Genomic DNA, 72,089 nt, shown 5'->3' with positions numbered 1-72,089 from the left:
GCTACACTAGCTATGCACACCACTGTTATTGGTGCTGGATAAACTTCCATAAATATGTTTCTTTCCTTTATGGAAAAAGAGATGGGTACGTACAAACATATCCGACTATTGCACAGACTTCTGTCAACATCAACAAGTCCAAGGCAACCAGCCATGCAAAGTTGCCCGCTGGTAGATTTCCAAATTCCCTCAGTTGCAAATGTCATGTTTTTAAGCCCATATCTCATTCTAAACATAGTTGAAACGCTTGCTGAACTGGCATTTCCCGAGACATTTTTTTGTTCACACTTGATATCCTGCATAAAAAGTTTTAACACCTTTAAAGCTTCCATCTTATGCCCTAATCTCTTTATCTGCCACAAATGGACCCAGGTTGCTGCAAAAATTATCCATGGAATTACATCTCCAGTTTGGAAAAATAGTGAAAGTTTGTTCCTATGTAATTTCTTGAAGGATTTCACAAAACAAGGGACCTTTTGTAGATGCTAACACCACCATGTATCAAGTGTAACATCCCACATTGTCTAGGGGAGTGGATCCTCTAAGCCTTATATGTATATTCCCATCTTTACTTAGCACGAGGCCTTTTGAGAGCTCACTGGCTTCGGGTTTCGTAGAAACTTTGAAGTTAAGCGAGTTCGTGCGAGAGCAATGCCAGGATGTGTGACCCACTGGGAAGTTCTCGTGTGAGTTCCCAGAAACAAAACCATGAGGGTGTGGTCGGGGCCAAAAGCGGACAATATCTTGCTACGGTGGAGTCGAGTACGGAATGTGGTGGGGGGCCGAGCCGGGATGTGGTAATTTGAGTTTAAATTTATTCATATTTTCCACATCACTACACTTTATGGCTTCGTCACCTTCCAGGTGTTGGCCAACACAGCTCGATTCGGAGTCCTAATGGACATTCTGGGTTGGGGTATGTCAATTTGGTATCAAAGCCAATCCCTAGCCGGAAGTGTGCCAACGAGGATGTCGGGCCCCTAAGGGGGGTGGATTGTAACATCCCACATCGCCTAGAGAAGTGGGTCCTCTAAGCCTTATATATATATTTAGCACAAGGCTTTTTGGGAGCTCATTGGCTTCGGGTTCCATAGGACCTTCGAAATTAAGCGAGTTTGTGCGAGAGCAATCTCAGGATGGGTAACCCACTGGGAAGTTCTTGTGTGAATTCCCAGAAACAAAACCGTGAGGGCATGGTCGAGGCCCAAAGCGGACAATATCATGCTACGGTGAAGTTGAGCTCGGAATGTGGTGGGGGCCTGATAGGAGCATATTTATACGACTTAGTTAGCTTGTTTTCTTGCTTTTAATTAGCTAAACTATGATAATTATAGTGTTTAAAGTTATTTTCGTGCAATTTCAGGTTTTAGTGTCAAAGTATGCAAAAAGAAGCAATTTGGAACATTCTAGAGCATTTTTGGGCCAAGATTGGATTGTGCAAGCATGGAGGCATGAGGATGGACGAATTTGAAGACAAAAGAGGCTATGAACAAGCTAAAAATCTGGTGAAACAAATACAAGTTGCAAGAAGGGATAAATTTCTAGAAGGATTGACCAAAACTTCACTCAAAACCAAGAAATTCTTCAATGCCGTGGGCATTGATTCACTTTCACCAGAAATTTGAGTGATGATTCAATGCTTAACTCACCATGACATGTGAATGGATGACTCAATACCTAACCCACCAACAATTCCCACTCTTTGCCGTACTCACCTACTCAATTCCACCAGAATTTTGTGTTAAACAAGTCCATCCTTTTCCTATAAATACCATGGCAGCAACCTCATTCAAATCATCCAGAAATTAACCATTCTCCAAGCCTTCCCTTGCCTCTCCCTACATATCTAAACCTTCCCCATCCATTCCTCCATATAACCAACCATTCAACCACCATAACCACCTTGTGCCGCCACCATTGAAGGAGAGGAGGAGTAGTGCCGTGCTTATGCAATCTGCAACTATTAGAGTGTTTGGAATTCTTTCTTCTTTTAATTCTATGTTCATGTTTAATTTAACTTGCTGTTCAATTATGTTAAACATGTGGAACTAATTTCTTTTTAGTTAGAGGCAAATTTGAAGCCATGGACATATGTTGGTTATGATTTGTTTTACTCCAGTTATGAATTCATGAACTTTAGATGTGGTTTACTTTTCTGTTTTGATTAAGAACTTGTTTATGTATGTGGGTTGAGGGTTGACACTTAATTTGCATGCCTAAACTTGATGCTAGGATATAAGGGAATTTCACCTAATCGTTATGAACTTATATTCATGAGTAGTAAAGATCGCTAGTCACGATTGTGTTTAAGTAAACCCTAGGCTGGATTAACATGCGTATTCCATAGTTATGAATGCCTAGTCAATGTTTATGATTTCCGTTGAACTTAATGATCTTTGTTGAATGTCTCCATCATGCGTATTCCATAGTTAGGGACTTTGATGAGGAATAATTTGGTTGTAATGCGTATTCCATTCAATCCAATGAATCTAGGGAAATCTAAGAGTTAATTTAAGCGGACCTAATTAACTTGGAACATTGTCATTCACCGTTTGTTGAAGTCATAACCGGGAATCAAATTATATGCATATGTTCATGTGTGGATAAGGAACCCTCTAACTAGTTTCTCATCATTCTATTTCATCACAATCTGTTTTGTTTTAAGTTTATTTTCAAAGTTTAAAGTTTTAAAGTTCAATTTTCGTCAAAACAAAACCCCTTGCTTTTAAGTCTTGCTTTTAGAGTCAAAACTTGTTTCCTTTAAATCTTTTGAGTCTTTTAAAGTTATATTTTCGTCCAAATCACTTGTTAGGTCTAGAATTGAATCTTTTTTATTGTTATTTGCTGTTTTGAGTGTTTTAAGTTAGTTTTGAGTTTATAGAGTCTAGTTTAGTGTTTTTGAGTCTTATATTTGTTGATTAGCATCCCTAGTTAATCCCCGGTCTAGAACGATCCCTACTTACATCATTACTACAATTGTCATCAATAGGGTTTAATTTGTGTGTCAAGTAATTTTCACACCAAATTTTGGCACCGTTGCCGGGGATTAGCAACTTTGCTAATCCCTTTATTTTTGTTTTTGTTTATGTTTGTATTGGTGTTTGTGTATTTTACTTTTGATATTTGATTTATTTTTCTTTCTTTGATTTTAGGTACAAATGGAGCAAGACATGGCACTTGCGACCATTCAAGCTCAATTGGCACAGCTCACTGCTTAATTGACTCATAATGCCGAACGAACCACAATGCCAAGTGTCCCTACATTTGATGTGCCCTATGGGCAAGGATATCAAAGTCCTCAATTTTCTGCAAATGAAGATGTTTGGGGATATCAAGGCCATAACCAATCAAGGGGCAACATGTTTTCCAAAGTTTGCAATTCAGATTGGAGAGGTAATTCAGATTATATGTGGCATGAACCTCAACAATTTCAACAAGGTGGATATTGGCAGCAAGACGAGTTCTAAGGTGGATATTGGCAGCAAGACGAGTTCTATTCAAGACCTATGCAGCCACCACAGCATCCCCCACAACAATTCCAATCAAATCAAAGTATGCCCGTGAATTATAATGAAATTCTTGAATGACTAATTTCTTTGACGCAGGGTTCACAAAAAGAAGAACAATTGCCACCATCGGAAGAGTTCTATCAGTGGCCATATGAACCGTCACAGCCACCACAACAATCAGCCCAATTCAATTCAGGTACGTCCTTGGATAATGATACACTTAATAAGTTACTCAACTCTTTGAATCAGGGAGTAGAAAATCAAAACCAGGAGATGCAAGACCGAGTCAAAAGAGTGGACGAATTGGATATGCAAGTTGGGCAGATTGTGGAATTCATGGCACAGATTCGAGATCAAAGTGAACTTTCCAACTCAAACATTGCAAATTCAAAGGCAGAAAGTGAAATCGATGAAGCCATCACTTTGGAAGGTGACATGAAGGATGAAGCTGTCCCAGAACCATCCAAACACAGCCCGAACATGGATGAATTGCTGCTGCAAGCAGAAGAGGAGGAGGACGACCTGGGCAGTTTAGAAGAATTCTTGCTGCAAGCTCCTCAAATCCCTATGTCATCCAACTCAGGTGAGGAAGTTCTAAATTCACTTCATTCTAACATTATTCCACCGAATGTCCTTTGTCCTTCCAGGTTTTTTATTCCAAATATCAAAGAGAGTGAAAAAGACATTGTGGAAGCTCTTCCAAAGGTGCAAAGTGATATCCCAATTCTTGGTGCACCAAAACAAGTTCCCGATGGTATTGAAACGTTCAAAGAACCTTGCACACCAAGAAAAGGGATTCAAGAAAATGAAGTGGTTGAAGCATATCAAGAATACATCCAAGAGGCTGTGCATGAGACAATCAAGCCCAAAGCAGTTGAGTTTGATAACACGAGACAAGCCACAACCATCATAGTAAACCTGGCCAAGTTCAAAGTCCCGGAAATGTTCAAAGATGTGGTGTTTGTCATTGAGTTTGTGTCAGAAAAAGAAAGTAAGCCATCTTCTCCAATTTTAATTTATACTAACATGTTTCTGATTTTGATGATTCAGGCACCCACTCTTGAATTTAAACCATTGCCGAATCATTTCAAGTATCACCTCCCATTAAAAGATAAATTCCATGCTTTGGAGCCGAGGGGAGTTTAAAGGAAAGATTCGTCCGGCTAAAGACGTTAAATCAAGCGCTTCTTGGGAGGCAACCCAAGAATTCAACGAAGGGAGACTTTGGAATCGCTAACCAAATCAGATTTGCATTCTTACACCCTTATCTTTACTGCTTTCATTTTGTTTTGTTTAGTTAGTTGTGTTATTTGGTTGATTTCTGTGAGTTTGTGTTATTTAGTTTAAGTGTGGGGGAAGGTTAAACAAAGTCTTTTTACATTAATTTACATTTAAAAAAAAAAAAAAAGAAATAAAAAAAAAAAAAAAAACACTTAAAAAAAAAATATTTTACAATGATGTGTAAACTAATAGCATTCATTGGTCAGGTGGTGCTTCAGTAGTCGGCGGAGCTTCAGCAGTCGGCGGGGCCACGGAAGGAGGAGGTATCGGAGGTTGATCAGTTGGAGCTTCACTACGCGGTGCCGCCCCAGAAGACGAAGGCAGATGCGGTTGGAACAAACCCACAAACCTCCGGTGATCAAGTAAAATCTGACCATCAGTTTCCTGCAGCTGGTGCAATTGTTTGTGGCATAATTGTGTGCAAGCTTGTGCAATTGTTTATTTTCATGCTTGAGTCCTCTAATCTCCTCTTTGAGACTCTGTATTTCAGCCACCAAGGATTCAACGTGACGGGTTCGAGCAAATAGGCGTTGGGCCATGTTGGACACAGAACCCGCACACTGCACGCTAAGAGCCAGAGACTCCTTAACCGCCAATTCATCAGACCGTTTAGCGAGCAGTCTGTTATCTCTGGGGGTGACAAGGTTCCGGGCCACCACCGCAGCGGTCATGTCATTTTTCATCACCGAATCCCTAACGGTAAGAGGACCAGTAGGGGATATGAAAGATGGGCGCCATATGTTGTCTGGTGAAGGCGGAGTTGCCTCTTTACCAATGTTCAAGTCAAAACGACGATCGGAAGGGCCAGACATTTTTCAGAATGGTAAAGAAAAAAAAGAGATCAGACAGATTAAGATTTTGGAAGTGCAAGAAGGGAGTGTTTACAAGATGGAGCTCAAGTGTGTTGTGCAACAAAATTAGCGCCTCTATAAAAAGAAGAAATCGAAGAGGCGCTCCTCAGAAATCGAAGAAGCGTCCTCTCGCAAATCGAAGAGTCGGGGCTCCTTTCTCAAAAGCTGGATTCTTTTCTCAAAAGAGGCTTTTCATTTCTTAAAAGTTGGGCTTACTCAGAAACCACGAACCGAACCCCGGATTTCAAAAGATCAATTTGTCCAGACGTGTCGTCACTCGTCACATGCAACTGGCAGCTTTGCGAAAATTACAGGCAGCTTTGTCAGAAAGCGCGTAATTTGTACTATTCATCCATCCACCGGCTGCCGACAATGAGTGAGGGAATAGTTCCGGTTGTGAAGAAAAGTCCTATAAGTATCTACCTTCGCCTTCCCACAGCAAAGGCACACCCTCTCAACACTTCTTCATCTCCGAGAACGATTCCCAAAGAAACCTTTCTAGTCACTCTGTATTTTTCATCCCCTGGGATACCCCTGCAAACAACCCATCCAGAGCACAAGTATTTCATATCATCAAGGTTGAGAGCACGAGTATCTCATATCATGCTTTCTCCCTATCCTTTCTCCAGCCAGCACCTGCTCTCGAGTACTCATCATCTTATGCTTCCGCTTCGTCTCTCACGTATAAGGGAAGTGAAGATGATACCTCGAAGCATGTGGAGACAACGTGCTGATTCATCCTCAACTAGGGACAAGGAGAAAGAAAGCAAGAGGTGGGCACTTGGAAAGATTGAAGAAAGAAACAGACCAACACCTCTCCCTCGTGCCTGCCCGTCGTGCAGAAGAAACAAGCAGAGAAGAATGCAGCTTGCACAATCATCCCAGCAGAAGGAGTCTGAGATGAAGAACTAGAGAAGCTGCCACATCTGCTTGGAGAACAAATAAGGAACTGCAACATCACCAAAGAGCAAAGCTTCGCCGTACAATATCATCAAATCATCACTTGCAAGTAAAAAGCTAAGTGTCACCCCGTTCAAGAGGAAAGCTGTGGAAAGTCAACAAGCACGACCAATGATCACTTATTAGTTCTATTCATTGTCTTTTATCGTGATTTTCAATTTTTCGTTTGCAATTTTTTTTTTTTACATTTTCTTGCGTTACTTAACTGAATTATTTCTTTTCTTTGCAGGAATTTTTGGTTATTTCCACCCTTGAAGTTGATTGCAGAATTTTAGCTTGGGGGGGTCATCGCTTGGTTTTACTGCAAACTAGGGAAGTTTTCAGTCCAATTGCTTTATTTTATTTCTTATTATTTATTTATTTTATTTTTATTTGCATTATAGTGTTTTCTGACATTGAGGACAATGTTTGGTTTAAGTGTGGGGGGGTAAACAAGCTATTTTTGCATGAAATTCGTGGGATTTTATCACCTATCACTTCACATGTTGTTTCTCACTGTTTTAAAGTGTTTTTAGTGTTTTGATGTGTTTTAGTGTTATATAACAGAAAACCCTAGAAAAATTCGAAAAAGTTAGAAAAATACCAAAAAGAGTCGTTTTTGAGTCATTTTTGTGTTTTAGGGTACCTTCCAACACAATGATGAGGATTTGGTTTTTAATTGCATAACTGTTGAAGTAAGTTACAATCATGGATGAAAGTTTGATATGCTCTTTGGTTTATGCTTAGTTGTAATTCATGAATTCACATGTAATCAAAAGAAAAATTAGTTTTTGTAACATGCTTGAAGGAAGAAACTCAAACTAACGCTACAACCCTGAGAGACTTGAGCTTTTAACGTTCTTTGGAGAGTTAATAATCTGTGCATTTGTTGTCTTCTAAAGTCGTTGCATGATCTCATTATTCTTTGCTTGGTTACTACTTAGAAGGCGTTTCATCATTTAGTTCCAAATACTAGAACTCATGCCCGTTTCATTCAAAGCATAAAATTGATTCGCATAACACATAACAAGATGAAGTTGTTAGTAAACCAAGAACCAAATAGCCGCACCCCATGTTCATTTGTTTTGTAGGTTTAAGCCCTGTTGAGCCTTGTTTAGCCTATGTTCTTTGTTAACCCACGTTATCCTTACCTAGCCTAGAATAGGACCATCCATGCCTTTGTTCTTAAAGCATAGTGAACATGACTTAGAATGAATTCCTTTTGATTATTCTTGTGCAGAAAAACAAGTGTGGGGGAAGGAATTTATGTGTGGGAATTTGTGCCAAAAGCAAGAATTGGGTACGGAAAAAAAAAAAATAAAAAATTATGGCAAAGAGGTCAAAATAAGAAAGAACTCACAAGTGTTGGTTGTTGAAGAAAAGGTCCAAAAAGTTAAATTAGACCCTAAATATTGTGTATTTCACCCCTTTGTGTGTCTAAGTGATTTTCTGCACGCAAAAGTGAATTCTAAGTGTCAAATTCATTACTTGTTTGCTATCGCTTTAAGAACTTTTGTTTATCCTTAACCTTTCTTTGTTAGCCAATACCCCTTAGCCCCGTTACAATCCTTAACTTCTATCTTGAGTGTTATGTATTTCAATATGTGGAGTTTGGGATTGGTTTGAGCATATGGTGTCCCTGGTTCTCGCATCTAAGTAGTAGCGTTCCATTCATGAGATCATATCTATAAATGCTTAATCATTCTAGAAAAGTGCTTCTTTTATAACATGTGTGAGTGTTCGTTTCCATGTTTACATCAATCTTCTCACATATACTTAGTATAGGGAGTGTAGTTAGAAAATCTGTGTGAAAATAAGAGTGTATCCAGTAAGGAATTGAGTGGATTCTCTAAGGCATGTTACTACGTCCATAATGTTGTTTTAAACGATTAAATGTGAGCTAGTGAATGGTAACTATGATTAAGTATATGCTCAAGAGTAGGGATGACTAAAATCTGTGGGAATAATGATCTTTGGCATGTTATGTATCGTTGGAAATCCCTGTAGCAAATGTTGGAAGGTTAGGTTATGTTTTGTTTGTTTTATTTTGCTCGAGGACTAGCAAAAGCTAAGTGTGGGGGAAATTGATAGGAGCATATTTATACGACTTAGTTAGCTTGTTTTCTTGCTTTTAATTAGCTAAACTATGATAATTATAGTGTTTAAAGTTATTTTCGTGCAATTTCAGGTTTTAGTGTCAAAGTATGCAAAAAGAAGCAATTTGGAACATTCTAGAGCATTTTTGGGCCAAGATTGGATTGTGCAAGCATGGAGGCATGAGGATGGACGAATTTGAAGACAAAAGAGGCTATGAACAAGCTAAAAATCTGGTGAAACAAATACAAGTTGCAAGAAGGGATAAATTTCTAGAAGGATTGACCAAAACTTCACTCAAAACCAAGAAATTCTTCAATGCCGTGGGCATTGATTCACTTTCACCAGAAATTTGAGTGATGATTCAATGCTTAACTCACCATGACATGTGAATGGATGACTCAATACCTAACCCACCAACAATTCCCACTCTTTGCCGTGCTAACCTACTCAATTCCACCAGAATTTTGTGTTAAACAAGTCCATCATTTTCCTATAAATACCATGGCAGCAACCTCATTCAAATCATCCAGAAATTAACCATTCTCCAAGCCTTCCCTTGCCTCTCCCTACATATCTAAACCTTCCCCATCCATTCCTCCATATAACCAACCATTCAACCACCATAACCACCTTGTGCCGCCACCATTGAAGGAGAGGAGGAGTAGTGCCGTGCTTATGCAATCTGCAACTATTAGAGTGTTTGGAATTCTTTCTTCTTTTAATTCTATGTTCATGTTTAATTTAACTTTCTGTTCAATTATGTTAAACATGTGGAACTAATTTCTTTTTAGTTAGAGGCAAATTTGAAGCCATGGACATATGTTGGTTATGATTTGTTTTACTCCAGTTATGAATTCATGAACTTTAGATGTGGTTTACTTTTCTGTTTTGATTAAGAACTTGTTTATGTATGTGGGTTGAGGGTCGACACTTAATTTGCATGCCTAAACTTGATGCTAGGATATAAGGGAATTTCACCTAATCGTTATGAACTTATATTCATGAGTAGTAAAGATCGCTAGTCACGATTGTGTTTAAGTAAACCCTAGGCTGGATTAACATGCGTATTCCATAGTTATGAATGCCTAGTCAATGTTTATGATTTCCGTTGAACTTAATGATCTTTGTTGAATGTCTCTATCATGCGTATTCCATAGTTAGGGACTTTGATGAGGAATAATTTGGTTGTAATGCGTATTCCATTCAATCCAATGAATCTAGGGAAATCTAAGAGTTAATTTAAGCGGACCTAATTAACTTGGAACATTGTCATTCACCGTTTGTTGAAGTCATAACCGGGAATCAAATTATATGCATATGTTCATGTGTGGATAAGGAACCCTCTAACTAGTTTCTCATCATTCTATTTCATCACAATCTGTTTTGTTTTAAGTTTATTTTCAAAGTTTAAAGTTTTAAAGTTCAATTTTCGTCAAAACAAAACCCCTTGCTTTTAAGTCTTGATTTTAGAGTCAAAACTTGTTTCCTTTAAATCTTTTGAGTCTTTTAAAGTTATATTTTCGTCCAAATCACTTGTTAGGTCTAGAATTGAATCTTTTTGATTGTTATTTGCTGTTTTGAGTGTTTTAAGTTAGTTTTGAGTTTATAGAGTCTAGTTTAGTGTTTTTGAGTCTTATATTTGTTGATTAGCATCCCTAGTTAATCCCCGGTCTAGAACGATCCCTACTTACATCATTACTACAATTGTCATCAATAGGGTTTAATTTGTGTGTCAAGTAATTTTCACACCAGGGCCCGGACTGGGATGTGACATTAAGCTGTCACTAGAAGGATACGGATTGCATGATCTTGACACAATCTTTTTAGCTCCAAACTCATATGTTGCATACTTTCCCAACTGCTATGAAATGTGAATTGTATCAAAATACTTTGAGTTTAACTTAAAATTTAAGCTTCTTAATTCTCCTTGGATAACCATATTTTTTCAACGAGAAAGATATTGGATAGTGAAGAACAAGTAGAATATGATCATCTTAAGAAAGAGGAGGTTGGTCATAATTTGCATTAGAAGCCTTCACCTTTAACCACTCCCAAGGATTAGTGGAACCAGAATCAACCTCCCAAGATGGCAAATACTCTACAAGTGCGTGTAAGAGAAATTTGATGATTTGTTTTCCTTCTTTTTGTAGAAATAATGGTCAAGTACTCTAACCTTAGTATAGCTCACTAATATTTTTCTTATTCGTCTTCTTCTACTTTGTTCCGTTTCTTTCCTTTTCTGCTTTTTATCACATTTGTGAGCTATTATTGACCATTATATAGGAATTGTAAGATGTGTTGATTAGTAGGATTGCATAAAAATCCTTGAATTGTGTGCCTTTTCACCGAGCCACTTTGTTTGACTTTGTCCAGTAAAGGTGTTTGCGTTTATATTTGAATATTGGGCTTGAATGAAGAAAGGCCTAAGGATGCCAAATTAAATGAGGACTTGCCCGAAGCCTAGCATCGAGCCCAGAGACAAACTAAAGCCTTCTCAGCAAAGGCATAGGCCATGTGCCTACTAAAGTGACAACTGATGGAAACCAGCTTACTACCAGCCAAAAAGGACTTTCTAATGGCATAAAGGTGTAAATACATGTTGACTCATTGCCTCTGAGAGCCTTCGGCCAAGAACAAAGCCCTAAAAGTCGAGCCAAATCGCCTATAAAAGAAAGAAGAGACAACAGAGACAAAAATACTTAACCAATTAAACAAACAACATACAAACTCTGCTCTCAAGCCAGATTTGCATCCAGAAAAGCTGAAACCAACCTAGATTCAGTCTGTTTTAGTCATAGTCCCCTTAGAAAAGCTATATTTTGTCTAGTTTGAAAGCTCTACTACCTTTCCTAGTGTTGTAGTATCGATTCCCTCGTATAAAACCTGTTTACCGTTCATCCCTTTTTAGCTCACAACCTCAGTAAACACAAAGAAAAGTGGTTGCAAGAAGTTCAACCTTACCCAACAAGGTGAAATCTTGCTTGAGTCTCTTTGTTTGTCCTCTAAATTAGTCGATCTATCATTTAAATGTACTTTTCAGCATGTATTCAAGTTATTTCCATCAATTGTCTATTTAAGAAGTCCATTTACATCCATATCTGGTTAACTTAATAGATTTGGCAAGAAAAGATCGGGCAAGAGAAGAAGTATGGAATGAACTAACAGGTTAGGGAATATGGGGAGAAAAGTGTGCTCGCTGCTGCGGGCAAGCCTCTCCTTATAGGCCACCACCATTGGCTTATAAGCCTCATCCTTTCTCGGGCAATGATCGTAGACCGAAGTGGAGACCTCCTTATACTCCACACAACAATGAGGCTAATCAGTAACTTAGAAATGAGTTCGCTGAGCAGAGAAGGATGGTGATCCAAAATACCCAACCACAGGCTCGTTCGTTGTTCAGGATCACATACCAAAAACCCTACCTCGAGTACATTGATGAGCAGAACCCTTTTCCCCTCAACTTTAAGATGCCCGCGTTCCCAACCTTCAGTGGGGAGGATTGTAACCACATCTTCAAGTTTTCTAACTACTGTGTGGCATTTGAAGACAATCTTAACTGAAGGAAAATTTTTGTCCTAGCTAAGAACAAGTAAGAACATTTGAATACATATGCAAACTATTAACATATTAAAGTAGGCATGCATTAAAAAATAATTCATAAAACCCATGACTTTATAAGGCTAGTAAATGGTGAACCATAAGACTCTTTAACAACATTAAAGAGAAGGTAAGATTTAGAGATTTATTACCCTTGAAGCTCATCCTTGTTTACACAAGGGATTCACCCAAGTGGAGGGCCTTCAAGTCACCTCCTAGTTCCTTGGATCTTCCTTGTGATTTTCCTCCTTTTAGTGCTCCTTTGCTTCTTTGAGGATTTGAGGATTTGTTCTCCAAAACATCAAAAGCTTGATGTCTCTAAGTCTCTTCACCAAGGATGAGGTGTGAAGATGAAATGGATGACTTAGAGAAGAAAAGATTGCTAGCTAAATCCTCTCTAAGTGGCCGGCCTCCTTGTAGAGAAAAAGAGAGAAAGTGTTTCACCTCTTTGCCTCAAGAAAACCCTAATGAGAAATAAAGCTATAAAGTTGATTTTATACTTCATTTCAAGTGAGTGGCAAACTTGTAATTAATCCAAGTTTGCAACCATCACCCTTATGGTCGGCCTTACCTTTGTTATTGGGCAAATTGCCCATTTTGTTTTAGTTGTCATACAACTTAAGCATAATGGGCCTTGTGGACCAAAACACTTTTGGGCCCCGAAGCCCAAAACCAACTTAAAAGCCCAATACGAACATTTCGTATAATTAATTAACTAATTAATTAACCTTGACCATTTTTCAATTAAACCATTTAATTGCTTATCCATTTCATTTAATTTCTTCACTTTCATCCTTACTCGGTGTACAATCCATTAGGTTCCATTTAGCGAGGTAGTGGGCGATTGTTACTCTTAACGATCGATTGTGAATTGAAACTATTTCAATTCTCCCTTTGATTAGTGTTTGCTAATCTTCAAGGCTTCCACAAACCATGAGTGACACCTAGCAGTATGTCATGGTTACCCAAGCTAAGTAGAAGTGGTTGGAGAACCTATCCAGTTACAACTACAATGCAATACGGTCATTCTCTAATACAATACTCTTAATCACATTATTTGAGTGGTAGTTTGTTTCATGTCTACTATCCAATGTGATACTTCTCTATATGATTCAATTGAATATGATTTGGAACAAACTTCCTAAGTCATATTCATATGCTTTGGCCAAAGACTCTCAAATCATATCTTAGAGTATTCTCCTTCCACCATGGAAGGTTAGAGATCCCTTGTTGCGCATTCATATGCCTACATGACTAGATAGCTTGAACCCAACAATGTCGTGGACACTCCAATGGAATGCCTTTGACATGATCAAAGATCAGGGACCTAACCATTAGACATCTATGATGCCTCAGGTCAAATGACTACTTTGCATGTTGCAACTATTGAGTTCCTACATGACATGTATGTTCGAACTCTCTTTTGATCGTTGTTCAGTGTACTCGATTACTCTTTCGAGCACCTATGTGTTTGTCGTAGTGTCCAACACTAATTGACTTAAGACTAGTCATACTCACGCTTGAGTCGACATAACACATACTAACCTTAGCGGATTGTCAATGCCCAATTGGCAATCCTATGGCTAGCAACGTTTTAGGAATGAACATAAGAGAAATGTCTCGTTAATCTAACTTACTTAAATCACTTGTCTCTTAGATCAAATACATTCCTTGGATTCTCTTGTTGCTTAAACACATGATACAATAAATAGTGATTAACAATAAGCTTTGCCCTTCATTAAACATATAAAAGTTTAATACAATAAGTATTCCAAAAGCTATTACATCAAATGAGTGGCTTTGTGGGCATACTTCCAACAATCTCCCACTTGCACTCAAAGCCACCTTCCCATGTATCTAATACCTATATTTTCCATATGACGGTCAAGTTGGATTTGAGACATTGGCTTTGTTAGTGGATCTGCTACGTTATCTGCTGAGGCAACTTTGAGCATGTTGACTTTCCCCTCGGCAGCATATCTTTTAATGATATTAAAGCGCCTGTCAAAATGCTTATTCTTTTGATGAGCCCTGGGTTCCTTGGCTTGAGTTATCGCCCCACTATTATCACAGTACAAAGTTACTGGTGATGTAATGGTTGGAACCAGTCCAAGTTCAATAATGAACTTCTTCATCTAGAACGCTTCTTTGCCGGCTTCAGCTGCAGCGACATATTCTGCCTCCGTCGTGGAATCAGCAATTACACTTTGTTTCTTGCTTTTCCAGCTAACAGCTCCACCATTCAGAGTGAATACATATCCGGAGTTGGAACTTCTATCATCGACGTCAGATTGGAAATCTGCGTCTGTATAGGCTTCCACTCGCAACTCTGTTGCTCCGCCATAAACGAGGAACATGTCCTTAGTTCTTCTTAAGTACTTAAGGACCGTCTTGACAGCTGTCCAATGTTCTAATCCTAGGTTAGATTGATATCGACTAGTAATGCTCACAGCATATGTGATATTAGGCCTTGTGCATATCATGGCATACATGAGACTTCCTATGGCGGAAGTATAAGGAATAACACTCATCTGCCGTATCTCTTCAGGAGTTTTAGGTCCCATGGACTTAGAAAGGTGAATTCCATATCTTACAGGAAGAAGACCTTTCTTAGATTGTTCCATCTGGAACCTACTTAGCATTTTGTCTATGTACATAGATTGGGATAATCCAATTAATTTTCTGGATCTATCACGATAGAGCTTTATCCCAAGTACATAAGATGCATCTCCTAAATCTTTCATGTGGAAGGTTTTGGACAACCACACTTTTACAGAAGAAAGTACTGCAGTGTCATTCCCGAATAGTAATATGTCATCTACATATAACATTTGGAATACCACTGCATCCCCAACAACTTTTTGATAAACACAATTGTCGTCTTCGTTTTGAGTAAAACCAAATGTTTTGATTTCAGTATCGAAACGAATGTTCCAGCTCCTGGAGGCTTGCTTAAGTCCATAAATGGACCTTTGAAGCTTGCATACCTTAGTCTTTTCAGACTTGGACACAAAACCTTCGGGTTGAGTCATATAGAACTCTTCCTCTAGGTAGCCGTTCAGAAAGGCCGTCTTCACGTCCATTTGCCATATCTCATAATCATGGTACGCAGCTATAACAAGCAAAATCCGAATGGACTTTATCATGGGTACAGGAGAAAAGGTTTCTTCATAGTCAATCCCTTCTATTTGCCTGTAACCCTTGGCTACTAGTCTAGCCTTATAAGTCTCCACGTTCCCATCAACGCCTATCTTCCTCTTGAAGACCCATTTGTTTCCAACAGGTACTATACCTTCTGAAGGGTCTACAAGAGTCCAGACCTGATTTTGATACATGGAATCCATCTCGGATTTCATGGCCTTTTGCCATCTCTTTGAATCAATGTCGGACATTGCTTCAGTGTAGTCTCTAGGGTCCTTCTTTGTGTCATTGTCACCTAGAATGTGCAATTCCCCAAAGTCATTATCTAAGCCATACCTCTTAGGTGGCTTACTAACCCGTTCAGATCTACGTGGAGCTAGGGGTTTAGGAATAGGGTTGTCAACTTGTCGAGTGCTTGTTTGTGGTTCTTCATTAATCTCATTAATTTCCTTCAATTCTATCGTTTTCTTGCTATTTCTTTTGAGAATGAATTCATCCTCAAGGAACATAGTAGTTCTGGCGAAAAAGACTTTCTGGTCGTCAGGGTTATAGAATTCGTATCCCAAAGTCTGTTTGGAATACCCCACAAAATAGCACTTAACTGATCTTGCTTCAAGCTTGTCAGCTTCAAGCCTTTTTACGTAAGCCGGACAACCCCAAATCCTAATATGATTAAGATTTGTGCTTTTGCCATGCCATATCTCATATGGCGTTTGTGGAACTGACTTGGAAGACACTCTATTTAGCAAATAAGCTATTGTTTGTAGTGCATATCCCCAGAATGAAACTGGTAAGTCAGCGGAACTCATCATAGAACGAACCATGTTCATCAAGGTTCGATTTCTCCGTTCAGAAACTCCGTTATGTTAAGGAGTTCCTGGTGGAGTCCACTGTGATACTATTCCACACTCCTTGAGGTAGTCTAGGAATTCATTACTTAGATATTCACCCCCTCGATCCGATCTTAGGGTCTTTATCTGTTTCCCAGTTTGCTTCTCAACTTCATTCTTGAATTCTTTGAACCTTTCAAAGGATTCTGACTTGTACTTCATAAGATACACATAGCCAAACCGAGAGTGATCGTCGGTGAATGTGATATAGTAGGAGAAGCCTCATCTCGACGTAGTAGACATAGGCCCACATACGTCAGTGTGGATTAACCCTAGAATTTCAATGGCACGCTCTCATTTTCCAGTAAATGGAGATTTGGTCATCTTCCCTTTCAAGCAGCATTCACAAGTACCCATCTGGTCATTACCTAATGGGCGAAGATATCCGTCTTTCGACATCTTGCGAATCTTATCAAGGTTCACATGTCCAAGTTTAAGATGCCACATCCTTTCTTGGTTAACTTCTTCTTTAGCCCTTTTGGGTTTTGAGGTATTCCTGCTTTCAATACAGTGCATCCCACTATTCGTCTCTTGGTGAAAAAGTCCCTCTATCATATTACCATGAGAGATAATACGACCGTTCAAGTATAAAGTGCAACTCATTTTGTTAAACAATACTGAATGCCCATATCGTAAAAGCTTAGAGATAGAAATCAAATTCTTTATACATGAAGGAAAATATAAACAATTTTTAAGTTCCAGGACTTCCTCAGAGGGTAGTTTAAGCATGTAGGTGCCTATTGCTTTTGCAGAGATTTTAGTGCTGTTCCCAACTCGCACAACCATCTCCCCATTGCGCAGTGTCCTGCTCCCTGCTAGTCCCTGCATCGTATTACAGATATGTTGACTAGCATTTGAATCAAATATCCAGGAATTGGAGCTCACTGTAAAAGCACTCTGTATGACAGAAATAGTCTCTTCATAAGTTCGTGTCATAAGGATCGTAATGCGCACCCTGTATTTCTTCTTCCAACGTTCATCCTTTCCACAATGAAAGCATGTTCATTTGGATTTCTTTGCCTTCTTCTTATGCAACATTTTCCTTGTGATTGCATCCTCACTCCCACTGTCCCTTTTGAAACCTTTTTCAAATTTACAGCACATGTCAATCATCTCGTTTAAAGTATGATCGAATCTATTCACTTTATAGTTTACAATAAACTTAGTGAAATCATCCGAGAGAGATGCAAGGAAAAAGTCTTGGGCCATTTTCCCATCGATGGAAGTTCCTAAACTTTGAAGATCTTGAAAGATCCTTTCTATCTTTTGTCCATGTTTATGGACCGATGTCCCCTTTGCCATTTTGGCATTCATTAGACTACAAACATTTGAGAATCGTACATTACTAGTCTCATTGTCATGCATCTTATGCAAACTTTCAACCATGGCACAAGAAGTGTCCATGTGCTTATGTAGCTTCATAAGCTCCTCACTAAGTGAAGTGAGGATTAAGTATTTGGCTTGTAAGTCATCCTCATAGTGTCTAACATAATTTTGACACTCCTCCTTTGAAGCTAGTTTCGTAGGAGGTACATGAGGAGGGGATTGCTTAAGCACATACAATATGTCTTTCACCTTTGAGACATTCTCAATGTGGCGATACCAAGCAAGGAAACGTTGGCCCCTAAGGCCCCTTTTGTCAAGTATAATGGTGGGTATTATTTTAGGCATGTCGTTAACTACATAACATAACAGAAATCGTATTAGATTATTTGTTTTAAAACTACTTGATTGGGTCTTAAATCAAATAGTACCACCCACTATTTTTGGCAAATTCTACATCCCTCAATGGAATTCGAGAGTTATTTTGAACTCTAAGCGGGGTATGGGAGACTCACCATTACCAAGCCCACCTCAGAAGAATATCATATTGGCTAGCAACAATAATGATGAGAGGATAGCGCTTTAGCCATTTACAACTTTTGTAATTACCCATCTAGTTTGGCCTCTAGAGAATGATGCCTCAGAAGAATATCATATTGGCACCATTGCACTTAGTTAAGTCATTCCCACCATGCTAGTTCAAGTAGGGGTTCAAGAATGGCCTCAGAAGAATATCATATTGACCATACTCGTTGCCTACCTTCACTTCATCATATGTTTATAGGCTTCTCCTGAATGTAAGCACATACTTTGCATACCCCAGAACTGGACGAATACGGTGTATGAGTCACAAACGATTGAAGCCCACCATGGTGGAAGGCCTACGAAGAGATGTTCAAAACATCTCTCGCTTATCAACTTAATATTCGTTTTGTTGAGGGAGTAATTTTGGGCTACATCAAAATCATTTTAATCTTATTAAAAGAACTTGGCCTATCACAACCATTGGTCCAAGTTAATATGAATTAGTAGTTTATAATACTCCCACTATTTCGATGAAATAAGCGGGACTATATGGAACTACTAACGAATGCTTTGCATCCTCATATGGACTATATAGTCATATTAGGTTTTAGGAAGATTATGGACCGTTTGATTTGATCCAACACGAGCCTTGTGTTAGACCTTGGGTTTAAGGTAGATAGTTGTTGATTTTAGTTACGCGTTTAATCTAATTAAACCGTTATTTCCTATTGGGCGTTGGACCCAACTATTCCAATTTGCATACATTTAAACAAAAAGGAATACTTGAAATAAAGAGAAGGGCTTATGCCATTTTACAACACATAAGATGGACTTATGTCCATTTACAACAAATTGAATTAATCAAATTACATTCAAATCTAAACTACTTAACCCAAACATTCATAATGTAAAGCGGCCAATCACATAGCTCAATTATCGAGGCCTTTGGTTCATAATCACTCTTTTCTTAATCAATCACATTAACTAAGAAAGCAACTTAAACAATTGATTTTCGGATTCATAGAATTAATTTAAATGGAACTATTTGAAATGAAAATCCAATTCTCATTAAAGAGACAAAACCATTTTGTTCTCATCTTATTTGGGCCAAAAACAATGACCTCAACAATTGGGCCATTATTTAATAAACAAAAACTTTTGGGGTCACTTTGTAAAAACACAAGAGTCCACAACTTCATGTAATTACAACTAGATCCCAAAATTTTAACAATGTAAAAACATCATTAAAGGAGCAAAACAATTTGTCCTTTGGAGTTTTTGGGCCTTAACATAAAAACGTAAACTTTTGGGCCAAAATACAAAAACACAAAAGTATCAAAACTTTATGTAATTGCACAAAAGACCCAAAATCACCCCCACTTGGGGTTGGCCGGTTTTTAGAGTGAAAAAAGGAGTGTGAAAGGGTTTTTGGCAAGTGGTGCATGCATGTGCAATATGCAAGTGGAATAGGTGGGTGAGAATAAAGGTAAATGGGATGGGTTGTAAGAAAATTTTTTTGTGAAACATTAATAGCATTTATCATCCTCACCAATAATCCATCACCCATAAAAAATAAACCAAAACTTTATGAAAAACACCAAACACTTTGAATCAAAATTCCAAACCTTTTTGTTCTTGGTAAGAAACTCAAGAACATTGAAGAACACACATGAAAACTCATAAGAGCTCCATGAATGTTTTCACTCATTAAAACTCAAATTTTCACAACACAAAAGAGGGTTAATATCCTAGGGTACTTAGGGGTTCCAAAAGTCACTTTAAAACCATTTTAACAAGACAAACATGAACCCGAAAAACCACCTTTTGGATTTGGCCGAATTTCCCAACAAACATGGCACCAAATTTTAGTTCCAATATTCATGCTTAAATGAAATACATCTACAACATTTGAGATGCCAAATTTTCAAGCAAAATTTATATTCAAAGCAAGAACAAAGCTTGTAACATTTACAACATTTAAATCACAAATCATGAAAAATCACAAAACCCAAAAGGATTCACCATAAACTAGGCCTAGGCTCTAATACCACATGAAGGAAAAATTTTGTCCTAGCTAAGAACAAGTAAGAACATTTGAATACATATGCAAACTATTAACACATTAAAGTAGGCATGCATTAAAAAACAATTCATAAAACCCATGACTTTCAAAGCCTAGTAAATGGTGAACCATAAGACTCTTTAACAACATTAAAGAGAAGGTAAGATTTAGAGATTTATTACCCTTGAAGCTCATCCTTGTTTACACAAGGGATTCACCCAAGTGGAGGGCCTTCAAGTCACCTCCTAGTTCCTTGGATCTTCCTTGTGATTTTCCTCCTTTTAGTGCTCCTTTGCTTCTTTGAGGATTTGAGGATTTGTTCTCCAAAACATCAAAAGCTTGATGTCTCTAAGTCTCTTCACCAAGGATGAGGTGTGAAGATGAAATGGATGACTTAGAAAAGAAAAGATTGCTAGCTAAATCCTCTCTAAGTGGCCGGCCTCCTTGTAGAGAAAAAGAGAGAAAGTGTTTCACCTCTTTGCCTCAAGAAAACCCTAATGAGAAATAAAGCTATAAAGTTGATTTTATACTTCAATTCAAGTGAGTGGCAAACTTGTAATTAATCCAAGTTTGCAACCATCCCCCTTATGGCTGGCCTTACCTTTGTTATTGGGCTAATTGCCCATTTTATTTTAGTTGTCATACAACTTAAACATAATGGGCCTTGTGGACAAAAACACTTTTAGGCCCCGAAGCCCAAAACCAACTTAAAAGCCCAATACGAACATTTCGTATAATTAATTAACTAATAAATTAACCTTGACCATTTATCAATTAAACCATTTAATTGCTTATCCATTTCATTTAATTTCTTCACTTGCATCCTTACTCAGTGTACGATCCATTAGGTTCCATTTAGCGAGGTAGTGGGCGATTGTTACTCTTAACGATCGATTGTGAATTGAAACTATTTCAATTCTCCCTTTGATTAGTGTTTGCTAATCTTCAAAGGCTTCCACAAACCATGAGTGACACCTAGCAGTATGTCATGGTTACCCAAGCTAAGTAGAAGTGGTTGGAGAACCTATCCAGTTACAACTACAATGCAATACGGTCATTTTCTAATATAATACTCTTAATCACATTGTTTGAGTGATAGTTTGTTTCAGGTCTACTATCCAATGTGATACTTCTCTATATGATTCAACTGAATATGATTTGGAACAAACTTCCTAAGTCATACTCATATGCTTTGGCCAAAGACTCTCGAATCATATCTTAGAGTATTCTCCTTCCACCATGGAAGGTTAGAGATCCCTTGTTGCGCATTCATATGCCTACATGACTAGATAGCTTGAACCCAACAATGCCGTGGACACTCCAATGGAATGCCTTTGACATGATCAAAGATCAAGCACTTAACCATTAGACATCTATGATGCCTCAGGTCAAAGGACTACTTTGCATGTTGCAACTATCGAGTTCTTACATGACATGTATGTTCGAACTCTCTTTTGATCGTTGTTCAGTGTACTCGATTACACTTTCGAGCACCTATGTGTTTGTCTTAGTGTCCAACACTAATTGACTTGAGACTAGTCGTACTCACGCTTGAGTCGACATAACACATACTAACCTTAGCGGATTGTCAATGCCCAATTGGCAATCCTATGGCTAGGAACGTTTTAGGAATGAACATAAGAGAAAGGTCTCATTAATCTAACTTACTTAAATCACTTGTCTCTTAGATCAAATACATTCCTTGGATTCTCTTATTGCTTAAACACATGATACAATAAATAGTGATTAACAATAAGCTTTGCCCTTCATTAAACATATAAAAGTTTATTACAATAAGTAATCCAAAAGCTATTACATCAAATGAGTAGCTTTGTGGGCATACTTCCAACATTAACTACAAGTTGAGGTTGTTTAGGAATTCATTAGTGGGCCTAACATCTCAGTGGTATTCTCTGTTGCCCCCCAATTCCATTGCTAACTGGGGAAAATGGAGATGGCTTTCCACAAACAGTTTTATAGGGTAAAGCCCGAGATGACTATCAATGATCTAGTTGAGGTGAAGCAATATAAGCATGAGTCCACATAAGACTTCATGATGAGGTTTAGGAAGACAAGGATGAAGTGCCAATTCTCTATCAACCATGCCCAACTTATATCCATTACTCAGAAGGCATTGAGACTGCCATTGAGAAATAAGTTTTATAATGTGCAATTCAATGAGTTACAAGAATTGGTAATCACGGCCACAGAATATGAGAAGCTATTGATTGAAGAACAACAAGTGAAACACTCATCCAAGGTGCCTCATTTTTACAAGAATAAAGCTATAATTTACCAACTGGAGTTTGAATGAACAGAGATTGAGGAAGGTGATGGTCATGGAAGAGAGGGAGTAGATATGTGTGTAGCAGAGATGACCACTCCCTTCAAACCATTAATAGTGAAGGGGGTGGTGAAGGATTATTTTGTGAAAACATGTTCATTTAAGCAACATCTATAAGCATGCAATTAACAATTAAAGGCGGAACCATGCTTGCATGCACTTAAAAACAAAACATTACCCATGAAATTCAAAGCCTAGTAGATTGGTGAACCAAAACTCAACTCAAAACAAAGTGAGTTGAAATTTATACCTTTGTAGATTCCTCCTTGCATAAGCAAAGGCTAATCACCCAAAGAGAGGGCCTTCATTCCTTGCATCTAAAATCTATGGATTTGGATGGATGAAAAGGTTTCTCCAAGTTCCCAAAATTGAGAACCTCTAAGTATCTTCACCAAGGTTAGATTGGAGAAGAAAAAATGAGTGACCTTGGAGTAGTTAGTATGGCTAGATACACCCTCCAAGGGGCCGGCCTCTTTAGAGAGAAAAGGAGAGACAAGTTCTCACCAATTTTCTCCAAAAGAAACCCTAATGAATTTTGGCTATAAAGTCATATTTATACCTTTATTCATTTGAGTGGCAAACTTGTAATTAAAGCAAGTTCACTACCCTTCCTCTAAATGGCCGGCCATGGGGTTTTGTTTGGGCTTTTGGGCCTTTGTGAATTAAGTTGTCATACAACTTAAGTCAATGGACTTGACGTTCGAAGCCCATTGGGCCTTGAGGCCCAAAACTATCCCGAGGTCTTTAACGAACTTATTCGTTTGATTAATTAACATATTAATTAATCCTTGCCATAAATAATTAAACCATTTAATTATTCTTACTCATCTCCATTGTTTCTTCAATCTCCACCTTACACGGTGTACGATCCATTAGGTTCCTTTTAGCGAGGCAGTGGGCAATTAAAACCATTTTACATCGATTGTGAATTGAAACTTACTTTCAATTCTCCCTTTAGTGATTACACACGTTTAGGGCTTCCACAAACCAAGAGTGACACCTAGCAGCATATCATGGTTACCCAAGCTAATCAGAAGAGGTGGAGAACCTATTCAGTTTAGGATTACAAATGCAATACGGTCTTTCTCTAATACAATACTCTTGACCACATTGTTTGGTTTGATAGTTCATTTATTCATGTCTACTATCCAATGTGATTCGTGTGCTTATATGATTACCATGAATGTGATTTAGAACGACTTTTCTAAATCTCATTCATACTCTGGCCAGAGGTTCTAAATCATATCATAGAGTATTCTCCCTCAAATGGTTTGAAGGTTAGAGATCCCTTGTTGCGCATTCACTTGTCTCCATGACTAAGTGGCTTAACCCCAATGATGCCGTGGACACCCCGATGGGGTGACTTTGACATAATCAAAGATCAAGGACTTAACCACAAGACAACTGTGATGCCTCAGGTCAAAGGACTACTTTGCATTATCCCAACCATGAGTTCTCATGTGACATGAATATGAGAACTCTTCGTTGATCGTGTTCAGTGAACTCATTCTTTATTGAGCACCTACGTACTTGACTTGATGTCACACACACCAATGACTCGAGACTAGTCACTCTTCCTGAGAGAAGACACAGTACGTTCTGATCTTAACGGACTGTCAATGCCCAATTGGCAATCCTATGATCAGGAACATTTAGGATGTGTCTACGAAAGAATGGTCTCATGAATCTAACTTCTTTAGATCATATTCTCCCAATCACATATTCCTTGGACTTTATCGTTTAAGCATATAACATTTATATGAGACGGTTCAAACAATAATCTTTGCCCTTTATAGTTAAACTAGATTAGTTTAACATGTGAAATGTCCGTAAAGTATCATCATATGATTGGTTTTAGGGCACATTTCCAACAGGTGGTCCAACCAATCAAGGACTGGAAACTGGTGATGAATGATGGCGGATTCATACCTATGAAACCCCCAAAATATCATAATTATTCTTTTGATTTGACCAAAGCAGCAGAGATCTATGAGGAGTTGGTGCGGGCAAGGATGATTGTGCCTAATAGCACCAAGAAAATGCCTAAGCCCGAGGAATTAAGAGGAAAGAAGTATTGCAAACTGCACTACACCTTTAACCATTCCATAACCAATTGTGTTCAGTTTAGAGACTGGATACAAGACCTGATAGTCAAGGGAAAACTGTTGTTGAAGAAACCTCAGACAAACATGATGATAAACATAGATCATTTCCCAAAGACCCCAATAAACATGATTAACTTGGGCTGGGCTGAGAAAGGAAAGGCAAAAGTTACTTGGGAAGTAAAAGGAGAAAGAAAATAAGATGCCTGGTCAACAGAAGAAGTTATGAGCTTGCCTGAGAAACCCAAAACAGCCATCATTAAAAGAGTGGTGTTGTGTAGCAAGTGCCAATATGAGTGTGAGCTAGAAGTACTAGCATCATGAACTATCATTGATCAAGAGTTAATCAAAATAAGAGAGAAAGAAGAGCAAGAGGCCTACAAAAGTATCATGTGAGCAGTTGGGAAAGAAAACTTCATAAATGTCTTCTAAAGGTTGGGATGAGACTCTCAACCAAAGGGTTTGTCTGAGGTATTCAGAAACTATGAAGCCTCAGAGAAAGTGGACGATAAAGAGGCCAAAATGCCAAAATGGATGGATGTAAGGTTTCCTCAGCCAAGTTATAATCGTGGTGATATTACAATAAATGGGAGAACAATAAATCCAGTTCCCCCAATCACCAAAACTGATTCTACCCGACTCGAGCAAAAAATGGTATGTAGTGGGAAAGGATGGGAGACCAGTCAAAGAAATGAGAGCCTCTATGATTAGGAGAGTCTAGAGGCAGCACAAAGCCCATATGAACTCATCAAAGGTCCCTGCCACATCAGATGCCTTAAAGAATGTAAAGTTTGAGAAAGTGCCCTAAGGATGAAGGAAGCAACTTCAATAGAGGAGCAAAAAGGAAGTAGAAAGGGCCAATAGCAAGACTGAAGGGGAAAAAGATCATGTGCCTTTAAACCTCTATCCAGGGAAATACAGAATCTTGAGAAGAGCACAAGAGGATATGGTCATAATGCCAACACCACCCAGATGGAGTCCAAAACCAATATGTTTTGGAACTATTTCACCTAAAAGAGGAATACCTTCACCTTTCGTTAATTGATACCCTTTGTGAGATCCCAGGACAAGCATAGAAGTTTGGTATAACCAGGGAGGAAGAAATGCCCGAATTAATGTTACCAAAAGATGCACATGCCTAGTTAGACGAATTTGTATACCTAATTGGGGCTAAGAAGGAAGATATACCTAAACCTAGCAACTTCCATGTAAACATGATGTATGATATATCTGCCATGTTTTGCGCCGAACCTGACCAACTTGCCATGATGGAGGGTGATTACTTGGCAACAGAACCAATAATGGTACTTATTAGTGTTGAGGAGGCTAGGGAAGGAGAATCAGGCAAGACAGGTTTGCCCGAGGCCACAATGAGGGAGCCCAAGAAAGTATATTCAAACATAATGGTCTTTAGCCGCCTAAATATGGCCCTAACTAACCATCTCAAACCCATATATGTAACTGCTCATCTAGAGGAAATACCCTTCAATAGAGTTTTGATCGATGAATGAGCTGCAATCAACGTACTACCACTAAAACAGATGAAGAGATTAGGAAGAAGTGAGGAAGATCTTATTCCTACTGACCTTACAATCCATAGTTTCTCTGGAGCCATTACCAGAACACATAGGATATTGCCCTTGGAGGTTAACTTAGGGTCCAAGCAAATCATGCTAGCTTTCTTTATAGTGGACAATAGCTCTACTTATGGAGCTTTGCTGGGTAGAGATTGGATCTATCAAAGTCTATCTGTGCTATCCATTGTACACCAACAGGTTGCAGTTTACCGTAAAGCCAAGGCTGAGGAACCAAGATTTTGGGAAATGGTGAAGGCTGAGTCATGTCCATTTCTTCGTACAGCTAATGTTGAAAAGGAAAATTTCTACAACCTCAGTATTGAAGTTTTGCAGTGCCTAAGAGCTGAAAAGAACACTCGCCCAACTAAGGTAACGACCCAAAAGCTTATGGAGCAATGATTGTTTCTCACTAGGAAGGAATTGGATAGACCCTATATTGTCCTAACTCCCCAACACTAATAATGTTAAAACAAATGAGGAAGAACCAAGTAGTTGCAATCAAGTCCTTAATAAAAAAACTAGTGGTGTATGGGATGGAGAAAATAAGCAAGAGAAAGCTCGGCTAGAGAAGAAGCAAAGTGGGAAAATGAGGCTTCAGGCAGTCAGAGCAGAGAAGAAAAAGAGTTTTTTGGAGAAGAGTTGGAAGTAGCCATACATATGGCTAAATGTGTATATGACTTGGGCTGGCCAGATGATATGCCTGATAGTCCAGAGTTAGTTGAATTTTTGTGCACTAAGGAAGATCCAAGGCTCATACAACTCAGTGGCTTGTTGGAAGCTGGTGATCGAGCAAAGTGCCTTTTGCATGAGTTTAAAGACTATTTTGCTTGGCATTACACTGAGATTCCAGGTTTAGATTCCACCTTAGTAAAACACAGGGTATAAACATGTGAAGCAAGCTCCTAGAAGAATGTCAAAGGAGATTGAAGAAAAGGTCAAAGAAGAAATCGAGAGGCTGGTAAGGCTGAATTTATTAGGCTTGCCGGATATGTCAAGTGGTTGGCCAACATTGTAACTGTATTAAAAGCTATAACTAATGCAGTTTGATGCTGTGTTGACTATAAAAACATTAGCGGAGCCACATGATGAATACCCCATACCAATGGCAGGCCTATCCATAGATGCAATTGCAAAACACAAAGTTCTATCTTTTATGGATGGGAATTCATGAGTCAATATTATACTATATATTTTACCTTATTCTTAGTATTATTTTGGTAATTATTTTGGTAGAATTTTGATACTTTGCTTTATATTTTCAGTATAGGACATTCGACTTTCTCTGGAGCAAAATGTGACCGATGGACGAATTTTGGAGTGATTCAAATTGGAGGACATTCGTGTGTTCCTTAGCTTGTTCGTGTCAAAATTTCAGCAATTTCTACCAAGCGGTTATTTTCTGACGATTTAATGAAGGAGCAGTACGTGTTATTGGAAAGTGACGTTTCTGGGCTTCAATTGCATTTTTGGAGCCCAAGACGACCTCAGATGGGTTCGTGGCCTTCTGGAGAAGTGTTCAGAATAGTCCAAACTTTAAAACTAGCTACTTTGGGCCAGTTTTGGAGCTAATTTGGGGTTCAAAACATGGCTGTGCAGATTTCTAGGCGAATTTACCAAGTTAATTTAGAATTATGTTTCCTAATTTATTTCAATTTATTTAGTTTCCTAGTCTTATGCTAAGACCTTTGACTAGGAGGATTTTATTGAGAGTAGTATAAATAAGCCTTTTGGCAGACCTATCTTGGGAAAGTATGCAACTTTTGGGATAAGACTTTGGGAAGAGCTTAGAGTTTCCAAGACTTATACTTTCAGGTGTTGTCATTCTTTTTCTAGTTTAATACAATTATGTTGATTTTAATTATGAATATGCGTAGCTAATTTTCTATTACTAGGGTGAGGCCATGATCCTTAGCAAGAATATGTAGTCTCTTTTTAATTTTCTTTTGAAGTTATGCATGCAAGTTTTGAATTGTTTATCACTGTGCTTTAAACTATCTATTTATCTTAGTGATTCGCTACCATTAGGATATTTAGAAAAGTAATTTGATGCAATTTTGGCGGAGGGCTGTCCCTAAAATTGACTAAGGCTTCTTGTGGTTAACATGTGTAACTACTTAGGATGGACGACACGTCTTAGAAGTTATATGGTTTTTCAAAAGGTTTTCACAAAACTTAATGAGTCTTGCATGTTCACATTCGATCTGGACGCCACAGATGGGTTGCATGTTAGATATACATTCTATCTTGGGGGTTCGACGTAGGGCATACTTTAGGAAAATCTAACCTTCAAAATATGCATGTGTAATTCATAAGGAATTAGAAGAACTATGTAGGATTGTTAAGGTGACTGCAGAACCCTAGTATTTTCTCATTTGAATTCTAAAAATTGTTTCCTTTTTCTTTCTCTAAAAATTGCAGATTTTTAATTAGACTTTTATAATTAATTTCGTTTTTCTTAATTTAAATCATTAAATCAATTTTTCTCATCTTTGTTTTTAAATAGTTAATTAAAATTTTGGTTTTTCATAAATTGTTTTAAATAATCCCAGCGGAAAACGACCTTGCTTGAGGCATTTATACTAAAACAACTTTGTTCTCTTGCAAGTATTTTGTATGATTTTATCCCTACTTTTGTAGTTGGTAAAATACCTATCAAAAAATTGGCGCTGTCGCTGGGAATTGTTTTAACAATTTGTGTTAATCATAATTCTTTGTTAATTATTGCTGTAAATATTTAAAACAAAAAAAAAAAAGTTAATTTTCGTTTTTTTTACAGATCGCACAATCTGGGCAGATCCAGTTCATGATCTGTACTAGATCTCAAAATCAGCAGCTATTAGAATCCAACTTAGAGCCGGAACGAATATTATGACAAAGGCGCAGGGAGCAGATTTTAGCGTGAGAACCATCGTTGGAGGGCCCTTTTCTGAAAAATCTGTTTTCTGGGCTTTTGGACAACGAGGCTATCATGGCTTTCGCCATACCAGGTACTGGGCATCCATTGAGGTATACATTAGCAGCCCGTGCTAATGAGTTACCAAGTTGCATTGTATATCTAGACGAGGAAGGCGACGCGTTCAAAATTAGACATCACATGTTGGAGATTTTGCCTACTTTTCATGGGTTAGCTCATGAGGATCCTAATATGCATATCACAAAGTTTTTAATAGGGTGCAGAAATATTATAGTGAAGGGGTTTACTGCAGAATCAATCAAACTTCGTTTGTTTCCTTATTCATTGAAGGACAAGGCAAGAACATGGCTACTTACACTACCATCTGCCAGTATCACTTCGTGGGCACAGATGAGTGACAAATTTCTTAACAAATATTATCCAGCCTCTAAAACTCGTGATATGAGAACTCAAATTTTATCATTTGCCCAAAAGCCTAATGAAGAGTTTCACGAGGCATGGGAGCGTTTTAAGGAGTTATTCAGAGAGTGTCCCCACACAGGCATTGATGGAGACACACGGATGGGCATATTTTTCAGAGGATTAAATTCAAACAAATGCATAGGAAGCCTATCAATTGTTTGACAACATGGCATCTGAATCTCAACAATGCGTAGGGGATCAGACACAAAATAGGGGCGTTTTTGAAATGTCCATAGGGTCTCCACATGTATCTGCTCAAATTGAAAAGATTGAGTGAAAAATTGAAAATTTTGATGCAAAATTCGACATGATCTTGAGGAAAATGGTAACTCCAGTTCAACAATTTGCTGTCCAGCAACCTGCAGCAGCTTATTATGCAATTTGCAGCCAGCCTACACATGATTTTATGGGTTGTCCACAGAGAGATGCACATCCAGATTCTGTGGCAGAGCAAGTTAATGCAATCAACAATTATCCAAGGCAAAGAAATGATTTTTATAATCCGGGTTGGAGAGATCACCCAAATTTAAAATAGGGTGGTGAGCAGCAAGTTAAACCACCATTCCCACCACCAGTCCATCAACTTGCCGCACCAGCTAGAGCTTCTTGGGAAATTGCAATTGACAAGTTGGCAGAGGCTACTTGCATCAGTTTGGAACAAAGCAATCAGAACCTGCAAAAGATACAACAAACTATGAATCAAAACATGCAGAACATGCAGGCTTCCATAACTAATTTGGAAAGGCAATTTGGGCAGCTAGCAAGTAATATCACAGAAAGAGAACAAGGAAAATTTCCCAACCAAACAGTTCCAAATCCAAGAGGTACAAAAAATTGTTGTGCAATAAGGACGTTGAGATTCAGAAAAAGTTATGACAATCGAGACAAAGAAAAAAATGACAACAGGGACGAGGCTGTAGAAATTAACAATATAGTTACTGAAACTACAAAAAAAGATGCAGAAACTGTTTCTGGGCAGATTTCAAATAACTCAGAATCTGCCCCTGCCCAGAAATCAGTGCGTGTTTATGATCCTCCTCTTCCCTATCCTGAGAGGTTACAACCAAGGCTCAAAGATTAGCAATTATGGGATTTCATGCAAACATTGGCTAAAGTTAATATTAATTTGCCATTATTAGAAGCCATTCGAAAGATCCCTTCTTATGCCAAATTTTTGAAAGATGTGTGCAGTAAGAAAAGAAAGCTTATGGAGTTAGAAGAGATTGTGCTAACAGGACAATGCAGCGTTATCTTATTGCACAAATTACCTCCAAAGAAGAAAGACCCAGGGAGTTTTACTATCTCTTGCACTATTGGAAATTGTGATTTTAGTAGCGTTTTAATTGATTTAGGTGCTAGTATTAATCTAATGCCTTATTCTATTTTTAAACGTTTAGGTGAAGGTAAGCTAAAGCTAACATCCAGGATTATTCAATTGGCAGACCATTCAATTACCTATCCTAGAGGGGTCATTGAAGATGTTATTGTAAAGGTGGACAACTTATTTTTGCCAGCAGATTTTATGGTTCTGGACATGGGTGAGGATTTGAAAACACCCATCATTTTGGGCCGTCCTTTCATGGCAACAGCCCTTACTCTTATTGATGTTGAAGCTAGAACTTTAACACTAAAGGTCCAAAATCAATTACTGGTTTTTAATTTGTTTGAAGCAACCAAACAGCCAGCAGAAAAGCAAGAATGCATGCGTGTTGATACACTAGATGGGTTCCCTCGTGATAAATTTATGACTAGATCAACTGACCATCTGTCCATAAAGCCTCCAAATTTCATTCAAGATTGCATCGGTCCAAAACCAAAGCAGCAAAGAGTGTTGCATGATGTCCAACCAATTGACATTAAAAAAAAAGTAGTAACACGTTGCAAGGCAGCAAAAGTTTTGAAAAAATACAACCTGGTGAAAAGGCGTGGTTATTGATTCCAGGGAGACAAGAGTCTTAGTGGAAATGCCCTTATATGGTTAAGCAAGTTTTTCAGAACAACAACGTGGACATTGAAACAGAGGGCAGGGGTTGTGTGCTCAAGGTCAAGAAGTATCTACTAAAGCCATTCCTAAGGAAGTTCAGTGCAAGCAAGTCAATGGCTCTGAAGGATCTAGTAATTAATCACTGAGCTTCTATTCTGTCTAGCTACAGACGTTAAATAAAGCGCTTATTGGGAGGCAACTCAATTTTCTACCTTTTTCTTTACTTTCTATCTCTTTTATTTTATTATTTTCAGTCTAGATGCATTTAAATTCCTAGGCTGTCAGTTCGTTCAACAAAGAAAACAAAGAAACACAAGAAGAAAACAAAACAAAACAAAACAAAACAAAAAATTACTTGTTTACTTTTTAGTTTACCGTCAATATTTTATATATTCTCTTTAATTTTCCCAACTTGTTTTTTTTTTTTTTGCAAACAGTAAACAAAACAAATAGGACTTTATGCACAGAGAGATTATTTTAGACTGAAAACAAATAGGACTTTATGCGCAGAACTACATCAACATCAACCATATATGTGATTCACATAGTAGAGATGGGTGTTTATACCTTTCAGATCCAAGGTCGGGGCGACTTCGAGATTTGCTTTGCCATTTTGTCGACTACATTTACAGCTTGAGCATTCTTTTTCTCTGATTCCCACTTGATCCGAGCTACCTACATGCACACAGAGATGGACATTGGAGCTATGCAGTGATATTGAACCATTCTTTGCCATACGGAGCTTAACATTTCACAACATGAGTTTTTACTTGTCTTATGCTTGGATCTATGGGTCTGAGATGATTTGCTTTCGTTTCTACTTTTCAGGCGATAAATTTGTGAGCAGTCTACACACATTTTAACTCAGAAAATGAATGGATGTTAGACTCCTTCGCCTTCTGGTCCCAAACACAAATGACAGAAATGGAACTTAGACATTAACATCAAAACCAAAGTTTAGGGGTGCTTGTGTTTTACCTGCAGAATGGAGGAGTCTCGAATGTTCAACCATGGATTTGTAATTTTTAGGGTGTTAGTACGTCTCCCTTGTTGTAGATCCATGTCCTCATGAAAACACAAAAGGCATGCATGTGTTAGATCTTTGATTTTTCAATGAAAATCAACACAGTGGAGCGACATGGCAGCCATATGGAGTGTCGTTTTAGTCAAGAAAGCAGAGGCTTAACATTGAGGTTGAAATGTTAATGGGGGAGCAGCTATTGATTTTACTTAGGGTTTGTGTTGCTGTGAGAGAAAGGGATGAAAGCACAGAGGTTTTATTTGATTTCAAGAGAGAGAGAGCCTTTCAATTGGAATCCTAGGGAGCCCCGCTTCCTGATGCATAACACCAGTGTGCATCCTCAGCTTTTATGCTTCCCTAGGACACAGTTTGAATTCACAAGAGGAGAGAGCGTTTGGGCTCTGGGCTCGAGGTCATCCCTAGTTGCATTGAGAGTCGGTGTAGTTGCTAGGTTTTTTTTAACTGTCAAATATAGAGGCTGCACCCGTTTATATCATAGTCGTTGCTAAAGGTCAACACACATGTGGCTTTCTACCTGTTGGCCAGCGCATACTTTCCTTGCCTTAGGTCGCCACTTTGATCCCCAGGTGTGTCCATTTCCTTTTCTTTTCTCTTATTTTCTGTGTCTTTGTTATTTTATATTCTCTTTTTCTTAGGTCATTTTCTTTGATAGTAGTTTTACTTTTATTTTAGGATTTCATATTTTTGTTTATTTTCTTTTATTTATTTTCCACACCTTGGGGACAATGTGTGATTTAAGTTTGGGGGTGGGAGAATAAAATTTTTAATTTTTTTGAGTCAATAAAAATAAAATTTTCATTATTTTTAAGTTAATATCCATAGATTATTTTAAACATTAGAACAAATGGACATAGTGAAGATTAATCCCATGATAGAGTCTTTTCTATTTATCGTTGTTTAGAGACTAATTCATGAGTTATACTTTGAAATTTTGCACATTCACATCAACATGGTTTGTTGGGAGTGAGATTGAAACACTTACTTTTCGTCTAAGTGTATTTTAATTTTTGTTCTTAGTAAAGTTAGTATGTGTTATAAAGTAATAATTGTTCCACCCGAGGCTTTGCCTAGTAACCAGGCCAGTCTTGCCTAATCAGCAGTGATTCTCATGTCAAACAGTAGAGTTTTAGCATGGGGCAGGGTGGTTAGTTGGTTTTGTAGCCTTTTCAGCTCGGGTTAATAAGTCCTTAGGGGTGTTCTACACCTAGTGCCCTAAAGCCCTTGTGGTTTGGGAGTCATTGACCTAAAGTTCGCTACATGGGTTGGATCGAAAACTTAAGTGAACTGACATTGCACGACCCCTACTGTTACTGAAAAAATTAAAATAAAATTAAAATATATATATATATATATATATATATATTCGAGAAAAAAAAATTTAAGAGTTATGCTTCAAGTTAGTTTATGTGAAGTGTTGAATAAAATGATGAGAGGTAAGGGTTTTAGTCGAGTCTCCTTAACTATGTTGATTCACTTTACACCAAAGGAAGTTCATGAATTCTTTTCTAATTGATTCTAAATGGCTTAGACTCTGTAGTGGAATTAGTTGAGCTTTTAAAAAGATGTTCTGATTTTTAACGTTTTCTATGGATTGCAACTTTGAAGGTGAAAATTTTTGTTATTTAGTTTTAGTTAAGTTTCTAGTTTGTTAGTTTTTATTTTTGTTTTTGAGTTTTGTTTTGCTTGAGGACAAGCAAAAAGCTAAGTTTGGGGGTATTTTGATGAGTCAATATTATATTATATATTTTACCTTATTCTTAGTATTATTTTGGTAATTATTTTGGTAGAATTTTCATACTTTGCTTTATATTTTCAATATAGGACATTCGACTTCCTCTAGAGACAAACGTGACCAACAGACGAATTTTGGAGTGATTCAAATTGGAGGACATTCATGTGTCCCTTAGCTTGTTCATGTCAAAATTTCAGCAATTTCTACCAAGCGGTTATTTTCTGGTGATTTAATGAAGGAACAGTGCACGTTACTGGAAAGTGACGTTTCTGGGCTTCAATTGTATTTTTGGAGCCCAAGACGACCTCAAATGGGTTCGTGGCCCTCTAGAGAAGTGTTCAAAATAGTCCAAACTTTAAATCAAGCTATTTTGGGCCAGTTTTGGGGCTAATTTGGGTCCAAAACGTGGTTGTGCAGATTTCTAGGTGAATTTACCAAGTTAATTTAGAATCACGTTTCCTAATTTATTTCAATTTATTTAGTTTCCTAGTCTTATGCTAAGACCTTTGACTAGGAGGATTTTACTGAGAGTAGTATAAATAAGCCTTTTGGCAGACCTAGGGTCTCTCATGGGAACGTATGCAACTTTTGGGAGAAGACTTTGGGAAGAGCTTAGAGTTTCCAAGACTTATACTTTCAGGTGTTGTCATTCTTTTACTAGTTTAATACAATTATGTTGATTTTAATTATGAATATGCGTAGCTAATTTTCTATTACTGGGGTGAGGCCATGATCCTTAGCAAGAATATGTAGTCTCTTTTTAATTTTCTTATGAATTTATGCATGCAAGTTTTGAATTGTTTATCACTGTGCTTTAAACTATCTATTAATCTTAGTGATTCGCGACCATTATGATATTTAGAAAAGTAATTTGATGCAATTTTGGCGGAGGGTTGTCCCTAAAATTGACTAAGGCTTCTTGTGGTTAACATGTGTAACTACTTAGGATGGACGACACACCTTAGGAGTTATATGGTTTTTCAAAAGGTTTTCAGAAAACTTAATGAGTCTTGCATGTTCACATTTGATTTGGACGCCACGAACGGGTTGCATGTTAGATATAGTTCTATGTTGGTGGTTCCTAAAGATTTTGTGAAAACATGTTCATTTAAGCAACATCTATAAGCATGAAATTAACAATTAAAGGCGGAATCATGCTTGCATGCACTTAAAAACAAAACATTAACCATGAAATTCAAAGCCTAGTAGATTGGTGAACCAAATCTCAACTCAAAACATAGTGAGTTGAAATTGTACCTTTGTAGATTCCTCTTTGCATAAGCAAAGGCTAATCACCCAAAAAGAGGGCCTTCATTCCTGGCATCTAAAATCTATGGATTTGGATGGATGAAAAGGTTTCTCCAAGTTCCTAAAATTGAGAACCTCTAAGTATCTTCACCAAGGTTAGATTAGAGAAGAAATGAGTGACCTTGGAGTAATGGGATTGCTAGATGCACCCTCCAAGGGGCCGGCCTCTTTAGAGAGAAAGGGAGAGACATGTTCTCTCCAATTTTCTCTAAAACAAACCCTTAATGAATTTTGGCTATAAAGTCATATTTATACCTTTATTCATTTGAGTGGCAAACTTGTAAATAAGTCCAAGTTCACTACTCTTAACCATATGGCCGGCCTTAGGGTGTTGTTTGGGCTTTTGGGCTTTTGTGAATTAAGTTGTCATACAACTTAAGTCAATGGGCTTGACGTTCGAAGCCCATTGGGCCTAAACGTCCAAAACTATCCCGAGGCCTTTAACGAACTTATTCATTTGATTAATTAACATATTAATTAATCCTTGCCATAAATAATTAAACCATTTAATTATTCTTACTCATCTCCATTGTTTCTTCAATCTCCACCTTACACGGTGTACGATCCATTAGGTTCCTTTTAGCGAGGCAGTGGGCGATTCAAACTCTTTCAAATCGATTGTGAATTGAAACTTACTTTCAATTCTCCCTTTAGTGATTATACACGTTTAGGGCTTCCACAAACCAAGAGTGACACCTAGTAGCATATCATGGTTACCCAAGCTAATCAGAAGAGGTGGAGAACCTATTCAGTTTAGGATTACAAATGCAATACGGTATTTCTCTAATACAATACTCTTGACCACATTGTTTGGTTTGATAGTTTATTTATTCATGTCTACTATCTAATGTGATTCGTGTGCTTATATGATTACCTTGGATGTGATTTGGAACGCATTCCTAAATCTCATTCATACTCTGGCCAGAATTCTAATCATATCATAGAGTATTCTCCCTCAAACAGTTTGAAGGTTAGAGATCCCTTGTTGCGCATTCACTTGCCTCCATGGCTAAGTGGCTTAACCCCAACGATGCCGTGGACACTCCAATGGAATGACGTTTGACATAATCAAAGATCAAGGACTTAACCACAAGACAACGACGATGCCTCAGGTCAAAGGACTACTTTGCATTATCCCAACCATGAGTTCTCATGTGACATGAATATGAGAACTCTTCGTTGATCGTGTTCAGTGAACTCATTCTCTATTGAGCACCTACGTACTTGACTTGATGTCACACACACCAATGACTCGAGACTAGTCACTCTCCCTGAGAGAAGACACAGTACGTACTGATCTTAACGGACTGTCAATGCCCAATTGGCAATCCTATGATTAGGAACATTTAGGATGTGTCTATGAAAGATTGGTCTCATGAATCTAACTTCATTAGATCGCATTCTCCCAATCACATATTCCTTGGACTTTATCGTTTAAGCATATAACATTTATATGAGACGGCTCAAACAATAATCTTTGCCTTTTATAGTTAAACTAAATTAGTTTAACATGTGAAATGCCCGTAAAGTATCATCATATGATTGGCTTTAGGGCACATTTCCAACAATCTCCCACTTGCACTAGAGCCAATCAGCTTGGTCATCAATGATGATACCTCTTCTGTAGTCATTTGATAAATGGCTGAATAGTAGGCCTAGACAATGTATATCTATATGTTATCCATAGAAGCAACCTTGAGAATAACGACGTCACCATTATACATGATTCTCAATCATGTGGTTCAGTCTCTCATTTGAGTTTGGATCTTGATGAGACCTTGATTCCCTGGCTTGAGCTATCGCCCCATTAGTGTCATAGTGTCAGTACACTAGATACACTTTCTGGTTGGAACCGAATAGAGAGTTCATAAATGAACTTTCCCATCCAAACAACATTGTTGTAAACTTCTATATGGCAATATATTTTGCATTCATAATGGAACACACTAAAGTCACTACTTTAATGTTTCCATCCAAATATCTCTTTAGTCATAATAAAGAGATATCCGTTTATCTCTTCATTCATAATGAAGAAACATCCAATGATGGATTAGATTCATAATCTAATACATTTACGCTTCCTTTACGTTACTCTAATTCTTCCTCATTCTTTCAGGAATCTATCCTTTAGTATTTCTTAAATACTTAAGGACTCACTTGACAGTTGCCATGGTTCTGATCCTGGGCTTGCACCGATATCGTCTTGTACTGTTCTAGGTACAACTCATATCAATGTTTTTCATACAATATGAAATACATAAATCCCCTTTATGCGTATGCATAAAGGATTCTATTTACGCATTATTTCTTTGGGAGTCAAAAGGGCACGTTCCCTTTGAGAAGGGCAACTTGCTAGTCACACTAGAGTCATCCTTCTAATTGAAGTTTATCATCATATGAGAAACTTCCTAGCATCTTTTGTCTATTATTAGGAATTGATATAATTCAATTATATCCTAAAAAAATCTATCATTATAGATTTCTATCCCATGTATATAGACTATGTCTCCCATATACATTCTATCGTTATAGAATGTTTAAAGTCATAACTTTAACGAAGAAGTATTCTTTTCATTTCCAAAAATTAATATATCATATATATATATTCATATATATCATATATATATTTATATATATATATATACAAATTTAGGAATATGATTAACTCCCACTAATCTTTTGTAAACCTAGTAAACAAAAGATTCATTTACATCTTTATGAGAAATCAAACGATTTGACCTTTCTCTCATAAGACGCTTCTAGCTCCCACTAGCTTGCTAAGATCCATGATGGATGGATCTCTACAACTTACATGTATTGTGATTCATAGTTTTAGACATATATTATCAAGACTATCTTAATAATGGTTTCGGAAACCTATATTATGTCCAAACATTGAATCACCATTTAGTTGTAGCTAGCAATCTTCGAATTTAATTGAAACTAAGACTACGTCAAAAATGGTTCCTTCAAAGTCAACCATTCTCTTTGATTGTAGTCACCTTAAGCTACCAATTAGCTTATGAAGGTTTCATTATTTCGGGTTAAATGGTACTTTACCATTTCCTTGAGTATATATCGTATATGCACTCAATGTAGTCATAAGGATTTTCATTCTTATTTCTTTCGAATTAAGAGGTGTAACTCTATGACATAGTCATAAAGTTCAAACCATTCAACTGAGACGGTTTATAAATCCTTCTTGACTACCTTGAAGCTTTTGGTATAGGAACTAGGTTGTTTATATTTGTTGATTACTTTCTTGTCTCTCAAAGAACCCATTCTTTGAGTTCTATCTCTCGTTTATTTGCTTTTAGGCAAATCACATTGTAGGATTACAATGAACTACTCAACAAAACAACATTTGTTAGTTGGTTTATAGAAGCGATATCCAAAAGTTAATTTAAGGATATCCCACAAGATTGTTATCAAACAAATATTGCTTATTAGCTCACAACCCCAAATCTTAACATGCTTGAGATTTGTCTTTCTTTCCAACTACATCTTATGGAGTCATGAAAAATTTGGAAGATCTTCTAATTGACAATCATATTGTTTTTAGAAATATATATCCTATATATGGGTAATAGATAACATCTAACGAACTAAATCTTATTCGAGTTCGTTCTTCTCCTTAATGGAGAAACCTATTATCTTATGATGCTTCTTTCCTTGATATCTTTCAAGGAGACTCATCTAAAGTGTTTCTTTTCCTTGGATCAAATCTAAGGAGGTAAATACTTTAGACGTCTTACTCATCAACTTACATTAATTGAATTCTTTGAAACATTTTGCAAAGTATTCGGATTTGTGTTTATTCAAAATAAACTATAGTCCAACCGAGAGTGATCTTCGGTGAATGTCATACAACATGAGTAGTATTAAGTTTGTGGACAAGTCCCACTAACATCTAAGTGAATTAACCTCAACAACTTTGTGATTCTTTCTTCTTTCCAAAAGAATAAAGATTCGAACATTTCGCCTCTATACAATTTTAACAAGAAGGTATTGGATCCGGATCTAACGATCCAAAGCACCCATCAATGAACAACTCGTAATTTATGTTTTAGAGGTATCACAACTTTAGTTGGGATTAGTCACTACCTTGCAACCTTTTGGGTTTTAAGCATCATTATATTCTAAACAGTTAACACTACCATATTATCTCTACTATAGAGACAATCAATTAGATTACTATAATCCAATCATTGATTAATAAAGAACAATGTTTTGTCAAACAAAACATTCATCCATCTCTACTATAGTGACGGAATTAAATTCCTTAAAATTGGAATGTAAAGACAATCTTTGGTTTTTCCAATTTCTTTGGTAGTTCATATGAGGAAGTAAGTACTATCTGCTTTTGCAGAGATCTTTATTTTATTCATGTTCCGAATGTGAAGCACCTTTTTCTTCTCTCATATATCTTCTACTTCTTATTAATCACACTTTTACAACGATTGTAAAACATAGTTACTAATACGGAATCAAGCATTCAAGTAGAAGAACCAACTGTTTTGAACTATTCAAGAACAATTTACAACACCTTCGAAAGATGTGTTCTTGACACTTGCAAGACAATTCTTGCAAATACCCCTTGCAATGTCCATCCTTTCATAAAGAAAGTTTGTTCCCTTGGAGTTAATTTTATCTTCTTCATTTGACTTCTCCTTTGACTACAATAGTCATGGTCCCTAAACTCCCACTATCTCTCTTGAAACTTATTTCAGTTGTGTTGTACACATCAAACATTTTGGAGAGCATGTGGTTATTGTTCACTATATAGTTTACAATAAACTTAGTGAACCATTAGGATAGGGACACATAGGTGAAGTCCTTGCCTAGTTTCCGCCTCGTTAAGTGGTTTAACACTTCAACACTCAATGATTCAAAATCATCACAAGTCCATGTTAATGGACTATTTTTGTCAACCAACCATTATGTTCTAAACATAATTACAAACTTTCAAGAGTTGTACAAGGCAACTCCCATTTCTTCATACAACAATTTGTAAGTGAAGAATCATGGCACATAAAGTGTCCATGCCATTGTGCTTTCTTCTTAAGTTCTTTGTTCATTTAACAAAGAAACAAGCACTAATGTTTGCATTGACTAAGGGTTGTTCAAAGCAACTCTTATTTCTTCATACAACGATTTGTAAGTGAAGAATTATGACATTAAAAGTGTTGTCCTCTTTATGATAGACCTTTTCTAACATATTCTTCTAATGATACATTATCAATAGGAAGATTGTGAGGAAAAGACTACTTAGGTACATTTACAAGCCATTAAAGACAATCTATGGTTTTGTAGTACCAAGTACGGAAACTAAAGCTTTCGGCTTTTATTTGCCAAGTGTTGGATAGCGTTTGCAAATATATTGGTAAACAAATACATAATGAGTATAAATTGATTGATTTTAAGCCATTTGATTCGGGTCTTTAAATCAAAATAGCACCACCCACTATTTTTGGCAAATTCCATATCCCTCATTGGAATTCGAGAGTTTTGGATGAAACTCTTAATAGGGTATGGGAGGCTCACTATTACCAAGCCCACCTCAGAATTATATCATGTTGGCTAGCGTTAATAATAATGAGAGAGTACGCTTACTCATTTGCATCTCTTGCAAGTACCCATCTAATTTAGCCTCTAGAGAATGATGCCTCAGAGTTATATCATGTTGGCGTAATTGCACTTAGTTAAGTCATTCCCACCATGCCTAGTTCGTGTAGGGGTTCAAGCATAGCCTCAGAATTATATCATGTTGGCTAAACTCGTTGCCTACCTCACTTCATCATGTATGTATATAGAACTCCTCCTGAGTGTAAGCACGCACTTTGTACTCCCCCATTATAGGGTGAAGCCGGTGTACGAGTCACATACGATCGGAGCCTGTTGGAAATGTGCCCTAAAGCCAATCATATGATGATACTTTACGGACATTTCACATGTTAAACTAATCTAGTTTAACTATAAAGGGCAAAGATTATTGTTTGAGCCGTCTCATATAAATGTTATATGCTTAAACGATAAAGTCCAAGGAATATGTGATTGGGAGAATGTAATCTAATGAAGTTATATTCATGAGACCATTCTTTCGTAGACACATCCTAAATGTTCCTGATCATAGGATTGCCAATTGGGCATTGACAGTCCGTCAAGATTGGTACGTGCTATGTCTTCTTTCAGGGAGAGTGACTAGTCTCGAGTCATTGGTGTGTGTGACATCAAGACAAGTACGTAGGTGCTCAGTAGAGAATGAGTTCACTGAACGCGATCAACGAAGAGTTCTCATACTCATGTCACATGAGAACTCATGGTTGGGATAATGCAAATTAGTCCTTTGACCTGAGGCATCACAGTTGTCTTGTGGTTAAGTACTTGATCTTTGATTATGTCAAAGTCTCCCCCTCGGGGTGTCCACGACATCGTTGGGGTTAAGCCACTTAGTCATGGAGGCAAGTGAATGCGCAACAAGGGATCTCTAACCTTCAAACCGTTTGAGGGAGAATACTCTATGATATGATTTAGAATCTCTGGCCAGAGTATGAATGAGATTTGGGAATGCGTTCCGAATCACATTCAAGGAAATCATATAAGCACACGAATCACATTGGATAGTAGACATGAATAAATAAACTATCAAACCAAACAATGTGGTCAGGAGTATTAGATTAGAGAAAGACCGTATTGCATTTGTAATCCCAGACTGAATAGGTTTTCTCTACCTCTTCTGATTAGCTTGGGTAACCATGATATGCTGCAAGGTGTCACTCATGGTTTGTGGAAGCCCTAAATGTGTGTAATCACTAAAGGGAGAATTGAAAGTAAGTTTCAATTCACAATCGATGTAAAATGGTTTTAATTGCCCACTGCCTCGCTAAAAGGAACCTAATGGATCGCACACCGTGTAAGGAGGAGATTGAAGAAACAATGGAGATGAGTAAGAATGATTAAATGGTTTAATCATTTATTTATGGCAAGGATTAATTAATATGTTAATTAATCAAACGAATAAGTTCGTTAAAGCCCTCGGGATAGTTTTGGACCTTAAGGCCCAATGGGCTTCGAACGTCAAGCCCATTAACTTAAGTTGTATGACAACTTAATGAATAATGATTCACAAAGGCCCAATTAGTCCAAAATATCCTAATGGCCGGCCATATTGTTTAGGGTAGTGAACTTGGACTTATTTACAAGTTTGCCACTCAAATGAATAAAGGTATAAATATGACTTTATAACCAAAATTCATTAAGGGTTTGTTTTGGAGAAAATTGGTGAGAACTTGTCTCTCCATTTCTCTCTAAAGAGGCCGGCCACCTTGGGGGGTGCATCTTGCAATCCCACTACTCCAAGGTCACTCATTTCTTCTCCAATCTCTCCTTGGTGAAGAGACTTAGAGGTTCTCAATTTTGGGAACTTGGAGAAACCTATTCATCCCTCCAAATCCATAGATTTAAGATGCAAGGAATGAAGGCCCTCTCTTTGGGTGATTAGCCTTTGCTTATGCAAAGAGGAATCTACAAAGGTATAAATTTCAACTCACTTTGTTTTGAGTTGAGTTTTGGTTCACCAATCTACTAGGCTTTGAATTTCATGGTTAATGTTTTGTTTTTAAGTGCATGCAAGCATGATTCCGCCTTTAATTGTTAATTGCATGCTTATTGATGTTGCTTAAATGAACTTGTTTTCACAAAATAATCCTTCAAGAGAGCCTACCACGGTGGAAGGCCACGAAAGAGTGTTCAAAGCACTCCCACGCTTATCAACTTAATAATGGTTTGGTTGAGGGTTTTAGATCTCATCACATATAAACATACATTTTAATCTCTATTAAAACAATTTTGGTCCTATTACAACTATTGGTCCATATGATTGTTTTTAGTTGTATATAATACTCCCACTATGCTTATAAAACGGTTTTTAAAGCAAGAGTATATGATACTACTAACATAACCTTTGCATTCATTTGATGGACTATATAGTTGCCTTAGGGCCTTAGGATGATTATGAACCTTTGTTTAGATTCAACACGAGCCTAGTCTTGAATCTCGGTCTAGGGATGGTGATTGATTTTAGTTACGCGTTTAATCACATTAAGGCATGTTGTCTTAGGGGCGTTGGACCCAACTACTTCATTTTCATGCATATCATATAAAGCAAGAAAGAAGTACTTCAAAGTAAAGGTGAGCTTATGCTCATTACAACATTTGCATAAAACAAATTACCTTAAAGTAAAGAAGGGCTTATGCCCTTTTACAACATTTGATCAAATCAAATTACAACCAAAATCTAATCTACACATTCCCATGGTTCAAACAATTTTGAAACGGCCTTTCACATAGCTCAATTATATTAGGCTTAGGTTCATAATCACCCTTTAATTAATTAACACTTTAACTAATTAAATTGAATGCAACATTTTCATTTGGTTTTTGTATCCATAAAATTGATTTAAATGGAGCTAAACAAAATGAAAATCCAATTCTCATTTAAAGAGACAAAACAATTTTGTTTTCTACTTAATTTGGGCCAATATGCAATAACCACAACCTTTGGGCTATCTTGCAATTAACCTCAACTTTTGGGCTATATTGTAAAAACAAAAACTTTTGGGGTCACTTTGTAAAATCACAAAAGTCCACTACTTCATGAAATTACACTAGAACCCAAAATTTAATCAATGCAAAAACTTCATTAAAGGAGCAAAACAATTTGTCCTTTAGCGTTTTTGGACCTAAACGTAAAAACGTAAACTTTTGGGTCAAAGTGCAAATACACAAAAGTATCAAAACTTTATGTAATTGCATAAAAGACCCAAAAGTACTCCCATTGAGGGAGGGCCGGTTTTTAGAGAGGGAAAGGGAGTGGAGATAAGTCCACAAAAATTTGGAAAATTTTTCAACAATTTCATAAAGCCTTGCAAGTGGAATTTGTGACATAAATTCATGCAAGTGGAATTTGTGACATAAATTCATGCAAGTGGTATGTGACTTAAAGTCATGCAAGTGATGTGTGTGTAAGAGAAGTACTTCTTACACACCTATCACCATTTCCATCACCTTACACAATTTCTATCACATTAAAACATTTGATAAAGCACAAAACAAAGACTTTATGAAATAAATCAAAACACAAACCTTTTTGTTCTTGGCAAAAATGTCAAGAACAATGAAGAACACTCATGAAAAAACTCAAAATTTTCCATGAACATTTTTCACCCAAAAACATTCCAAAACCATTCAAACTTTAGGGAAATAACATCTAACCAAACTAGGGTACATAGGGGTTCCAAAAGTCACTTGAAAACACTTTTAACAAGTCAAACAAGAACCCAAAAATCCACCCTTTGGATTTGGCCGAAAATCCCCAAAGTCATGGCACCAAATTTTAGCTCCAATATTCATGCTCATATGAACTACATCTACAACATTTGAGATGGCAAATTTTCTAACAAAATTTACATTCAAAGAAACAAGAATAAAGCTTGTAACATATTACAACTTTTAAATCATAAACTATGAACTACAAAACCCAAAAGGATTCACCAACTACTAGACCTAGGTTCTGATACCACTTGAAGGATTATTTTGTGAAAACATGTTCATTTAAGCAACATCTATAAGCATGCAATTAACAATTAAAGGCGGAATCATGCTTGCATGCACTTAAAAACAAAACATTAACCATGAAATTCAAAGCCTAGTAGATTGGTGAACCAAAACTCAACTCAAAACATAGTGAGTTGAAATTGTACATCTGTAGATTCCTCTTTGCATAAGCAAAGGCTAATCACCCAAAGAGAGGGCCTTCATTCCTTGCATCTAAAATCTATGGATTTGGATGGATGAAAAGGTTTCTCCAAGTTCCCAAAATTGAGAACCTCTAAGTATCTTCACCAAGGTTAGATTGGAGAAGAAATGAGTGACCTTGGAGTAGTGGGATTGCTAGATGCACCCTCCAAGGGGCCGGCCTCTTTAGAGAGAAAGGGAGAGACATGTTCTCTCCAATTTTCTCTAAAACAAACCCTTAATGAATTTTGGCTATAAAGTCATATTTATACCTTTATTCATTTGAGTGGCAAACTTGTAAATAAGTCCAAGTTCACTACCCTTAACCATATGGCCGGCCTTAGGGTGTTGTTTGGGCTTTTGTGAATTAAGTTGTCATACAACTTAAGTCAATGGGCTTGACGTTCGAAGCCCATTGGGCCTAAACGTCCAAAACTATCCCGAGGTCTTTAACGAACTTATTCGTTTGATTAATTAACATATTAATTAAACCTTGCCATAAATAATTAAACCATTTAATTATTCTTACTCATCTCCATTGTTTCTTCAATCTCCACCTTACACGGTGTACGATCCATTAGGTTCCTTTTAGCGAGGCAGTGGGCGATTCAAACTCTTTCAAATCGATTGTGAATTGAAACTTACTTTCAATTCTCCCTTTAGTGATTATACACGTTTAGGGCTTCCACAAACCAAGAGTGACACCTAGCAGCATATCATGGTTACCCAAGCTAATCAGAAGAGGTGGAGAACCTATTCAGTTTAGGATTACAAATGCAATACGGTCTTTCTCTAATACAATACTCTTGACCACATTGTTTGGTTTGATAGTTTATTTATTCATGTCTACTATCCAATGTGATTCGTGTGCTTATATGATTACCTTGAATGTGATTTGGAACGCATTCCTAAATCTCATTCATACTCTGGCCAGAGATTCTAATCATATCATAGAGTATTCTCCCTCAAACAGTTTGAAGGTTAGAGATCCTTGTTGCGCATTCACTTGCCTCCATGGCTAAGTGGCTTAACCCCAACGATGCCGTGGACACTCCAATGGAATGACGTTTGACATAATCAAAGATCAAGGACTTAACCACAAGACAACGACGATGCCTCAGGTCAAATGACTACTTTGCATTATCTCAACCATGAGTTCTCATGTGACATGAATATGAGAACTCTTCGTTGATCGTGTTCAGTGAACTCATTCTCTATTGAGCACCTACGTACTTGTCTTAATGTCACACACACCAATGACTCAAGACTAGTCACTCTCCCTTTGAGAAGACACAGTACGTACTGATCTTAACGGACTGTCAATACCCAATTGGCAATCTTATGATCAGGAACATTTAGGATGTGTCTACGAAAGATTGGTCTCATGAATCTAACTTCATTAGATCGCATTCTCCCAATCACATATTCCTTGGACTTTATCGTTTAAGCATATAACATTTATATGAGACGGCTCAAACAATAATCTTTGCCTTTTATAGTTAAACTAGATTAGTTTAACATGTGAAATGCCCGTAAAGTATCATCATATGATTGGCTTTAGGGCACATTTCCAACAGTTCAAAGTAGGGCATACTTTAGGAAAATCTAACCTTCAAAATATGCATGTGTAATTCATAAGGAATTAGAAGAACTTTTAGGGTGAGATTGGGCAACTTTAGGAAAATCTAACCTTCAAAATCTAACCTTGACCAAAATGAGGACCCATAAATTGAAAATGAATCCCAAGAAATGTGCTTTTGGGGTGAGATTGGGCTACTTTTTGGGATTCCTTTTCATCAAGGGGGAATGGAGATAGACAAAAATAAAGCTCGGGCAATAATGGAATCACCATCTCCTACCAACAAAGTGTTATCGCAAAGGCTACTGGGAAAGATCAACTTCTTAAGAAGATTCATTGCTAACTTGGCGGGCAAGATTTAATCATTAACTCCTCTATTAAGGTTAAAGAACCAAGAAGAATTCAAGTGGGGCTTATCACATCAAGAAGCCTTCGACAAAGTAAAGGCTTACTTGGCCTCTCCACTAGTGTTCATGCCACCTTAGAGGGGGAAACCTCTAAAGCTTTATATTTCTGCCTCTAAAAAGTCAATAGGAAGCTTGCTAGCTCAAAACAATGAAAGAGGGAAAGAGTAAGCAGTATACTACCTCAGTAGAATCGTTACTGAGGTGGAGACAAAATATTCCCAAATTGAGAAGCTATGTTTGACCTTGTACTTCACAGCGTGCAAGTTAAGGCATTACATGTTGCCTTGCCACATCCATATTATTACCAAGACTGATGTGATCAAGTATATGCTATCAAAACCCATGCTAATTGGAAGGATTGGGAAATGGATTCTAGCACTTTCAGAGTTCAGTTTTAAATATGTGCCTTAAAGAGCAATAAAGGGGCAAGCAATCGCAGACTTCTTGGCCGAGCACTAAGAATCACAAGATGAACTTATCAATATCTTACGAACTCGAGAAGTGGCCAGTCTCTGGATCCTACTAGGCAAAGCCCTTTCGGGCAAGGAGGAGTGGATTCAACTAGAGGTCAAGAGAATAACCAGCTTCTGGATCACTCTTTGAAGGTTGTATTTTCATGGATCTTGTACTCAACATGCTGCTGAGGCTAGGATTGTTATGATTAATCCCAAGGGTGTTCAACACTGTTATTCATTCCTTCTAGATTATCAAGATACTACCAATAATTGAGCGGAGTATAAAGATCTAATAATTGGCCTGGAAATCTTGATATAGTTGGGGGCAACTGAAGTTGAGGTGTTTGGTGATTCAAAGTTGGTGATTAATCAACTAAATGAAGACTACAAGTGCAGACACATCACCATAGCAGGTTATTACCTGGCAGCAACTCAGCTATTGAGTTATTGGGGCATTAAGATTTCAGTCAATTATATTCCCAAAGAATCAAATTTAATTACCAATAAGATGGCACAACTGGTCTCTGGAGCACAGATCCAAGAAAGAAGGTTCGAAGTAGATGTGGAAGTATAGAGGAGAAATCTCCTTTCCATCTTTAAAAGAGGATTCAGTCTAGATGTAATGACTAAAGAACCTGAAATGGAAGATTGGAGAATACTTATTACTAAGTACTTGGAAGATCCTTCTTTCCCCACAAGTAAGAAAAATAGGCGGCAAGTAACCAAGTATATCATGTGGCCCAGATGAACTTCTATTAAAGTGCTTAAGTTTAGAAGAATCCATGAGGGTAATGGCTGAAGTACATGAAGGAGTATATGGGGCACATCAAGTTGGAACCAAAATGAGGTGGTTATTAAGAAGATATGGCTACTTCTGACCCGACATGGAGAAGGATTATAAGGCTTATGCCCGAGGTTATGAAGAATGCCAAAGGCATGAACCTATCCAGCATATGACATCAGTACCCTTAAATCCAGTAGTAAAGCCTTGGCCTTTCAAAGGATGGGCAATGGATTTCATCCGGCAAATTTACCCAGCTTTCAGCAATGGGCACACGTTCACAATTGTGGCAACATATTATTTTACTAAGTGGGTGGAAGCTTCAGCTATGAAGACCATCACTTCAGCTGCTGTTAAAAAAATCATTAAAACCAAGATATTACATAACTATAAGGTGCCCGAGATAATTGTTACAGACTACGGGCCATCTTTCATCTCAAAGGAAGTACAGGAATTTGCAAACAAATTCAAGATAAAGATGATCCAGTTTAGTCCTTACTACCCCCAATCAAATGGTCAAGCAAAAGTCAACAATAAGATCTTGGTGAATATTATTAAGATAATGGTGGCAGATAGTCCAGAGAGATGACGTGAAAAGTTAGGAAATACTTTTTAGGCTTATAGAACTTCCAAAAGGGCAAGGACTGGAACTACTCCTTATGCCTTAACCTTCAGACAAGATGTTGTGCTTTCTACGGAAATCAATGTAAGCTCTGTCAGACTTCAAAACCAATTTAGTCTGTACAGTGAAGAATACATTCAAGCTATGTGTCAAGGGGTTGAAGATTTGGATATAGCCCGAATTGAAACCTTGAATAAGATTTAAGAAGGGAAGAAAGCTGTTGCCTGAGCTTACAAGAAGAAAACATAATTGAAAACCTTCAAGGAATGAGAGTTGGTATAGAAGGCAATTTTACCCTTGAGAGCTTAAGTTAGAGGCTTTGGGAAATGGAGTCCCACTTGGGAAGGCTTTTTCAATATCAGCAGGGTGTTAAATCGAGGGGGCTACTACTTAGCAAATTTAGAAGGGAATTCACAGAAACATCTAGTCAATGCTAAGTTTTTTAAGAAATATCGCCCAACTTTATAGGATGTTAGAGATTGTTATATTGAAGATGCATACGCATGTTAAAAAGGGTTAAGGTTAGCCTATGCAATCACCACAAGTTAAACTTCAAAGCAAAGTAAAAAGTGAGTCAAGGTGGATGTTGAAAAAGGAAGTCATTTCGTCAAAAAGAGGATGTTACAGTGGCCCTAGCCTAATAGATTTACATCTTCACCCGAAGTGATTATTCTATAAATTGTAAAGATTGTTAGGTTCGGCTATAACAGTACTGCTATTAGTCAGTTGAGATTCAGCATCCTCTATTTCCAAATTCGCCTTTTTCACCTCTTCAATTTTTTGGTAAAGTTTACTGGAGAAGGTCATCTGTTCAGCCTTTAGCACAGAAAATTGCTCTTTTAACTTCTAGATCTCAGAAGTCACCACCTTGATCCTATCTTCCATGGCTGAACCTTCATCCATTAACTGTTGTATAAAGGTCGAAGTTCTAGAATGTCTTTCCTTAAAGCACCTCACTCAATTGCCTTGCTTATCAGCCTGCTGATGCTAATCCCTTAGAGCCCTCAAGTTCTCAAAATAAGAGAGGAAAGACTAGTACTGAACCTTCGATAGTTAATTGGATTTGTACAATTCAGTAATAGCCTTATCTACATCATGGAGAGCCTTGAGACTAAAGAAAGCTGAGAAATCCTTCCTAGACCACTCTTGGAAGATTCAACGTTGATCTTGAAAACTTTGAGGCTCGGAAAGATGCCTTGGGGACCTTAGCCTTGTCTTAAGTTGCACGAACTCTTTGAAAAGCTTGGGCAAAGATGCTGAATGGATGAAAAGGGGCGGGGCATCACTCCAACACCTTGGGTGGCAGCAGAATGGCCAACTTCGGCTGGAAAATGATGAAGGGGCCCAAAAGTAAGAGCAAAAGTGGCAGTAGCGGTCTTCTTCTTCTTTTTCGACCGAGAGATGGGAATCTAGTGACCCCAGAAGCCTTGGGGGCCTAGAAAGAGCTGCCTTGTGAACTAAAGGTGAAGGAGATTGGCCCGAGCCTTCGCTAGAACCCTATTGCAAACCAAGGAAAATAAATCAAGAGGATAGTCTACGATTGAAATTAAATGGAGTCTAGAAAAGTAGAGTTGGTGTACCTGGGTTGAGATCAGAGCCTTGGAATAAGAGGGAAGGGTTCTTGTTGCCTTTGATGGCTGAGGAAGATCGGCCTCACTTGCTAAACAGAGAAAATAGCCACCCGAGCCCTCACCAGAACATCAAGAAATGACAAGTGTCAGCGAGGTAATTTGTACAAAGTAGAAGACAGAAGTGTAAAAACTGGTATACCTGAGATGGGACTTGAGATTGTTGGTGAAGCACTTCTGTTACCACAGTTACTTTGGGAGAACAATTTGAGCTGGCCTGAGAAGTAGCTTGAGAAGCCCGCGGGCTAGTTACCTTTGAGACCACAGGGATCTCAAGGACTATTGGCTCCCCAAATGAAGTTGGTAGTGGTCAATTAGTCTCATATGCTGAGGAAGACTAAAAAGAGCAAAGTAGAGTATAAGTGTAAATAAAGAGAGAACTTTAAGCATAAAAAGGTTCAAACTAGGGGTACTCTTCAAGTTACTGTCATTCTCCATATAGTGCACCATCTCCCCAGTCGAAGGATTGAACTGGGAAGTTAGAGTCACCACCAACGCTGGAGGTAGAGTCGAAGGAGTGGAAGCAGAGCTCTACCCGACCGAAGATGCAGGTTCTCCAACCTTGGCCTATAAAGGAATGGAAATTGATCATTAACTCCAAGGATGATAAAAACACAAGCCTAAGCTAAGTGTGAAAAAGAAGTGTACCTTTGAAGACTTGGCTCGAGAAGATGACGTATGCACTACTCGAGCTAGAGGAAAAGAAGCTTCGGGCTGAGAAATCCCTCCTTCCTTAGTGTCCTATTTCAATCAATCAGGCAAATGATTAATATAATGTTTAAAGAAGGAAAAACTTCAAAGAGGTGACTTAGTGCTCAAAAGAATAGACAACATACCTTCAACTCCTCAAGGATAGTGTCAAGAAGATACTTGTCTCTTTGGTGCATTTCTGCACCCAATGGCTCATCTTTTGCAACAAGAGTGGGTCTTTTGGTTACTTGGGGCCCTAATTACAAGAAAGAAGAAGTTATTAGCTCATGTTCCAAAATGGAGTGAAACTGCAGCTAAGGAAAGAAGATTGAATGGAAGAATACTCACTAGAATACTTCTACTTCTTTCTGCCCGCCTCAGCTGGATGGGCAGTGAAGGCAGTAAGGGCTTTGGAGGATTTGGAGGTTTGAGACTTGGTATTTTTCCTTATGGGAGTTGCCCATGGACCAGGCAAAAAGAGTTTAGGCTGAGGCTGCTCCCCGGACTCAGACTTAGATGACTCTATCACTATCGTCCTTGTTCGCCGGGGTGCCCGAGTCTCTACTGCAGGCCCGGCTTCACCCTTAGAATCTCCAAATGATCAAAATGTATTCAGCATCACTAGCAGCATTACTAGATCCAATTTCTCACCTTGCAGCCTCGGCCATAGCTTTTTTAAAAACAAGGGTGTTCGCAGTTTCTTCTTTTAGCCTGACATCCACATCTTTAGTGTTGCCTTAGGCTGCAAGTTCAAAATAACCAAGGAAAGGGTTAGTGGAAGACAGATTATAAAAACATCATAAAATACAACTTAAGGCAATTGAGGATACCCATTAGAAGAAGTTAGTTCTTTTGGTGGACCATCTCCTTCTAGCTTTCAAGCTAGCTTGGCTTGGGATAGAATTTGATGGTAAGCTGCTTGAAGAGACGGTCGTGGGCTTCCAGCAAGTCTCCCCCATACTTCTTGGACCACTTGGTCTCTTACCAAGTGGAGAAGGATGGAGTGCATTCAAAGTTTAGCGCCAAAGGCTTGCGGGCGACCTTTCTCATCACTTCCAAGCTACACCGAGCTCGAAACGTAACTTCTTAGGGAAAACGGAGGCGGTAGGAAATGCCACAGTGCACCAAGACAAAGAACGAGATTGGAATGTCTTTTCTGAACCCCAACTACCTAGCACAGAAGTTGGGGTGATAAACTTTCAGCCTGCACTCATATCATGTGTACTCACTGCGTACTCCTCAGGCTAGGTCTCGCTGCTGGATGCAGCTTACAAATTTTTCCTTACAAAGTAGGCTGGCATCTTCCCCAAAGGCATTCTGAAACATTTGGTCCGAGAACCATGGATATCATCGCAGAACAGAAGCACCCCATTCCAAGTCTACCTGTGTCCTGCAAACTTGGAAGAAATAGAGGCATGAAAAGGTGGAATGGTTGGTGGGAAATGCCTAGGCTAAGATTCGAGCAGGAGCCACTCCTTCAAGGAACCCAAGTTTGGCTCCCGAAGCTCGAGGAAGTACAATTGAAGCCACAGTTGGACCATCCAAGTTAGCTTATTAAGGTTAGTCTCAAAGGGCTCACCCTTGGTCATCTCGTACAAGACATGGTAAAGGTGGGCAAGAAAGAAGGGGCCCATGGCCACGTCATCGAATTAGTGCAATGCTTCCACAACTTTACCCATTTGGATTTGTTGGGGAAGACATGCTTGTGGAGCCAGTACAAAAGAAAGTACATGTGTTCCTGGTTTCTATCTGCGGTGGCAGAAGGCGAGCTGAAGGTGTTTTTGGAAAATGGGATGAAGCCCGCGAATGAAGTCTCATAACGTTTGACCATTTAAGGGGTGTACTCCAGCCAAATAAAGGAATCAGAGTCACCCGAACTGTTGCTAAAACTAGATTAATCAAAATCAACCCAATTAAGTCCAAATTTTAATGCTCACAAGTGTACAAATCATAGTATAATATAGTAGGTAAGCACAAGATCGTTCCAACTAAGATTGAATGTAATTCTAACTAACTAAATTTAAGTTTCACTTGAATTGGAATAGAAAAATTGATGATTTGAATAAGAATTTTGAAATGGTGATTGCAAATAAAATGAAATGAACTTAGCTAAGTGATGACAACGACAAAGTAAACAAATTATAATTCAATTGTGAAAAACACTAGAGCATCCGATTCACCATAACCAATCCTACTTAATTCCAACAGTTAATTATTAACGAATAAACATTCAACTTGACGGTCTAGTTCCTCTAATTCATATAGTATCCATGACATCTAGATTATTACGTATACTCATATGTGCTAATAATCTATGGCATCTAGACTACTAAACACACACAAGTTCATTAATAATTTGGGAACTAACTAAAAGACCGCAAGAAACCTAGTGTATGGCACCTACAACAAGGAATTCATGGTACCATTTGCAAGATGCTAAAACTGAACTAGCAACATGGCATATGCGTTAACTCACATCGCATACACTCAATTCAAACCCAAGTGGTAGCTAATCACAAGAATTAAAATCAAGTTCATACACAACAAAATGATACTTAAGGGAATGCAAATTCATAAATAATTAAATTGAAAAATTCAGCAATCATGGTTAGGCTACATCGTAGCCCTAGCAAAATGAAATTAGTTCCAAAACATAATCGAAATTGGTATTCCAAAACATAATCGAAATTGGTACTAAGTCCTTAAGAAATAATAAGAAAATTTAGTTTAGAAAAAGCCTGAAAAATCCCCTGCTTTGCCGCACCTTTAGTCTGCCTTCTTCCTTTACTCCCTTTTTTTTTTCTTGCCTCTTCCAATCATGACCAGGCTGCCTTTTTTAATCCTCTAATCAGCCGTTTCTTTTTCGTAACCGTCAAGATCTTAACACCAATTTATTGATAAAAAATAACAGATAAGAAGCGGAAAAGAATTGAATTCTTCACCAGCCACTTCGTACACTCAAGCACCCATGTTACCTCTTTTCACTCTTTGCTTGATCAGTAACTGATATTTCATCTTCCAATTCCACTTCCAACAAATCTTGAACTAGCAAAACTGCCCACTACAAGTGAACGGAACGGGCAACCAAGATATGAAACTGAATATGCCCATACCATTCGTCCACCGATAACCCACAAATAAGAGATTGAAACATAAATTCGGTGTGTCAGTTGTGATCTACTCGTTTCATTCTCTCTTCCTCTGCTGCCATGGTGTGTCGGTTCTGAGTATAAAACAATGCAAATTCTTCTTTCTTTTGTTGGTTCGAATTCAAGAAAAACCAGCCTGGTAGTCATGTGCACAAATTTATTCTACTAATAGGTTGACAAGTCAACCTTCTTTGCTTGCAAAAGGATAGAAATGTTGCTCCTTGTTGGACAAAAGGGCAAACCTGGATACAGTTTAAGTGAAAAAAAAATTTAGCTTTTTAATACTAGAGCTTAACAAGATGACAAATAATTCCTAAGATTAAAATGGAGCCTAACAAGTCTTTTGTGTGAGCCAATTATACAATGGTTACTTTTTAAACAGAAGATGAAAGAAAACAAGCCAATTATATTGCAATTCAATCATCTCTTTTCCCTAGCCATCATGGTACAAAGACAAGTAAATTCTTTCATTTAAATCCAACACATCATAGGAAAAATTAATTTTTCGGGCAAAATAAGTAGTATAATTTGTGTTCATCATGAACCCTCAACAGTAGGGTGAGAGGAGGAAGACCAATGGTGGGTGACATCCATGCATCTGCCCAAGGGCCTTAGCCCAAAGACTTGAGCCATGTCGAGGATAGTTAGGAAAATAGGACCCATTCGGAAGTCCAAAGTGTTGGTCCTAGTGTTCCAAAAAATGAGAGTTGTGGTCAGGAGCTCGGGCTAAGAAACCACCGTGACTTTGGAAAGCATGATGAGCTCGTAGATGCCATTATTCATCCAACTTCTTTTTGAAAATGGGCTCGAGCTTATTTACCCATTATGCCCAGGCCTCGTGAAGGATTATTTTGTGAAAATATGTTCATTTAAGCAACACCAATAAGCATGCAATTAACAATTAAAGGCGGAATCATGCTTGCATGCACTTAAAAACAAAACATTAACCATGAAATTCAAAGCCTAGTAGATTGGTGAACCATGAATCAACTCAAAACAAAGTGAGTTGAAATTTATACCTTTGTAGATTCCTCTTTGCATAAGCAAAGGGTAATCACCCAAAGAGAGGGCCTTCATTCCTTGCATCTAAAATCTATGGATTTGGATGGAAGAATAGGTTTCTCCAAGTTCCCAAAATTGAGAACCTCTAAGTCTCCACACCAAGGAGAGATTGGAGAAGAAAATGAGTGACCTTGGAGTAGTAGTATGGCTAGATACCCCCTCCAAGGGGCCGGCCTCTTTAGAGAGAAAATGAGAGACAAGTTCTCACCAATTTTCTCCAAAAGAAACCCTTGAATGAATTTTGGCTATAAAGTCATATTTATACCTTTATTCATTGGAGTGGCAAACTTGTAATTAAAGCAAGTTCACTACCCTTCTCTAAATGGCCGGCCATAGGGTTTTGTTTGGGCTTTTTGGGCCTTTGTGAATTAAGTTGTCATACAACTTAAGTCAATGGGCTTGACGTTCAAAGCCCATTGGGCCTTAAGGTCCAAAACTATCCCGAGGTCTTTAACGAACTTATTCGTTTAATTAATTAACATATTAATTAATCCTTGCCATAAATAAATAATTAAACCATTTAATCATTCTTACTCATCTCCATTGTTTCTTCAATCTCCACCTTACACGGTGTACGATCCATTAGGTTCCTTTTAGCGAGGCAGTGGGCGATTATAACTCTTTCAAATCGATTGTAAATTGAAACTTACTTTCAATTCTCCCTTTAGTGATTACACAAGTTTAGGGCTTCCACAAACCATGAGTGACACCTAGCAGCATATCATGGTTACCCAAGCTAATCAGAAGAGGTGAAGAACCTATTCAGTTTGGGATTACAAATGCAATACGGTCTTTCTCTAATACAATACTCTTGACCACATTGTTTGGTTTGATAGTTTATTTATTCATGTCTACTATCCAATGTGATTCGTGTGCTTATATGATTACCTTGAATGTGATTTGGAACGCATTCCTAAATCTCATTCATACTCTGGCCAGAGATTCTAATCATATCATAGAGTATTCTCCCTCAAACAGTTTGAAGGTTAGAGATCCCTTGTTGCGCATTCACTTGCGTCCATGGCTAAGTGGCTTAACCCCAACGATGCCGTGGACACTCCAATGGAATGACGTTTGACATAATCAAAGATCAAGGACTTAACCACAAGACAACGACGATGCCTCAGGTCAAAGGACTACTTTGCATTATCCCAACCATGAGTTCTCTTGTGACATGAATATGAGAACTCTTCGTTGATCGTGTTCAGTGAACTCATTCTCTATTGAGCACCTGCGTACTTGTCTTGATGTCACACACACCAATGACTCGAGACTAGTCACTCTCCCTGAGAGAAGATACAGCACGTACTGATCTTAACGGACTGTCAATGCCCAATTGGCAATCCTATGATCAGGAACGTTTAGGATGTGTCTACGAAAGAATGGTCTCATGAATCTAACTTCTTTAGATCGCATTCTCCCAATCACATATTCCTTGGACTTTATCGTTTAAGCACATAACATTTATATGAGACGGCTCAAACAATAATCTTTGCCCTTTATGTTAAACTAGATTAGTTTAACATGTGAAATGTCCATAAAGTATCATCATATGATTGGTTTTAGGGCACATTTCGAACAATCTCCCACTTGCACTAGAGCCAATCAGCTTGGTCATCAATGATGATACCTTTTCTGTAGTCATTTCATAAATGGCTGAATAGTAGGCCTAGACAATGGATATCTATATGTTATCCATAGAAGCAACCTTGAGAATAACGACGTCACCATTATACATGATTCTCAATCATGTGGTTCAGTCTCTCATTTGAGTTCGGATCTTGATGAGACCTTGATTCCCTGGCTTGAGCTATCGCCCCATTAGTGTCATAGTGTCAGTACACTAGATACACTTTCTGGTTGGAACCGAATAGAGAGTTCATTAATGAACTTTCCCATCCAAACAACATTGTTGTAAACCTCTATATGGCAATATATTTTGCATTCATAATGGAACACACTAAAGTCACTACTTCAATGTTTCCATCCAAATATCTCTTTAGTCATAATAAAGATATATCTGTTTATCTCTTCATTCATAATGAAGAAACATCCAATGATGGATTAGATTCACAATCTAATACATTTACGCTTCCATTACGTTACTCTAATTCTTCCTCATTCTTTGAGGAATCTATCCTTTTGTATTTCTTAAATACTTAAGGACTCACTTGACAGTTGCCATGGTTCTGATCCTGGGCTTGCACTGATATCGTCTTGTACCGTTCTAGGTACAACTCATATCAATGTTTTTCATACAATATGAAATACATAAATCACCTTTATGCGTATGCATAAAGGATTCTATTTACGCATTATTTCTTTGGGAGTCAAAGAGTACATTCTCTTTGAGAAGAGCAACTTCTTAGTCTTACTAGAGTTGTCCATTTGATTGAAGTTTATCATCATATGAGAAACTTCCTAGCATCTCTTGTCTATTATTTAGGGCTTGATATAATCCAATTATATCCTAAAATCTATCATTATAGATTTCCATCCCATGTTTATAGACTATGTCTCCCATATACATTCTATCGTTATAGAATGCTTAAAGTCATAACTTTAATGAAGAAGTATTCTTTTCATTTCCAAAATTAATATATCATATATATATATATATTTAAATTTTAGGAACATGATTAACTCCCACTAATCTTTTGTAAACCTAGTAAACAAAAGATTCATTTACATCTTTATGAGAAATCAAACAATTTGAACTTTCTCTCATAAGATGCATATAGCTCCCACTAGCTTGCTTAGATTCATGATGGATGGATCTCTACAACTTATATGTCTTGTGATTTATAGTTTTAGACATATATTATCAAGACTATCTTAATAATGGTTTCGGAAACCCATATTATGTCCAAACATTGAATCACCATTTAGTTGTAGCTAGCTATCTTCGAATTAATTGAAACCAAGACTACGTCAAAAATGGTTTCTTCAAAGTCAACCATTCTCTTTGATTGTAGTTACCTTAAGCTACCAATTAGCTTATGAAGGTTTCATTATTTCGGGTCAAATGGTACTTTACCATTTCCTTGAGTATATATATCATATCATATATATACACTCAATGTAGTCATAAGGATTTTCATTCTTATTACTTTCGAATTAAGAGGTGTAACTCTATGACATAGTCATAAAGTTCAAACCATTCAACTGAGACGGTTTATAAATCCTTCTCGACTACCTTGGAGCTTTTGGTATAGGAACTAGGTTGTTTATATTTGTTGATTACTTTCTTGTCTCTGAAAGAACCCATTCTTTGAGTTCTAATCTTGTTCAATTGCTTTTAGGCAAATCATATTGTAGGATTACAATGAACTACCCAACAAAACAACATTTGTTAGTTGGTTTATAGAAGCGATATCCAAAAGTTAATTTAAGGATATCCCACAAGATTGTTATCAAACAAATATTGCTTATTAGCTCACAACCCCAAATCTTAACATGCTTGAGATTTGTCTTTCTTTCCAACTACATCTTATGGAGTCATGAAAAATTTGGAAGATCTTCTAATTGACAATCATATTGTTTTTAGAAATATATATCCTATATATGGGTAATAGATAACATCTAACGAACTAAATCTTATTCGAGTTCGTTCTTCTCCTTAATGGAGAAACCTATTATCTTATGATGCTTCTTTCCTTGATATCTTTCAAGGAGACTCATCTAAAGTGTTTATTTTCCTTGGATCAAATCTAAGGAGGTAAATACTTTAGACGTCTTACTCATCAACTTACATTAATTGAATTCTTTGAAACATTTTGCAAAGTATTCGGATTTGTGTTTATTCAAAATAAACTATAGTCCAACCGAGAGTGATCTTCGGTGAATGTCATACAACATGAGTAGTATTAAGTTTGTGGACAAGTCCCACTAACATCTAAGTGAATTAACCTCAACAACTTTGTGATTCTTTCTTCTTTCCAAAAGAATAAAGATTCGAACATTTCGCCTCTATACAATTTTAACAAGAAGGTATTGGATCCGGATCTAACGATCCAAAGCACCCATCAATGATCAAGTCGTAATTTATGTTTTAGAGGTATCACAACTTTAGTTGGGATTAGTCACTACCTTGCAACCTTTTGGGTTTTAAGCATCATTATATTCTAAACAGTTAACACTACCATATCATCTCTACTATAGAGACAATCAATTAGATTACTATAATCCAATCATTGATTAATAAAGAACAATGTTTTGTCAAACAAAACATTCATCCATCTCTACTATAGTGACGGAATTAAATTCCTTAAAATTGGAATGTAAAGACAATCTTTGGTTTTTCCAATTTCTTTGGTAGTTCATATGAGGAAGTAAGTACTATCTGCTTTCGCAGAGATCTTTATTTTATTCACATTCCGAATGTGAAGCACCTTTTTCTTCTCTCATATATCTTCTACTTCTTATTAATCACACTTTTACAATGATTGTAAAACATAGTTACTAATACGGAATCAAGCATTCAAGTAGAAGAACCAACTGTTTTGAACTATTCAAGAACAATTTACAACACCTTCGAAAGATGTGTTCTTGACACTTCCAAGACATTTCTTGCAAATACCCCTTCCAATGTCCATCCTTTCATAAAGAAAGTTTGTTCCCTTGGAGTTAATTTTATCTTCTTTATTTGACTTTCACCTTTGACTACAATAGTCATGGTCCCTAAACTCCCACTATCTCTCTTGAAACTTATTTCAATTGTGTTATACACATCAAACATTTTGGAGAGCATGTGGTTTATTGTTTACTACATAGTTTACAATAAACTTAGTGAACTATAAGGATAGGGAAACAAAGGTGAAGTCCTTGCCTAGTTTCCGTCTCGTTAAGTGGTTTATCACTTCAACACTCAATGATTCAAAATCATCATAAGTCCATGTTGATGTACTATTTTTGTCAACCAACCATCATGTTCTAAACATAATTACAAACTTTCAAGAGTTGTTCAAGGCAACTCTCATTTCTTCATACAACAATTTGTAAGTGAAGAATCATGGCACATAAAGTGTCCATGCACTTGTGCTTTCTTCTAAAGTTCCTTGTTCATGTAACAAAGAAACAAGCACTAATGTTTGCATTGACTAAGGGTTGTTCAAAGCAACTCTTATGTCTTCATACAACGATTTGTAAGTGAAGAATTATGACATTAAAAGTGTTGTCCTCTTTATGATAGACCTTTTCTAACATATTCTTCTAATGATACATTATCAATAGGAAGATTGTGAGGAAAAGACTACTTAGGTACATTTACAAGCCATTAAAGACAATCTATGGTTTTGTAGTACCAAGTCCTGAAACTAAAGCTTTCGGCTTTTATTTGTCAAGTGTGGGATAGCGTTTTGCAAATATATTGGTAAACAAATACATAATGAATATAAATTGATTGATTTTAAGCCATTTGATTCGGGTCTTTAAATCAAATAGCACCACCCACTATTTTTGGCAAATTCCATATCCCTCATTGGAATCCGAGAGTTTTTGGAGGAAACTCTTAGTAGGGTATGGGAGACTCACTATTACCAAGCCCACCTCATAATTATATCATGTTGGCTAGCGTTAATAATAATGAGAGAGTACGCTTACTCATTTGCATCTCTTGCAAGTACCCATCTAATTTGGCCTCTAGAGAATGATGCCTCAGAATTATATCATGTTGGCGTCATTGCACTTAGTTAAGTCATTCCCACCATGCCTAGTTCGTGTAGGGGTTCAAGCATAGCCTCAGAATTATATCATGTTGGCTAAACTCGTTGCCTACCTCTCTTCATCATGTATGCATATAGAACTCCTCCGAGTGTAAGCACGCACTTTGTACTCCCCATTATAGGGTGAAGCCGGTGTACGAGTCACAAACATCGGAGCCTACCACGGTGGAAGGCCACGAAAGAGTGTTCAAAGCACTCTCACGCTTATCAACTTAATAATGGTTTGGTTGAGGGTTTTAGGTCTCATCACATATAAACATACATTTTAATCTCTATTAAAACAATTTTGGTCCTATTACAACTATTGGTCCATATTATTGTTTTTAGTTGTATATAATACTCCCACTATGCTTATAAAACGTTTTTAAAGCAAGAGTATATGATACTACTAATATAAACTTTGCATTCATTTGATGGACTATATAGTAGCCTTAGGGCCTTAGGATGACTATGAACCTTTGTTTAGATTCAACACGAGCCTAGTGTTGAATCTCGGTCTAGGGATGGTGATTGATTTTAGTTACGCGTTTAATCACATTAAGGCGTGTTGTCTTAGGGGCGTTGGACCCAACTACTTCATTTTCATGCATATCATATAAAGCAAGAAAGAAGTACTTCAAAGTAAAGGTGAGCTTATGCTCATTACAACATTTGCATAAAACAAATTACCTTAAAGTAAAGAAGGGCTTATGCCCTTTTACAACATTTGATCAAATCAAATTACAACCAAAATCTAATCTACACATTCCCATGGTTCAAACAATTTTGAAACGGCCTTTCACATAGCTCAATTATATTAGGCTTAGGTTCATAATCACCCTTTAATTAATTAACACTTTAACTAATTAAATTGAATGCAACATTTTCATTTGGTTTTTTGTATCCATAAAATTGATTTAAATGGAGCTAAACATATTGAAAATCCAATTCTCATTTAAAGAGACAAAACAATTTTGTTCTCTACCTAATTTGGGCCAATATGCAATAACCACAACTTTTGGGCCATAAAGCAATTAACCTCAACTTTTGGGCTATATTGCAAAACTTTTGGGGTCACTTTGTAAAGACACAAAAGTCCACTACTTCATGTAATTACACTAGAACCCAAAATTTAATCAATGCAAAAACTTCATTAAAGGAGCAAAACAATTTGTCCTTTAGCGTTTTTGGACCTAAACGTAAAAACGTAAACTTTTGGGCCAAAGTGCAAATACACAAAAGTATCAAAACTTTATGTAATTGCATAAAAGACCCAAAAGTACTCACATTGAGGGAGGGCCGGTTTTTAGAGAGGGAAAGGGAGTGGAGATAAGTCCACAAAAATTTGGAAATTTTTTCAACAATTTCATAAAGCCTTGCAAGTGGAATTTGTGACATAAATTCATGCAAGTGGAATTTGTGACATAAATTCATGCAAGTGGAATTTGTGACATAAATTCATGCAAGTGGTATGTGACTTAAAGTCATGCAAGTGATGTGTGTGTAAGAGAAGTACTTCTTACACACCTATCACCATTTCCATCACCATACACAATTTCTATCACATTAAAACATTTGATAAAGCACAGAACAAAGACTTTATGAAATAAATCAAAACTTTGAATCAAAACACAAACCTTTTTGTTCTTGGCAAAAATGTCAAGAACAATGAAGAACACTCATGAAAAAAAACTCAAAATTTTCCATGAACATTTTTCATCCAAAAACATTCCAAAACCATTCAAACTTTAGGGAAATAACATCTAACCAAACTAGGGTACATAGGGGTTCCAAAAGTCACTTGAAAACACTTTTAACAAGTCAAACAAGAACCCAAAAATCCACCCTTTGGATTTGGCCGAAAATCCCCAAAGTCATGGCACCAAATTTTAGCTCCAATTTTCATGCTCATATGAACTACATCCACAACATTTGAGATGGCAAATTTTCTAACAAAATTTCCATTCAAAGAAACAAGAATAAAGCTTGTAACATATTACAACTTTTAAATCACAAACTATGAACTACAAAACCCAAAAGGATTCACCAACTACTAGACCTAGGCTCTGATACCACTTGAAGGATTATTTTGTGAAAACATGTTCATTTAAGCAACATCAATAAGCATACAATTAACAATTAAAGGCGGAATCATGCTTGCATGCACTTAAAAACAAAACATTAACCATGAAATTCAAAGCCTAGTAGATTGGTGAACCATGAATCAACTCAAAACAAAGTGAGTTGAAATTTATACCTTTGTAGATTCCTCTTTGCATAAGCAAAGGCTAATCACCCAAAGAGAGGGCCTTCATTCCTTGCATCTAAAATCTATGGATTTGGATGGAAGAATAGGTTTCTCCAAGTTCCCAAAATTGAGAACCTCTAAGTCTCCACACCAAGGAGAGATTGGAGAAGAAAATGAGTGACCTTAGAGTAGTAGTATGGCTAGATACCCCCTCCAAGGGGCCGGCCTCTTTAGAGAGAAAAGGAGAGACAAGTTCTCACCAATTTTCTCCAAAAGAAACCCTTGAATGAATTTTGGCTATAAAGTCATATTTATACCTTTATTCATTGGAGTGGCAAACTTGTAATTAAAGCAAGTTCACTACCCTTCTCTAAATGGCCGGCCATAGGGTTTTGTTTGGGCTTTTTGGGCCTTTGTGAATTAAGTTGTCATAAAACTTAAGTCAATGGGCTTGACGTTCAAAGCCCATTGGGCCTTAAGGTCCAAAACTATCCCGAGGTCTTTAACGAACTTATTCGTTTAATTAATTAACATATTAATTAATCCTTGCCATAAATAAATAATTAAACCATTTAATCATTCTTACTCATCTCCATTGTTTCTTCAATCTCCACCTTACACGGTGTACGATCCATTAGGTTCCTTTTAGCGAGGCAGTGGACGATTATAACTCTTTCAAATCGATTGTAAATTGAAACTTACTTTCAATTCTCCCTTTAGTGATTACACAAGTTTAGGGCTTCCACAAACCATGAGTGACACCTAGCAGCATATCATGGTTACCCAAGCTAATCAGAAGAGGTGAAGAAACTATTCAGTTTGGGATTACAAATGCAATACGGTCTTTCTCTAATACAATACTCTTGACCACATTGTTTGGTTTGATAGTTTATTTATTCATGTCTACTATCCAATGTGATTCGTGTGCTTATATGATTACCTTGAATGTGATTTGGAACGCATTCCTAAATCTCATTCATACTCTGGCCAGAGATTCTAATCATATCATAGAGTATTCTCCCTCAAACAGTTTGAAGGTTAGAGATCCCTTGTTACGCATTCACTTGTCTCCATGGCTAAGTGGCTTAACCCCAATGATGCCGTGGACACTCCAATGGAATGACGTTTGACATAATCAAAGATCAAGGACTTAACCACAAGACAACGACGATGCCTCAGGTCAAAGGACTACTTTGCATTATCCCAACCATGAGTTCTCATGTGACATGAATATGAGAACTCTTCGTTGATCGTGTTCAGTGAACTCATTCTCTATTGAGCACCTACGTACTTGTCTTGATGTCACACACACCAATGACTCGAGACTAGTCACTCTCCCTGAGAGAAGATACAACACGTACTGATCTTAACGGACTGTCAATGCCCAATTGGCAATCCTATGATCAGGAACGTTTAGGATGTGTCTACGAAAGAATGGTCTCATGAATCTAACTTCTTTAGATCGCATTCTCCCAATCACATATTCCTTGGACTTTATTGTTTAAGCATATAACATTTATATGAGACGGCTCAAACAATAATCTTTGCCCTTTATGTTAAACTAGATTAGTTTAACATGTGAAATGTCCATAAAGTATCATCATATGATTGGTTTTAGGGCACATTTCCAACACCTCATCCTTCATCAAGGGGAAGCCTCTTCGATGGGTAGACCATTTAAAGGAGGAGATGCTAGCTTCGGCAGAAAATAGGTTGGATGTGAACCAATTGGCCTTAGGCATGTTGTTCTCCACGGTAATTGGGACTCTAGAGGTCCAGGTAAGCCTAAGGGAGTGTACTCCTCCCTCTTCAAAGAAAAGTGAAGTGTTCATGCCTGCCCGAGGGCGATGAGGGCCATTAAGGAAGCGGTGCATGTTGACAATGCCTTCACTAGACTCATACGCAGGGCAAGTAGTTTTGGGTGCCATTGGATGATTTTGGAGAGAAGATAGAAGGAAATTGAGGGCAAAAAGCAAGAAAGAGATTACAAAAACAAGAGAGTTCTGTAAAAACTGGAGATTCTGGAAATTCGAAGGATTAGAATTGCTAAGGTATTTGACTGAATGATTTAAGTTAAGATTATATAAGGAACAGTTAGCTAACGTTGGAGATCATGGGTTAGTGCAAAGGTTTAGTTAAAACGGCAGTTTAAAATGGTTTAAGTCCCGAGTAAAATCATGCAGTTCATTTTAATCATCATTAAGACCTCGGTTTGCAGACTTAACAATGATTAAATGGAGCACTGTTTGGGTTAATATTTGAATATTGGGCTTGAATGAAGAAATGACTAAGGATGCCAAATTAAATGAGGACTTTCCCGAAGCCCAACATCAAGCCCAGAGACAAACTAAAGCCCTCTTAGCCAAGGCATAGGCCATGTGCTTATGACTGACGGTGACCAGCTCACTACCAGCCAAAAAGCACTTTCTAATGGCATAAAGGTGTAAATACATGATGACTCACTACCCATGAGAGCCCTCGGCCAAGAACAAAGCCCTGATAGTCGGGCCAAATAGCCTATAAAAGGAAGAAGAGGAAACAGAGACAAGAACACTCAACAAATCAAACAAACAACATACAAACTCTGCTATCAAGCCATATTTGCAACCAGAAAAGCTAAAACCAACCTAGATTCAGTCTTTTTTAGTCATAGTCCCCTTAGATCTTTTGTCTAGTTTAAAAGCTCTGCTATCTTCCCTAGTGTTGTAATATCGATTCCCTCATGTAAAACCTGTTTAACATTCATCCTTTTTTAGCTCATAGTCTCTATAAACACAAAGAGAAGTGGTTGCAAGAAGTTCAACCTTGCTCGACAAGGTGAAATCTTGCCCGAGTCTCTTTATTTGTCCTCTAAATTAGTAGATCTGTCGTTTAAGTGTACTTTTCAACATGTAATCAAGTTATTTCCATTTGTTTTCTATTTAAGAAGTCCATTTACATTTGGATCTGGCTAACTTAATAGATTTGTTTTCATTAAGAACAACCTAGGATCAAGGAAATGGTTTAAAAAAGGGCTTTTGACTCCTTTCATTCGAACATACAAGATTATGAACTAAAAGTCCTTGTTTACCAGGCAAGAAAAAGAACTTAATGCAAACTTACTTAACCTTTCCGCGACAATCCTTTGATTACAAGAAGTTGGAGTAACTTGGGTCAAGTAATCACTCAAAACACCTCTGTTTCAACATCTGTTATACTGAGATAACAGTGGCACGGCTAGCACTCTGTTAGTTTTGATTGTGAGCCTCAAGGCCTACACCTAAGGCCCCACAAAGGCACCTTTCAAAACTAACTTCAAACTCATCTTGCAGCACATCAAGCAGCAAGAGCCCGACCAACATCACCAAAAGTGCAATTCACCCCTAGGGAGCTATGCGAGGGGCCATCCACCTTTTGCCTCGAACAAAAGGTTCATTAAAAAAAAATAATGCCATCCATATTTACAATACTCCTACTTTGATGACCATACATCTTCAATTGACTGTTTCATTAGAATTTCTCTAATAATAACTCATGAGACCAATATAGCATCCTGATGAGTATCTCCCCCGATTGCATAGCAGAGCTACCAACACGACGCGATTTACAATGTATGCTTAAGTAGTTGTGAATATAAGCACCGTTAGTTTGGTAAAATCATGTTTCAATGTAGATTCAGATCAGATTTTGGTAATATAAGTTGATAACATACCAAACGTATATAAAAAAAATTAAAAATTTTAAAAATATGTCTCCTAACATGATTATCCTTCGAAACTATTTGTAAATTTTGCTCATCCACTGAATGTAGCAAGTGGTTTAAGCAATACTTATACCCTTCATAACAGATCTCTTTAAAATGAAAGAATCTGCAGAACTTTTGAGGGGTTTGTTACTATTGGTTAAAAGCGTTAATTCATGCACCCGATGTCCTTTATTTGAAATTTTGAATCCCCCTCCCTCAACATCATTAATTTGAAAACTAAAGACAAGTCTAGGAAAATTGTCATAAAGAGTAGAAATAATGACCACCAAGATTTAGTTTTTGATCATTTTAACAAATTGCCCATAAATAAATCCAACAAAGGTTTAGAATTTGTTGTTTCACTTTCAAGTGGTCAAGCTCGAGGACGGGTTTGAGGAACAGGCGTCTTAGAAAAACAAAAGAAATCAAATAAAAATAAAATGCCCTTCAGATCCAATCAAGTAGTGAAGAAGGAATTTTAATAATATCTCGATGGACAAGGAATTGAAATAGTATGGAATTTCTGTGTAATATCTTGATGGACAAGAAGCTGAGAAATTTCAGTCAAACTGTTATGCTATTACGTAAGCTACCGATTCACTCATGTTACAACACATGTGCCCATCCCTTGATAGAATACGGTACAATACTACATGAACATGAACCACACCGACTACCCATATTATAGCACGTGTAAACCGCCTTCGTTAGGAATTGGTCCATACGACCAATATTTTGATGATAGCATGGATGTTGAATGGTTCTTTTCACTGAATGTCTAGATATAAATCACTGTTGAATGAAATTTAGGATGCGTATGTTGCATCGAAATGTCTCAGACTGGACTAGCTGTAGGGACTAAGCTGGACTGGCCTAGACTAGACTAAGTTGAACTAGCTTAGTGAAACGTTTGGTGCAATGTCGGACTAAGAAGCAGAATAATGAAAATAGTATTGTCACCAGTTTGATGTGTGCTCAGACTAGGACTACATTATTGTTCTATTTTAATTGCTTTTTTTTATTAAAGATATTATTAAAATTATTAAAATTAATAATATTGGATTAGAGTGAGACTCAATAAAAATATAAAAACGAAATTTTCCTGCCAACGAAAGAAACATTCATGATTCAAGAGTAGCATTGTTCCAAACATGAATATAACAAAATGTTCTCTCACCAATCGACAGGGTGTAGGATGCTTTTCTTAATTATTCACCTTTGGTTTAAAGTTGTAGATTAAAGTTAAAGGTGTTGGTTTATACTTGTATTTGAGTAGAACGAAAATTATGTCTGACAAGTTCAGTTTTTTACTCAATTGTGAAATAATTACTTGGAATTACTCTTGTATGTATAAGCCAATTTCAATCCATACCATGACAATTGCGCTCAATCCCAAGACCACAATGATACGAAGCACAATGACAAATGGATAGCTGCGCATTGATCATTGCTACATTTAGATTCCTAGCACGTAAATTGGCTTGCTTGATAGGAGCATATTTATGCGACTTAGTTGGCTTGTTCTTGTGCATTTATGTCGTGTTTCCTTAGTTATTTTAATGTTTAAAGTCATTTTCGTGTGTTTTCAGATTTTATGGACAAAGTAGGCAAGAAGATGCATTTTGGAGCATTTTGGAGCAAAATGGAGCTTGGAATGCATGTCACATATTTGGGCCAAAGTGGATGGACGAATTTGAGAACTAAAGAGGCCAAGAATGTGAAGAATTATGGTCCAAAAGATGAAGAACTCAGCCCAAAAATTTGTCACCCCAACTTGCCTTCATTGCCATGCAAAACAACATAGAATTCCCTTTGGATTCCCATGCCATGCTTGATCACTCTTGTCCCCTACATAATTTCTGATTTCATGCTTCAATTCATTTAATTATTACACTTAATTGCTTGATACCTCTTGTTCCCTTCACCCACAAAATTTTATACAACTTTCACAACCATAACATGCACCAATTGATGCTCCATCATTCACATTTGGAATCCCATGCCTTGTGTACCACATGTTGCTGCACCTTTGACCCATTTATTGACACATTTTCACCTCCCTTTCCATCTCTATGCAATGTACACAATCATTCATGCCCCCTAGCTACAAGATCACTCCATTTTACCCTTCACACTTTGCATCATCACTTCATTTTCACCCTTGGACCATTGCACACCACATACACTCTTTGCCTTGCATTCTCCCTAGCCTAACCTGATTCTCTAAGTTTTTTGGGGCCTATATATACATGTTTACACCCCTTGGCAAAGGGTTCACACTCTCATATTCACCATTCATCACAGAAATTCGTCCATACTCACCCTAGGTAGCAAAACACCCCAAAAACACCATTCTAGTGCCTAGAAAACATAACAGCCACTCCACCTTCTTCCACCCTCTTTGCCTAGTTCTCCACCACCCTCCAACCCTCAAACACTCCTCCACACTTACCCTAAACCTTTCCATACCATTCCCCATCCATTCTACATCATAAAACTACCCAAAAATCTGTCCACAAAGCAATCTGCCGCAAGCAAGCAAAGGAGAATTCTTGGATGCATTTGCTACCCAAGTTGGAGCATTTTAGGTGTTTTCTTTCCTTTGATTTTAATGTCTAATTTTATGTATCTTTGCTTTGTGAGTATGAGGAACTAAACCCCTCTTAGTTAGGGGGTGATTTGAAACCATGTTCATACTTGCAATATGATTTGATTACATCCAGTTGTGAATTCAATTTACTTATTCGATCGTATAAAAAATGATTTGTGTATGTTGGTTAAGAGTGCACGCTTAATTTTCATGCATGAATTTAACGCTAGAATATAAGGGAGTTTCACCTAATCGTTATGAACTTATATTCACAAGTAGTGAAGGTTGCTAGTCACAATCACGTTAAGTAAATTCTTGGCATAAGTTTCATGCAAATCATAGTAACGAGTGCCTCGTCAATGCTTATGTTTTTCATAGAACTTAATGATTCTTGCTTGTATCTCTATTATGCAATTCATGTAGGGAACTTGTAGGGAATGTTTTGGGTTGTCGTATGCAATCATCCAATCCAATAAATTGTGGAAAAACTGAGGGTTAATTAGTGCAATTCACGGTTAATTTGGGGCGTTGAGTATTCATAGCTTATCAAAAAGCAACTGGAAATCGTTTTGTATGCAAGTGTGACATGTGTGGAGAAGAACCTCCTAGCTAGCCTTCCATCCATAAGTTTCATTCAAATTCATTTTACAATCTGTTTTGATTCACTTAAATTTGTCTAAGAATTTGTTTACTTTGTTCTTGTCTTAATTTAATTATTTTCGTCCAAAATCAACCCCATCTTATTTCTTTGAGTCATATTAATTAGAACTTGTCTTAGATTATGTTTTTAAGTGTTTTAGTTCATTAGAAAACCAAAATTCGTCCAAGTTTGTGTTAGAGTCCCAAAACTGCCCAGATTGTGTCTTTAAGGTAGTTTTGAGTGTTTAGGGGCTGTTTTGAGTCTTTTGGTTTGTTTTAGTGTTTTAAAGTATAGTTTGGCATTCTTTGAGTCTAGTTAGTGTTTTAAACTTTGTTTTTACGTTTTCAAGTCAGTTTCCAAGTGATTTAGCAATCCCTCCTAATCCCCGGCCTAGAACGATCCCTACTTACATACTTTACTACAATTGATAAAAAGAGGGTTTAATTTGTGTGCTTATATATTTCGCATCATTGCTCCACCTAGTTTGAAGAAAACTAGTAACAATATGCAAAAGGAAGAGATCATGAACAATTTATGCATTCCTAGGCTAGTAATAACAATAATCATCTGTATGGAACTTTTGTTTTGTCTAATTATGTGCATATATACATATATATATATATATACTACATCCTCTATTAACAATATGCAAAAGAAAGAGCTTGGAGAAGACGATAAAACAGCGTCGAAAAGGGTGTGTTGAATCGCTGTGCACGAATGAACGACGCTCCAAAGGGAGTATTGAATCACTCAAGATATCAAAATGTTGCCCTACATTACACAAGAACAAAAGTTTATGAGACATTACACAAGAACAAAAGTTAGGAAGATGTAATTACTAAATGGGATTCCTCTTATAGAATGTTGCCCTACAAGCTGGAAAGAGCTTGCAAAAGAAGTCAAGATAATGCATGATGATTTCCATAATCTTGCTCTTGATTATTGCATTGATCATCGTACTCTCTATTCTAAAGCCATGGAAGAAGTAATTACCACTGCATGCAAGGTTCACAATCTTATCTTTCATTAATCACATACGTCTCACTCTATGTTATCATTACTCATGATAATTACAAGTGCAAGGCTGTCAAATGTTTAGATTCAACCAACTCAACCTCCAAATGTTGATCACGAGCTGTCCAACCTATATTTAATGGTCAAAACTGATTTCAACCAATCCTGACATCTTCATCCTTGCTTACATATTGTTTAGTACATCACCTTTCAAACTACCATGCATGCCTTCCTAGCCAACATATGAAAATCTAATTCCCATAAAACTCATGCATTGTGTACAAGTGCACTACAGAATTAGGCATCTCAAACATTATGACTAG

General features: G+C 37.3%; 1 protein-coding gene and 1 non-coding gene across 2 annotated transcripts; one reads left to right on the top strand and one right to left on the bottom strand.

The window, feature by feature from the left end:
* Positions 1–29,590: 29,590 nt before the first annotated feature.
* Positions 29,591–29,698, bottom strand: LOC114827191 (small nucleolar RNA R71). Its single transcript, XR_003776412.1, has one exon. It is a non-coding gene; the product is annotated as a small nucleolar RNA R71 (small nucleolar RNA).
* Positions 29,699–29,936: 238 nt separating this feature from the next.
* Positions 29,937–31,550, top strand: LOC108169756 (uncharacterized). Its single transcript, XM_017323643.3, has 3 exons — positions 29,937–30,068; positions 30,150–30,670; positions 30,806–31,550. The coding sequence occupies exons 1-3, from the start codon at positions 29,937–29,939 to the stop codon at positions 31,548–31,550; spliced, it is 1,398 nt and encodes a 465-aa protein (XP_017179132.3).
* The last annotated feature ends 40,539 nt before the right edge of the window (positions 31,551–72,089 follow it).

Source organism: Malus domestica, chromosome 09 (genome assembly GCF_042453785.1).
Source record: "Malus domestica chromosome 09, GDT2T_hap1".
Taxonomy (NCBI): Eukaryota; Viridiplantae; Streptophyta; class Magnoliopsida; order Rosales; family Rosaceae; genus Malus; species Malus domestica.
Note: the sequence above shows the minus strand (reverse complement) of the source record. Positions and strands in the feature narration are given on the sequence as shown.

Coding starts and splice junctions, on each gene's coding strand:
- LOC108169756 (XM_017323643.3), top strand. CDS start 29,937: ATGGTAACTCCAGTTCAACAATTTGCTGTCCAGCAACCTGCAGCAGCT. Junction 30,069..30,149: donor CAGATTCTGTGGCAGAGCAA/GTTAATGCAATC, acceptor AATTTAAAATAG/GGTGGTGAGCAGCAAGTTAA. Junction 30,671..30,805: donor CCTCTTCCCTATCCTGAGAG/GTTACAACCAAG, acceptor AGATGTGTGCAG/TAAGAAAAGAAAGCTTATGG.